We start from the raw sequence: 72,027 nt of genomic DNA, 5'->3' as shown, positions 1-72,027 counted from the left end.
ATATTGGTAGTATAGAGAAGTAAATTGCCTGTTAGTACAAACACACTAGTCTAGCCTTTTTACAGTCTACCATATCCAGACTTGTAACATTAACAATATAATGTAGGAAGAACAGGGGATAAATGTGGGCTCATTGACTCACCATTTGTTCAGTTCATTGGCACCTCTTCAGCAATAATCAAGTCTATTCTTTCCGTTCCATTGTGATTGATATGATAAAATAATAGGCTGGGAAAATCAAGATGTATGATTTAATTAGTTTTGCTGCCTCTACGATAACTTCATGTGGATGAGCATATTACTATCAATATTTGAATCAAAATACAGGAAAATACAAGTATGTATGGTAATGTCAATGGCAAAAACAAAAATGTAGTTCTTACCTTTCCTGGCTGAGAAAAACTGGAGCTTCCACATATCCCTCTTCAACAAACAAGGCACTGATAATGTGAAAAAATGTCAAGAAAGAAAATCAAAAGTCAACATAATAAGTTGTAAAAACAACAAATGGATATTCCTGTTAGATAGCTTGGCTGGCCCTCTGTGTTTGGCTGCCGCTCCTAGTTATCCTCTCCCCCTCTGGGTTTGAACAGCAGAAAGTCACACATGCTCAGTCTTGGACTTCAAAGTCACATGATAGGCTGCAGAGACTGAGAGCCAGATCAGCTGAACCTGATCCAGAGAGAGGAGAAGCTGAGGAGGGATATTGGATTTAATTTGGGGTTCATTATTCCATCAGCGATAATCTTTTTGTTATCATTTGAACTGTGACTCCAGTGTTTTTTTGCTTTGTGCATTCGCTGTATTTATGCTCTATTTGTGTGATATAAGAATGCCATCCCTCCACCGCTTATATTACACTTAAGTGAAAGGGGAAGGATGAGGGGCCATGTAAAAAAAAACCCCACTTTTTCTCTCTGTAATAAGTTTGATTAGTATCATACTATCCTGCAGACTCTTAAAGAAGTCAGGTTCATGAGTCAGGTTTATAAGCGGACTCTGTTGAAGCCCAAAGATCCTTGGTGGCAGGTTTGACGGATGGTGATGTGGATGATGTTTGGCATTTGCTCCCAGTCTTCCTGTCTGTCTGGTGCGGTGCAGTCTGACCTTAATCGGCAGTTACCCTTGTTAGCCGCCGCCTGCTGCTCCGCAGTCTGGCCAGATTAGACACTTCGAGGACTGCATACATCTGTGCAAGTCTTCCCTCAACAAGTGTTTTCCTCAATGTAATCTACTTAGACACGAGTGGGTGTTGAGTGGGAGGTGTGTTTGCCACTTGCCAGCATGAATGATTCTGAAAATCCAATTAGAGTGGAGTAGAATAGAATAGAATAGAATAGAATAGAATAGAATAGAATAGAATAGATATACAAACAAACTTACAAGATAAATGAACAGCATGTGGTTCATATAGAATGATACTGGGGTAAAACCAGTCATGTCTCTTTACAGTATCTGTTGCAGTAGCTGAGGGGGTGTTCATGGAGCAGAGATTCAACAGGTCACAAACTGAAATAAATCCCTGCTCCTGTAAAATAAACAATTCAACATGTTTCAGTTGTTCAGCAGGTTGTAACGTGTACCAAGCAGAGCTGCTTTGTATTAAAATGAACAGGAAACTTCAACCTATCACCCACAAGAGAGAGCTGTTGTCAAGAGAGAGAGAGAGAGAGAGAGAGAGAAGAAAGGGAGGGAAGACCAGCAACAGTCTATCTGATTTCTATCTGAGTTTACATACTGTAAATTTACAACACACTTGTTTCATTTTGATGTAACAGACTTTTCTTTCACTTCAAAACATTCCCATAAATGTGACGCATAACATATTCCAACCTTGTATATTTCATGCCATGATATATAGCTGCTGAGTCCATAAATAATCATTAATAAATAAAATAATTACAAAAATGTAATTGATGATGGTAACAAACAAGATATTTGAACTGGAATCCCATACAACTGATAGCCTAAATTAGTTTATTTATAAATATCAGGCAAAATAAGCATGCCACATATCATTTTGACCTGTGTTATAATACAAGTATAATATACATATAATATAATACATATTATATTTTCTTTTAGAATATAAATACAAAATGTTGATACTGGATCAGACATTTCATAAAATTGCTATCAAATCAACACAAATGAGGTTGCAAAACTATATTCAGAGGAGCTTCATGTTGTTAAAACATGTGCATGAGTTTGGCTTTTGGGAGAGCTGAAGAAAGGAAGAAGTGATCACTTCATTAGTATTATCACTAATTTTAAAGGGATACTTTACAGTCTTAATTTAAGCCTAGGTATTGCACTTGATAGGTAGCATGTTAATCCTTACAAGGAGTGAAGGGTGAAGGTAGGTTTGGAGTTAGATTTCCACTGCCTCATGCCTATTTTATCCAGACCACATGTGAAAAAATGTGGTGGGGAGGCAGGGAGTGTCACAGGATCCACCGATTTCAAGAATATTTAGGAGACATAAGGCACATAGATTCAGACAAGACATTATATAGATAAGATACTATAGAAACAAGACAATTATAGAGACAAGATATTATATTTTGCTTTTTTGTTTTGTTTTGTTTTGTTTTGTTTTGTTTTGTTTTGTTTTGTTTTCACAATTTGCTCTCAAGACTCACAACATATAAGCTTTTGAGTAGAGGACCATTTTTTTAAGGTTCTCTGAAGGCCTTTGTGGTCAACTACAGTGAAGACTCTGTCTAACCACCTAAAATTTAACAAAACAACTTCAAACTTCCTACAGTAGATGAACAAACCCAAGCTTTTCCATGGCACTTACACACTGCAACACATATTTTCAAATTCTTAATATTCAGTGACAAGAACAGACAAGACTGCTAAAACTATAGAAATCTGAGAGACTTACCTGTACTTCTGGAACAACAAAAAACACACATACACAAGACTCTACATTTGAATGTGTCAGTTTTTCAATGTGGTCCCTATGCTATATAGGTGTATTATTGTTCTGATCAGCTATATGGAAATTTAAAAAAGGGGGTCATCCATAAGCTGTTAATAATTTGTGTATTACTGGGCAGGGCTGAGACAGCGCATTTTGTTTGTATTGAATAACATTCTGCAAAGCATACATGGCTGTTGAGCAGGGTTCACTGGGTGGGGTGTGAGTGGATCTAGTTTTATGCTGTGGTACAGTATGTCCTAAACGTGTTGGACATCATGTCATGGAGTCCTGTCCCTGCCAAGGCCATCTGATAGTGACTCAACTCTTAAAATATACCGTGAGAGAATGGCAGCCATATACAGTATGTAATTAACCCTTTACACATAAATTAACATAATTTATGCAAGAACAAACAATTAATGAAACTGAAATGTGTTTCTTTTATGCCCTCTCACGCTCATTTTGTTCATATATCTGTTTTATTTGAGCATGTACATAATTATGCATGATACTGCCTACTTCTTAAGCCTCAGTTTCCGCCTTTTCTTTTATCTATACAGTAAATTTGGGTAACTCTAGTTTTGATTTATACCATATCGTACTTCAAGTCCATATAGTTATTTCCTTAAATCATTACATGGAATCAGTTTCCATAAGAACAAATATCACATTGGTTTGATTTGTCTGTGAGTTTAAAGTGAATGTGCACTTACAAGCTTTATTTGTGCAGCAGCTGTTGAAGAGATGGGAAACATTAGAAACATACATACAATGGGGTATGACATGCATGCAGAAGGGGTTAAATTTCAGCATTACCTGTTTGATTCATTTCAAGGAGTGGCAGTAAAATATATTTTTGTTGTGTTTTTAATGACATGCTAATAGTGTTTAACATTGGCTTCCCCTTCCACAGTTTTAGCCTATAGGCAGTCCTGCTCAGCACTATCATTATATAATATGAACCGAAATGTGTGTTGCACCAATATTCATGATAATAAAGAATATCTTTTCTATTTTTGTGGTAAGTGTGAAGCGGAGTTTGCATACAGGATACACACCTAATGATGATTTACAATATGTTATAATACTTAACTGAGTGTAATGTAAGCATTTGTGCATATGTGTGTGCTATATTAGCAGCTTACTTTAGTTGCCTGCCACTTACTTGCCTGCCAAGTACTTGAATGGATGCTTGGAAATGTTGCCAACCAACACCTACTTTCTATGGATACCAGGCTTAACTTTGTACCAGTGTGGCTGATCAGTAAGCATCTGCATTTTGATTGCATCAGCTGAACATCTGCCATATCCTGGACTATCTGTTATTCTCATGCTTAGTTGCACTTATTTGCCTGACTTCAAATGCCATAACAGTGTCTCAAGCTAGTCTCCTCTATAAAGTGTATGCATTAGGACTGTCATAAATCATGACTGCAAATGAAATGCAGACGCTACCTCCCCTGTTGAGTTCCAAAAGTCAGTCTAAAATTATCCCATCCTGGTTTGTCCAGTGGTGTGACATGAAATCTTTACAAATAAACACACAAACAGTAAAACAATAAACAAGATGATTGTTGATTTTGAAATGAAGGATGATTGCGCATCCACAAAAGTCAAGGACGAACAAATTGAAAGTATACAATTCATAAAACTGTGGGGGGGGGGGGGGGGGGGGGGGGGGATTAGGGGATTAGGGAAAATTACAAAGATTACAAAGTGATGACATTTAACTAGTCCTCACTTCTTTAGGACTCTATTTCTGTGTATGGCTTTGGTTTAGAGTTAAAGTTATATGTAAGATTAGGATTAGGTTTCGATTAGGGTTAAGGGGCCTAGTGCCTAGTGGAGAGGGTAGAGGTTGGGGTTAGAGGTCAGGGAATGAACACAGTCAGCACAGGTCCTCACACGCATCTTATAATAATATAAATATGTGTGTATATGTGTGATGTGTTGTGATGCCTGTTGAGGCTTTTTTATATGTATGTTTTCATGCTTTTAATCCCATAGATGTCAATACATATGAACCAACCAGTGTCACACATGGCTGTAACCCATAATTTAGTGTGACCCAGTGAACAGATTTTGATGACCCAGGCTCATGTTTAAATACCACAGGAAAGCTCTGTGATTGGCCAGGCGAACAACACTCACATCTGTGCTGTATCCTCCCTCAATATTTTTCATATTTCTGTGTTTTATCTGGAAATTCGGGATTGAAGTGCGACTCATCATGCAAGTAAAAAAAACAACTTACATAAGATAAATGTGTGTTAAATTCGCTGTACAAATAGCGATAGCATTAGTGTCCCGCTAACCCTAACCCGGTCTATAACCTTATGTCGGATGGATACCGGTTGTCCACACAGGAAAGTAGTTCCGGCTAGTTGGGGGAATAACTGTCGCGCGAGCGCAGCCATCGGTGCATTGGTCCCCTGCGAAGTTCACCCAGTAGGTGAGTAGCAGCCTGCCATCAACAGGTGGATTGAACTTTTTGGCAGAGAGAGGAAAGGCTTTTTATGGATTGTGTAGATAATATTTGACTGGTCCAAATTATTGATTGCATTAATGTATTGAGTTAATAACAAAAAAGTAATTTCAAATCACTAGTAAAACTATTATTAAGGACTCAATTTACAAACTCAAGTAGGGATCTTCAGTAGGCTAGCTCAAAATGTATTATATGTATATATCTATAGGCCTATTATAGTAGGCTACCTAGACCAATACTGCAAAATTTATTTGCCACAAAAGCGAGCAAATGTATTTTGTGCTGCATTTTTACGTTTCTATAAACCTTTCTCCTATAGTGAAATAAACAGTAATGTATGACCTATATAGTCTATTTTATTGTCATGAACACGTTGTTTTGAGTACTACCTTTATAACTATTAGTCACAAATACCTGCAAGGTGGCTTAGCCCTTTCTTTGATGTGCAAACAAGGAAAACATTTTTATATATTATTTAAAAAAAAACCCAAAACATTGGACTTTCATTTCTTCAATACGCTATTTGTTTTCCCATAGACTGTTGTGAAATTGCTCCTCTTGGTATCACATAAATATGTGCCTTTTGCCAATGGTGTGTTTCTGCGCTCCACAAATACTCTAAACTGACAACTGGCAACTTTTGTCATGCATCCTGCATATCTCTTGCAGGCAGCAGGCTACACCTCCTGCCTGCTAAATTCTGATAACTCTGTATTGTCCTATATTGCACAATGTTTAGATTCTCAACCAGCTGCTAACATTCAACTTAGGCTTTATAAATACAGTTTTCAGTATTCTCCTTGAGTTCTGAAGTTATTTTTTGTGTGTGAATCACCTTTCTCCTCTGTCAAAAGTGACCGGCTCCTCTTGCTCCACACAAGTCCCACTGGAATGCAGGAGTGTGCAGTCACGCAGGCACACACTGTCTTTGTTGCTCTTTGCACAGACTGTTCGGTCAGCTTGCACAGCCACTTTCCACTCGTGGCTCATAGAGGCTTAAAATTCACTGTGCCATCCATGGAGAGGTTGCACTTCATCATAAGCATTTACTTTCCCATTGAGATAATTAATTGATCCTCATTTAATATTCCTTGGATGGACTTTCCGTACTCTTTATATTAATGTGTTCGCAATCATTCAATATTCTGTTGCCGTTTCTGTGCTCTTGTAACCTGATGGTAGGCAATAATTCATCAAGAGCCACAGTGTCACCATCAAGATGATAAACCCAAGCATTGACCTGAAATGTATCCCGTCTTGAACGCATGCAAAAAATAGAATGTCTCCTATTCTAACCTTTGTGTCAGAGGTGAGGATTTGTCAACCAGATGCTAAGTATGTCCTAACTGATCACTTGTTTCCCTTTCTGTCTCCCCAGGACTTTTCCCGCAGACACTGATCCAATCATGATGAAATCAAAGGATTCGGGCTCTGCCATCATCCAGACCCAGCAGCTGCATGCTGCCATGGCTGACACCCACCTGGAGCACATGTGCCTGCTGGACATCGACTCCGAGCCCGCCGTGTCTCGCAACACCGGCATCATCTGCACAATCGGTCAGACCTGATCCCAAACACCACTGATTCAGAGTCTGATGTTACACTGACACTTCATTCAAATGATCTCAGTATTAGTGGGTCTTTATTATCCATATGCTTTAGTCCTGTATCTGTCTATAATAAGCTCCCTTCATTCTCCTGTCTCGATGCAGGACCTGCCTCCCGTTCTGTGGACATGGCCAAGGAAATGATCAAGGCTGGGATGAACATTGCAAGAATGAACTTCTCTCATGGCACACACGAGGTCAGTGCAGGATGAGAAACACAAAAAAATGATATATTTCAATGGTGGTGCCTGATTATGATTTACGATTTGCGTCTACTAAGCTTCATTCATTTAACGGCGCGACAGCCAGGGTGACATTACACTTGCACCCTGGTAACTGTCAGTGGCTGTAAGTTGATCTGTGAGCTCGTATTTGCCCCTCAGTGGCTCCAGTGTCTTCTATATGGTGCAGCTTGTCCAGCCAACTGCATCATAGATCATAGTCAATGTTTGAACTGACCTTAGACTACTGACCTCTCCCCTTTAAAAGTCATGCCTTTTTACCTTTTTCATCGAGTGTCACCTGAGTGGATGAGTCTAAAAACCTGTCACCAGCTGTAGTATGGTTACCCAGAGTTGCCTTTGATATTTTAATCGTTGCCCTTCAAAGGTTAACAGCAGTGATTATTTCATTTCGGTGTAACTCAACTCTCAGACTGACTCTTGAATTGCCTGTGCATTGGTGTGGTCGAGAATTGTAGGCACCGCTTCAGGGTTGACAACGATATGAAGTAAAGCACAGCAGGAAAGAAGTCAGTCTTATAAACTGCAGTGTGTACATTTCAGCCTTTGCCCCCAGCCTATGTTACTAACAACACACATGACAGTTTAGAAATTTCAGGATAACACACAAAGTGAATAAGCAATTTGTTATGAGAAGGGCAGAAGAAATTTGACCTCTGTTTCACTGGTGTGTCAGTTGTCGGTACAGCTATTAATAGTCTTCTCTGAGTATCAGCCTCTTAGCAACAGTGTAGACTGTATTCAGTGAGACCAACATGGGCAAGGCATTCGTTACTGGCTGAAGACAGTACTCAATGTTCAGAATGGACTTTTCCTTTGTCATTCTGCTTTTTTGTATGTTGCATGCATTTAGTACATCCATGTAATACTAGTGGAGAGTATTTGATTTGTAGAACTTGCATTTGTACAGACTGTTGTTCAAACTTTATGACAACTATTCATTTAATGCCTCATTACAGTCTTTGTAAAGCTATTTATATACACCGAGCCATGTGCCGAACATGTGTTGCAGTTGCCCAGTCAAGATTTATTCCATAGTTATGTAACCTGTGCTGTCCAGTGTGACAGTGTGCGACCAAGTTTGTCCCCCTCCTACTACTGTGGCAACTTAATTTTCCTCTTTGTTTGACACATTGACCCCAACAATGTAACCCCTCTCCTAAATTAGGAAAATTATTATATTAATGACTTACTGTTAATTATTGTAGTGTAATAATTTGTTAACTTTGGGTGCTATACTGGATATATTTTAGTATTCAGTACGGTTATTGTAGTATTCAGTACAGTCAGTTTTTTTTACCTGGCTATGTGCTGAAATGTATTTTTATCCCACAATGTTTTGCTAATCTATTATGTGACTATTTATTATTTTTTCAATTTTATCGCATGATGTGTACGTTTTAAACTAAATAATATTGTGATGCTCACATATTTCAGATGACATGTCAGCTGCCATGTGAGTACTTCATAAACTTAAACTTATAACACTTGTCTAATGCCTCATACCATACAGTATCATGCTGAGACCATCAAGAACGTCCGTGACGCAGCTGAGAGCTTTGTGCCCGGCACTGCTGAATACAGACCAGTGGCCATTGCTCTGGACACCAAGGGACCAGAAATCAGGACTGGACTCATCAAGGGAGTGAGTTATAGCCAAATAGAGCTACATAAGGAAAGCTTTAAGGCCTGCTTTCTCAATTATAAGCCCATTTCCAGTGTTATTACAGAACTCTATTGATTGATTTTGTGCACAAATAACAGCTCTCTCCTGGCCTTGTTTAGAGCGGCACTGCTGAGGTTGAGCTGAAGAAGGGTGAGACCATCAAGCTCACTTTGGACGACCAGTACATGGACAACTGTGATGAGAAAAATCTGTGGCTCGACTACAAAAACATCACCAAGGTTGTGGAGATCGGAAGCCACATCTACATTGATGATGGTCTCATGTCTCTCAAGGTTAAGGAAGTTGGTAAGCCAGTTTGTTCCATCCAGTCTGTCCATACATAAAGATAGACTGGACTGTTTTGTTTTTACCTTTTTGCCAAATGGTGGAAATCAAGCCTCTCTTCATTCTATACATCCTAAGGCAACAACTACCTGATGTGTGAGATTGAGAATGGCGGTATGCTGGGCAGCAAGAAGGGTGTCAACCTGCCCGGAGCTGCTGTGGACCTCCCTGCTGTGTCAGAGAAGGACATTAAGGACCTGCAGTTCGGTGTGGAGCAGGGCGTCGACATGGTCTTCGCCTCCTTCATCCGTAAGGCCGCTGACGTGCAAGCCGTCAGGAAAGTGCTGGGTGAGAAGGGTAAGGACATCAAGATCATCAGCAAGCTGGAGAACCACGAGGGTGTGCGCAGGTGGGTGGGATGATCAACGGACAGATCTGACCCTGTAGATAATTGCTATGCAGAATTATTTCATCCCGTGTTCTTGTTGCTCTGTAGATTTGATGAGATCCTGGAGGCTAGCGACGGTATCATGGTTGCCCGCGGTGACCTGGGTATTGAGATCCCAACAGAGAAGGTCTTCCTCGCCCAGAAGATGATGACCGGCCGCTGCACCAGGATTGGCAAACCCATCACCTGTGCTACACAGGTCCGTGACATTATCAGTAAGAGGACTCGTTGACAGAGAAGAATCACAGTAGCACCCGCTAAAAAAAAAAAGTGTATAAAAGTCCATGTGCAGTAAATCTGTTGCTAATCTCCCACAGATGCTGGAGAGCATGGTCAAGAAGCCTCGTCCTACTCGTGCCGAGGCCAGTGACGTCGCCAACGCTGTCCTGGACGGCAATGACTGCATCATGCTGAGCGGTGAGACCGCCAAGGGAGATTACCCCCTGGAGGCAGTGCGCACACAGCACAAGGTGAGAGCGCCCCCCACTGGTCACATTCTCCTAGTGTTTCTTCATGTTCAGTCATTGTCAAGGTGCATGCATGAATAACATAGTACAACTGACCAACACTTCGGACTCTTGAGGCAATAAATGTCAACACTATGAAAGACTTTTTATATCTATTAAAGCTAGTGTTGTTAGCTGTATGGTGTGAGTTACATTTTGTACATCATGTAGAATGAGTATATAGCATAATAACTTCCATGCTGTGAGCACAGTATATGTTTGGGTTTCGGCTTGGGTTTTACTAACTGCTTGTATATTATATGTTGAACTTGCTTTGTGTATCCCTGTTTCTCCCACCCCTCCCTCCGTCCATCTGCTACCAAACCTGGCATCTATTCATGTCTCTTGCATTTTGCTGTTAACTGTGTGATCATATTGCTCAATTAGCATGTGTCTGAGGATCTGCACCGCACAGCAACAGTCCCTGGACATCATGGCCGTCGCTGTTGTTTAGCTTCAGGTCTCAGTGTCCTCTCAGGTATGCAGACCTCTGCACTTAGGTTAACCGTCCTTTGTTTTCTTACCCTTACATTCATCTGCCACTTAGCTTAGATTTAGAGTGCATCATGGTTGTCCTATAGAATACAAACTAACTCCTGGAGGTGTAAACAAGGTGTTCGATTCAAGCCTGACACTACTCTCCCTCTCTTTTATTTTTTATTTGTCTTCACATGTTCAGATTGCCCGCGAGGCTGAGGCAGCCATGTTCCACAGGCAGATGTTCGAGGAGCTGCGCCGCACCTCTCATCTGACCCGCGACCCCACCGAGTCCGTCGCTATCGGTGCCGTCGAGGCTTCCTTCAAGTGCTGCGCCAGCGCCATCATCGTGCTCACCAAGTCTGGCAGGTACGGCTACAAGGAGAAATGTACCTCCCACAAATCTCTGCTTTACCCACTCAAAGCTCTGAGTCATAATATTCTCCAGTATTTGCAGCACAGCATTAACTATGAGGGAAGAAATATGTGCATCATCGTATCTCTTTATCCACTGCTAGACACTGCTAACAGAAGCCCTTGGCTCATACAAAGTGTGCCAACTTTCACTGCACTCACAATCTGTGATCCACTTCTGACCTTTTGAGATCTCAACCCTGACATTTTAGAAGTTAATTTTAACTCCCTGTTCATTCCTCTCCACTTGGGAGTCCACACGCACAAGCACATGATACAGAAAACATACTGTCAGCTGGGTGGATTTCATCATGATAATGGCATAATTTAGTTTTGGCATTCACTTAAATCGATGATTTTAAACATTATTTGATCCCCTTTCAGTGCTGTATATTTGTAGGAATTTGTCTCACAGTGTAACTTGTACTTGTCACCTGCAGGTCTGCTCACATGCTGTCGAGGTACAGGCCCCGTGCCCCCATCATTGCTGTGACCCGCTGTGGCCAGACCGCCCGCCAGGCCCACCTGTACCGCGGCATCTACCCCGTCCTCTACACCAAGCCCGCCAATGACGTCTGGGCAGAGGATGTTGACCTGCGTGTGAACTTTGCCATGGAAGTTGGTGAGTGGTCCATCTGATTGTTTATGGGTTTAGTTCAAATCAGTCAAATAAGGGGATTTTTGTCAGTAAAGTAAAATGTGAAGAGGGAGTGACAGAGAGATATAGAAGAATTTTGTTTATCTGTGATATTAAGATAAACTGGTAGCACTGCCTATGTTTACATATTAATACAGTTTGGTAGCTTCCCTGCACCGCTCTATCACTAATTCTGTACTTACTCTTCTCTGTCCATAGGCAAGTACCGCAAGTTCTTCAAGTCTGGTGATGTGGTCATTGTTGTGACCGGCTGGCGCCCAGGCTCTGGTTACACCAACACCATGCGTGTTGTGCTTGTGCCTTGAACTGCATCAAAGGACATTAGTAACCGCTCCCCCTCCCCTCTCCTGTAACAGCCCTCCCCCCTCTAGAGGTCATCTTCTTCCCACAAGACTTTTCCTAAAGCCGTCTACGTAACCAACAGAAAGACAACACCAGGCCACTTCTTCAAAGGACTTTTGGTGTTGTCGTTCATAGACAGTAACTCCATGATTCCTGTCACCGTCTAGTCCTCCTGCCAGAGGCTGCACTCGACTGAAAACCTTTTAATGCAAACTCTCCTGTCGTGTTTTGGTCACTTTGCCACATGCCTGACTGCGTTTGCATGTTGAACAGTGTGGAGATCAATGTTCCTCTGCGTTCAGTGTAAAAGTAGTCAGATGATTGTCACACAAATACACTCCAACAACACATTATATGTCTGTTCCTTAATCTTTTGTTCATTTACAGTATGAGTACCTGGGATGAACAAGTGCAGCTCTGCACTGTAATGATCTTCTCCTGTGTGACATACAGAATTCAACTGACATTTGGTACACAGTGCCCATCTGGATTGTGAAGTGGCCTGGCATGATTTTGTTTCCATCCATTAAAAGGAACACTTGGATCAATTGTGTTTTTCTTCCCTGTCTTATTCACCACAACATTATACCATAACAAGAGAAGCATTTCATTTCATTCAGTATTTCCCATACTGAGAGGGTTGAAAATGTATCATTTGCCAACTTTTTCCTCTCAATTCCAGTATTCAAGTTAAACACATTTTACATTACTGTTCATGCTGTTTGTGACCCATGTTACAACAGATTGCATTACACTTGAATACAAGCTGGTTGTCTTTCTGCTGTCTGTCTGCCATTGTGTGTACTTTTGATTGTGTATGAACAGTGGGAGTACAAAATAAGTGAAATCGATCTATCTGAAAGCATGCTTTATGAGGACAGTTGTCTGCCCACCCTCCTTTAAATAAAACAACAGCATGGCCCCACCAGTGGGAGGGGAAACCCCAAATTACAATGAGGCCAGTGGGAGGGGGAAGGTCCAGATATATTTAGGCCATGTGTCTTTACTCAGCCACTCCAACTCCATGAACACACACAGCAAAAAGCAACTTTTGACAACAATATATTCTTACCCTAGCCCTATATAGATGTAACACTTCTACCTAAAGCTGTGTTATGGAGCATTGTATCACCATGTTTGAAATTAGGGGTAAATTCGTAGTTCTCTATAAAATGCACTGGGGGAAAAATCAAGCTTTAACAAATATACCACACACTGAATTTGTTGCTTGAAATAAAATGTAGACACAAACATTTATGAAAATTAAAAGTAAACAATCCACATATCATTGCATACATAGGGCCACTATGTCTGATATGTCATTAGTCTGGTCCTCCTGTAGCACAAATTACACCATCTAGTGGAGCTTTAGAGGAATACTATAGAGACATCAAGGCTGTGTGTCTGTATACCATGTGTCCAGCATGACACATGAAAAGAGTATTTTTGCTTTGGGTCGGCCTGGAAGCTTAATTTCACACGGAAGATCAGGGGAAAGATTTTTTTTTTTTTTTAAATCAAACCCTGCATAAATCACAAATTGTATAGCTGCATCTAATCCAGCAGCCGTCACTGCATGTACATGGCAGATAATTTTCTTTGTATTGACGAGTGAAAAGAAAAGGCAGATAATAATCCTGACTATTTTGAATGCTGGCACTAGACGACACGATGCAGTTACAAATGACTTATAATCCGGCTTAAAATCTGCGACTTCAACAGCATTTTATCAGATTTTCCCTCACGCCACAATATGCGCTGCTCTTAAAAAGAAATCAGCAGTTACAAAGAGCATCTTTGACCATATGTTATTTTATTGCATTGAATTCAATAGCTAAAATAAAATATGCCTAACATACATAGGTGATGGAATCATTAAATTTGGTGGTTAAAAGGCAGCAAAATGATAAATAAATATATAAATAGATAGATATGAATGATGAAACCCCCCCCACGCCCCACTCCACATTAAGTAGAATGCACTCAAAGTAATGTAATATTCAACTCAAGCCGGCGTCTCTGCAGGTGCTGAGGTGGTGGGGGGGTTAGAGGAGAATAGTAATGAGGGATTGATCGAGCCCATTGGCAGTGACTGGCTAGTGACTGATGGTATCTCTCTTCCCCATGGGGTCAGAGTCAGAGCCGGCCTCAGCCTCAGGTTCAGTAACCAGGCAGCTAAAGCCACTGGACAGGATCCTCCATGTTGTGACCTGCTGACCAGCTAATCTCAGTCCCGTCCGGTCAGAGGTCCGGAGAGTGGTATTATCTAAATACATGAAATTATTAACAAGAAGCAGGATTTAAGATATTTATAGGTCTGGTTTGTTGACTTAAAAAAAAAAAAAAAAAAGCAATCAGTGATAGAGTTCTTTCTTATTGATTCAGCATAGCGTCACAAGCAGCAGTTGTTCAACAACAGATGTCAAATTTTACAATCAAATAATGTACAATGAAAGAGGTAAATATGCAGCAATATGACCCATCAGGGTTTCTCGTTAACCATGTGTCCAAGTAACCACTTTTAGCCCTTTGATTGGTGCAAGAAACATTCAGATCAATCTTAGTGCATCGCTGGCTTTAGGATGTTTGATTATCCACAATTGCTTTATTATCACCTAGCTTTAATTCTATTCTGCTCTATCTAACTAAAGACCATCTCATTCATCGACTCCTCCCTATTGAAAAGGACAAGTGCTTCAATTCACAGTACCTTTGTATACCCATAAAAAACACAGATTATTGCATACAGTGCTAATGGCACACAAACCTTGGCTCAGGTGTATATGCTGTACCTTCATTATCCTCAGACTGAAATGAGTTGGCATCAGTTGTGCGGCTCTCCACACGCCAGAGTGGCTGTGGAAGGACAGGATGGAAATGTGTGCATTGTCTCCCTGTCAACAACCGCTCTGTGCCAGGTCCTTTTACAGACCATAACTAGTTATACTTCCCAATGGTCGAATGAGAATCACCATTGTTAAATAGCCTTCATGTTCAACACATTCACCTCCAACGCAAGGATGGATTTTTAAAGCAAATATCCCGTTCTTATGACAGAATGACATTACATTACATTCATTACTTCAGTTTTTTTGAATGTGAACTGATTTGTGTTACCAAACCCATTTGGGTGTGCAATATTGCTGAAACACTATCTTGGAAGACATACCATCATCTAGGTGATCTCTGAAACGAGCAAAGTGCACAGTCTGTTTCTCCTTGAATCTCTTGGGTAACCTTACATTCACACAACACACTCAACTGTGAGAAAGGATATAAAAAGGAAAGCAATTTTTGGTTTCATTCAAAACTGGATACAGTTGTTGACAATTTTCCAACTAAATGGGTGTGGCTAAAAGGTTACACAAAATTGCCTGGACAAGAGGGTTTAAACAAATACCTATAACAAATAACAAATCACAGAGTGTGGTTATAATATAATACATATAACGATTGATATTTTCATGAGGTTGTATATATATATCCGTCAATAGGTTTTGGATTTTATTACTATATTCAAAGTAGCAATGTCCAGTAGAAAAAAATATCCAACATTGTCCCTTACTACCCATGATCCATTCACTCTGAATAAAAAAGAAACCACTGATCTCCAATATGATTAGAATAACACACCCTCCTACTTAAACATGAGCAAAGTAGTGGTAAAAACAATGCCGATGAGGAAATTATCTTCCCGTAGTTCAGGCATTAAAGGAGGGTGTGTTTTAACCTCACAAGTTGGAGGGAAGTTTGGACTGTTTGTGTTCTGTCTCTAACATCTTAGCAGGGGATCGAGGGTGGGGAGAGCGGACGCCCACGGACTGGTTCTGAGGTTCAGGCCCTGACTGTGTCCGACTCACAGGGGTGGCCTGTCCCGGGATAGGGCTGTAGGGTTTACTGACAGCCAGGGAGGAGGAGAAGGGGCTGAATGCCGCCCCCGACCCCTCTGAGGAGCAGCTCATGGCCAAAGGCCTTTCCTGGTGTATGGAGCTGTGAGAGCCTGAGATAGTCTTTATTTCCTGGGTAAAGAGATCCACCGAGGACTCGGCCCTCTCTTTGAGGGTACAGGCCACCCTGGCAGGGCATGAGGTCTGAGGAGTCAGGGAGCTGTGAGAGCCCATGGTGCTGGGGAGCTCACCGCGGTACCCAGTCCTGCCCCTCACCGGGCTCTGGATGTTGGGACTGGGGACCGGAGGGGTGCAGCAGGGCGTGGCCTCACCGGAGCCATACTGGGCCAGGGAGGCGAGGGCGGAGTGCTCAGGCAGAACCTGGGGCAGGAAAACAGACTGGAGGCCCGCCAGGCTGTGCTGTGCCAGGGAGGCCGAGGCCCCGAATCCGGCTCCAGCCACCGGCTGCTCCGGCGCGTATCCACTGGAGGAGTGGGTGCTGGTAGTGAAGGGAAAATGGTGGAGGCTCAGACCACTGGATGTCCTGCCTGCTCTGTCATGACTGGACCCCATCTGCTGAGTGCTGGCGTGAGAGGGCTGCTGCAGCTGGCTTAGGATGGGGCTGACTGAGCTGGAGATCAGAGGGCTTATGGCGGAGGCGGAGGGGGCTGGGAATTGCCCTGTCAGCCTCCCTGACGCCGCCTGCTGGAGCAAAGCTGCTGGATGGGATGAGGTGGTCATAGCACCATGGAGGGGCTGGGAGTGAAGCTGGGCCGTGCAGATAGAGGAGAGCGAGGCCTGGCTAACGGGGAAGACTGAGGCCAAGCCAGACTGGAGAGGATGGGGTTGAGGTTGATGTGGGAGCTGAGAGGCCAGACTGCTGGTGAAGGCGGGCTGGGAGGGCAGCGTGGGCGACATAGTGGCAGTGGAGAGATGCTGCGCCCTGAGGGAGGCCAGTATAGGAGTGTCGACCCCGGAGCGGAATTTGGTGGAGCTGGCAGGAGAGCCGGGCCCTGAACCGCAGCCGCTGGACGCGTTTGCTCCGATATGGACTCGTTTTGGAAGGCCAGACAGGTCCTTGAAGGAGCCGGACCCCGGGGCCAGAGGGTGGTGAAAGAGTATGGGAGGCAGCTGGGAATGGTGGGCCAAGGCCAGAGCCAGCGGGGTGGTGGCAGCAGCAGCCTGGAGGGGAGCCTGGACCAGCGGGGCCCAGATGACCGGCGTGGGTGAGGGGGGAGCGGGGGCGGCGCTGGTCTGGATCAGCTGGGTGCACTGGGCCATGTCACGGTCATGTTGCACTATTCTTTGGATGATCTCGCTCTCCTGGAAGTTAAGCGTGCCTGAACTTTGGTGATGCTGGACTTTATGTTGAAGAACAGAGTTCCTCTTCCCTGTTGAAATAAGACAAATTGAAATGGAGCTTCAGACAGAGGGTTGGTTGGTGGAGAATAAAAACTTACCAGTCACTGCTTGAATTCATCTCAGGCATCAGCTCTGCCTGAGATAAGGTCACTTTAATAAATGTCATTAATATATTGTGGTAACAAGGTAAATGCCAAACACAAAGTGGTACATACTGGTCTCCTGCTCTCAGACTCCCATGAAAACCACATATTTTTAAATCTCTGATGAACTACACCTAAACATGCTTTGTATTTTTGAGGGCCTGTCATGATGTTTGCTGTGTCGACTTCCATGTCTGGTAGTCTCCTCTGTCCACATACTGTAATTGATAGAGGTGGCAACCCACTTATCTGTAACCCACAAGTAAACCCATGTTATCTTCACTCTAATCCCAGCTTTTCTCCTGAATTTTAGTACAAACATTTTTAACACAATGCTTCAACCTCAGGGCAGCAACATAGCCTTGCCTTTGTTAAAAGCAGAGTATAAAGGTGCTGACAATGACATCATTATGTGTGCTCTGCATCCTATGCACATGTTTTAAATAGTATCACAATATCTTATGGGTTGCTCTTATGTGTGAAGTGCTAAACTACAGTCCAATATGGCTGGCAGACTGAAGAGAAGCTTTATCTCACCGATGCGGTCCAGGCGGTCGAGAGCCACGGTCTCGAAGGCCCTCCTCATCATGGGATACTCCTCCAGCACCTCGTTGAAGTTGTCCACCGACAGAGAGTACAGGCGGCAGTAGTTATCTGCTCTCACGCTGGCCGTCCTTCTGCCTCGAGTCAGCAGGCAAATCTCTGCAGGGAGGGGGAATAAAAAAGCACATTCCTTAGACCATTACTATTACCATTTCTTTTTAACATACTGTGTGCATGTCAGATTAAGGATTAAAGAAATAGGGGGCATAATATATTATGGGAAATGTTATACTGAATGCAGTACAGTAACGACCCCCCCCCCCCCACTTTACATTATGTTTTTGCTATACATTACAACCTTATTTAGATCGTTCAAGGCCCATTCATAAAAGGAAAGGCAAACATTTTATTATTAGCGTAAGATGATAAAACAAAAAGAGCCATGGTTCTGAACTCCACAGATGGAGCACTTAATGCAATTTCTGCAGCTTACAGTTTGTTCTGACCTCATCTGTCCTGCCAGATCAGAAAAATAAAATAATGCTCCATTTTTAAAAGTAGATGTATTTTCCAGGACAGACATATTGAGGATAAGCGCACAAACACACACATACACTCCCTCCCCTGTCCCGATTTTATTGCATTTATCGAATTAACCTATTTATCATACTGTGAAAACATGACAAGTATGAGATTTCTTAAATATTGGCTTTGCCATGAGTGTTGGTCTTACTTTACTCAAAGCTTAAATATAGCGTTAACAATGGAAAACCCCAAGGTGGGAGACAAAGATCACAAAGCTGTTCTCTTCTAAATCCCAAGCCCTTTTAAGGAGATGATGCAGACAATTTTTCTATCTGTAATAGTCACGGAAGTTAATCTGCTGAATGTCCGAGCAGAATAAATCAGAACAAATCAGACTGATAAGAGCACTCCTTCACACACATTCAAACTGCCCATCTGCCAGCTCTTCTACAGTATACTGGTACGCCCACAGCCTGTTGTGCGCAGGCATTACCTCCAAAATACGAGCCGTCGGACAGCTTGGTGTCTTGGCTGCTCTTGGTGAGGGCTGCTCTTGGTGAGGACACTGACCACCCCGTGCTGGATGAAGTACATCTTCTTGCCGATGGTTCCCTCCCTGATGATGTAATCCCCGGGCTGGAAGACCTCGAAGCGCAGCTTGGTCAGCATGGAGGTCACAAAGTTGGGGTCGGCGTTGGCAAACAGAGGCATGGAGGCCACCAGTTTTCGACAGTTGAAGTTGATGATCTCCTGCAAAGACAGACACGCTCTTGACATCAGCTGAGAAAAAACCTTCGCAACACAAATGGGTGATTATCATTATACCTGTGTACACTTCAGTGAAAAACAAAGCCGGGTGGTTTACAGATTAGTGAACTGTTAATAGGGCCTGAGGGAAATCTTGTCTTTGCTCATACAGTCTCCAGGCATTACTAATCAGATTACATTAAACATGTTATCATGCACAGTGGAAAGGCCACATTTGACTACACTAAAGTTCAAACCATCAATAAACCATTTCAAGGGTGTAGTTCCAAAACATTATATATACATTTTGGATATATTTTGCTTCCTAAATTTCATCAGTCAATATATATATACTGTATATTTATGTAAATCACAGATGATTCTATCCTCACAAACATAAATATTTTGTAAGTAAAGGTCTTAAGATGATTCCTTAAATAGTTTCTCACAATGGACTTTACTTGGACTTTACTTGGACATGGACTTTATCAGCCATCATTTAGAGGAGGTGTCAGCGTTTTCTAATGCTGCACATCACATTTTGGAATGAAACTCTTCATTTAGAAACAAAGTGGCTTACTTCCTTAATTCATTATTTAAATATTTACTACTGAGAATCATAAAACGTAATACAAAAAATGCAAAAAATTCAAAACTCAAAAAAAAAAAAAAATCAGATGAGAGACAGAATGTCATGTCCGGCATATTGACACGGCAGACAACATTATGATGACTCAGGAAGCAGCAGCGTGGCTCATTATCAAGGCAGTGACCATGCAGGTGGATGAGGTCTGACCTCTCGCAGCGGTTCGTTCAGTTCCTCCAAGATGCTTTCCTCGTCGAACATCTTGCCCTGATAGCGATGTTCGTAGTAGTCGTGGATCCTCTGACGCATGCCGGCAGGGAGCTTGTGGAAGGACATGTACTGCTCCACCTGTTTATACTGCAGGGACAACGAAGACGGATTAGTCCACTTATTAGAAATGACCAGTTTCCAAGCAATAAATACATCTATCCATAAGGCAAAGTCAAATGAGTGTATTAAATTTATTGATGTGTTGGCTGAGAGGTTGACCTGAATGTTGCTCATTAGGTTAAGAGTAAACTGTCAGGCCATCTGTGAAACCTTCCCACACTGCAACGCTGTGCCTCTGCTCCATCTGATGAATACAGCTGCGCTCTGCAGGCTGCAGCTAATAACATTAACTACTGTGTCCCTTGGGAGTGTACAATCTACCAGCTATGCAAGCCCCATAAAAATGGTCAGCGTGCCCAACCTGTGTATGTTACGTTCAGTTGTCTCTCTCTCTTTATTTTCACTTTTATTTCAGCCCTGCAGCCTCTTTATTTACAGACCTCCTGCCTCTCCCCACTGTCTGTTTCTGTTTTATTAATCAAGATTCACAGTTGGCTGAAGTTCTCCACCACAAAGATTTGCTCTATCCTTTCTTATCTATTTATAGTCTCCTTCTATGGGACATATTCTGACTCAAATGCACAGTAATTGATGCCTGCCGCAGTACCCAACACCAGAGCAATGAGGTCAATGATGTAATGGTAAATAAAAAGGTGCGTAAACTATGACTTCCACTAGGTGATGAAGATGAAGAAGGCTAAAATCCACCAATATAAAAAAAAATCGATTCTGTTTTCAGAAAAACAAATTTATGCTGTTTCGCTTAAAAGGCCCTATCCTGATATATCTGGAATAACTTTGATACTAGCCTACTTACTATGATGTACACTATGAATTTAAGTTGTTAAGTTTTATGTCAGCCTAAAAAGCTGGGTTTACTCTCCACTACATTCCTGGATGAGGCACTTTCTCTGACGTTCACGCTACCATTCCCTTTTACCACATACTGCACACAATGTTAGTGATAACTGATTCCATTTATTGTGCGTTTCCACACTCCCAGTGTTAAAGAACCTAAACTTTCTGCCACAAACACCTGCCACGCATGGGTAGAACACGTACCTTTTCTTGGTACTGCCTCCTGGATGAGTCCAGGGACTGAATGAGTGCAGTGGCGTGGCCTACGAACATGGCAAAGCAGGTAGCGCCCACAATCATGCTGAGGATGGTCAGCCACACATCAGCCATGCCTATAGGGGGGTACAGGCCGTATCCTATGCACAGCATGTGGCTCATGGCCTTGAACAGGGCATAGGAGTACTGCTGTCCCCAAGTGTCATTCTGCAGGGGACAAGGAGGACAAGAGGGAAGAGAGAGTCTGTGATTATATATAATATTAATACCACAGAAGGATTTTGAAGTCTGAGATGGAGGCTAAAGGTGACCAGGCCTTTGCTGTCCGGGTCCCAAGGCTTTGGAGCATCGAACTGAGGAGCTTAGGCTTAAATCGCCCATAAAACATATGCTTGCTTACAGTACTAATATTATTGCTTTTGTATTGCGCTGTATTTTTGTTGTGTAACCCTATTTTAAGTACTGTCTGGCTTTTATGTCTATTTTATTATTTATAAAGCACATTGCAACACTGTATTCGTAAGGGCTGCATCAATAAAGCATATTTATTAACAATTACTGGTTATTATTATGCCGTGGTTTTGAAAGGGACTCATTGGGGTGCTGTCTGGCTCATGAATAATCCACTTACAACCATCTTGTTTCTGGTGACCCAGCAGTCAGCGGGGAAGTCCTGCAGCATGGGCACCAGGAACTGCAGACAGCCGTCCCAGTGGCACAGCAGCAGCATCATACCAATCAGGTTCATGATGCGCACCATGGCGCTGGCCAGGTCATAGGTCATGTGGAAAACCTGTGACACAGAGATTATCAGCATTAATGGAACCCAAACAACAAAACACATCTCCCTTAGTAAATAAATCTATAAAATTTCAATTTGCTCTCATGCAATCAGGGGATTTGAAACATGCAGTAGGTGCCATGTGAGCCAATGGCAATAGGACCAGACCACATTGTTCTTAATCTTCTATAGACCACCATACCACCAAAGGCTATTTCAATGTTGTGTAATCATCTGCAAGCATAATGGCCCATGGGGGATGTAACCTTGGTTGGAATTATGAAAAAAATCATGCAGGGAAATATCCATTCTTTCCAAACTGAGTTGACCATCAGTGTTTATGTGTGTGTGTACGTGTGTGGTGTGTGTGTGTGTGTGTGTGTGTGTGTGTGTGTGTGTGTGTGTGTGTGTGCACTGGCAGGGTGATATAGTAGGACTATCATGCAACTAAGACCAATCAAAAGAGAACCGAGAAATTAACTGTAAGGCTACCAGACTTATAGCTCCATTAATATTCTGCTCTTTATATTGTATAAAGAGCAGTAGAATGTATTTCCCCTTGCTTAACTAGTTATGAAAACAAAAAACGTGATAATCCACACAAGGTTACAAAGTAATTAGCAATCAGCTGGTGCAAGTGAAGTCTCATATGACAAAGCTCTGGTACCATGAGACTTGAGTAACTAGCATAGTATGTATTTCCCTCGGATGAGCGTGTGAAAGCATTGTAAAAGGCTTTGAAATAATCCAAGGAGTTATAGTTGTGTGCTATCAGCTAGTGTGAAGTCTGATGTGAGGATCCACACAGCTTTTCCCTGCAGGATCTACCTCTTCCCACTGGTGGATGTAACGAATGAGTCTAGAGAGGCGCAGCAGCCGCAGCAGACTGAGGATCTTGGTGAAGCGGACGATCCTCAGGGCGCGGGCCGTCTTGTAAAAGTCCGAGTCGATGCGTGTCTCCACGATGAGAAAGATGTAGTCCACAGGTATGGAGGAAATGAAATCCACCACGAACCAGCTCTTCAGGTACTTGATCTTGATCTTCTGCGGGTCCAGGATGATCTCCGTGTTGTCCTCCTTGACGATGCCCGTGCGGAAGTTGAGCACCAGGTCCATGAGGAAGAAGGTGTCGGAGACCACGTTAAAGACGATCCAGGGCGGCGTGTGCTCGTCCTTGAAGAAGGTGATGCCCACGGGGATGATGATGAGGTTCCCCACCATCAGCAGCAGCATGATCAGGTCCCAGTAGAACCTGAAACACAGAGCGAGTTCAGTGTTTTAAGTCAGATCCATAGCCAAATATCAATACATTTACAGTAACAGGTACCTGTTTCCATCCATGGCATGTAGCAGTGTGGCAGGTCATTGTTTCATTGTTTGTTGATTTTGTTGATTTGTAATTATATTTTTCACCAAACAAATGCAACATTTTATACACAACTACAGTATGTGTCAAACAAACTCAAGAGGAAGTTTTAAAAAAGAAGTACAAGTAGACATTAGTGAGTTCTAGGAGACTGCATGCATTACTGTGCTTTCAATGACAAGAAACTTGATAAAACTAAAGGGCAATGATATTCAGTAGTTAGTACTGTCTGTTCTGGGATCTTCATTAAATGGTAGACTATTGTGTGTGTGTGTGTGTGTGTGTGTGTGTGTGTGTGTGTGTGTGTGTGTGTGTATTTGGGGAATCACTTATGACTTTTCTTCAAGAGTAGGAGCTGAAAATGAAAAATAATCTCTATAAAACCCAATGTAAACAAACCATTTGAACATGTAGTTAAAACATGAAATAAACATTAACAAAGCTAATAATGGGGTGATGCTGGAAAACAAAGGTGGCACTGTAATTCAATTCCAGCTTGGGCTTCTTACCACAGAGAAAAGAAAATGGCTTATTAGAATTCAGCTGAAATTCTCATGAGGAAATATCGATTGTCACAACTAACCGCTAAATCCTCAAGTATCAGTACCGGTGTATTCATTTTCATGTGTAAGTTTATGAATTGAAGAAAAGGTTGCTTGTAGTCGTGTTTACATTCAAATTATTTTCACGAAATTTCTAAATATCATTTGCAAGTCATTATCATATCATTAGCAAGATTACAGCCAGCTACAATAGACTATACTAGAAATAGACTGTGTAAGTCGAGCCATTTGACACCTTCTCCAGTTATTTCAGCTATTCTGTTTACTCTAGTACTATTTGATATTATAGTACTATTCTGTAGTAGGGTGTCAGATGTCTTTATTCCTTTGATTTTGCTTACAATTCTCAATCTAACTGCTGATAATGATGATATTGCAACAGAATCCATATCAGAGTACTTCACAGTTCAAAGTAAACACACAACTTGGTCACACAGAGGCCAGGCAACACATGGAACTTGTTTGTTTACCAATTACCATCTTGAGTGTGTGTGTGTGTGTGTGTGTGTGTGTGTGTGAGGTGTGAAACAGAAAGCATGCACGCTTGTGAGATTGCGCGTCCGGTCCGTTCCAACACTCTAATTAACCACTGATCGATGGAGCAGGAGCCTGATACACCTACAGGCCAGCATGGACTGCAGGGGGAGCAAAAGTCAGCGGCCTCCAGAGGCGGCACTATGAGGATGCATGCATTACACCAGTAAAGGCTACTTATGACATGTGACACAGCATAGCCACACTAAATGATCCAAACCCTCATTACATTCAAGAACACAGAATATTAATCAGCGGGAGACATGCAGGCTTGTGAAAAAGCGCTGATTGAACGAACACCTCAGCATCTTGTCTCCAGGCGTGATTCTATACTTCAGTGACTGCTGAGCTTCATGCTGGTTGACTGGGAGAGAACTGGAGTATCTGACTGGATGAGAGCAGGATGTAGTGCTGATGTCTCTGGATCTAACAAACCTCTCATTAACGACTCAACTAATAAAGCCACGGGGATCTGTGCTGTGTTTCTGACACTGCGATGTTCTCTGTGTTCCTCTATGCACACTGAAAAGAGGAGAGAGGCGAGTGAAAGTAGAGGTATGACTATACCATAACCTAGAAAGAGAGATTTGAATACAGCGTAACATATTGTAATCACTTATACCCAGCCTCCACGGGAGAACATCACAAAAAGAGCAAAGCAGCGAGGGCAGGGTGGCCATTTGTTCTAATCAGCTTTCTGTTGTTCTCTGCCAAACAAAGCATTTGCATTCCTCTGTTCATCTGCCTGTTGTCTCTGCGGTGACACACTGGTCCTAATTGCACTTCCCCTCTCTGGCTAAATCCACCATTATCTCCCGGGAATCCATGTCATCTCCAGGAGTCAGCTCTCATCAGCCAGATGTTGAGTAGTTAGCATTACTGCTCTGCACACGTCACTGTGCTGCAGAGCACTGGAACAGCTGGGCCAAAAAAAAAGGGACAGTGCATTACTGCTGTCCCCTGCAGCCCACCCAGTACGCACTTCAGCTGACTGTGCATGCAGCGTTCAGCCTACAAAACACCATTCTCCAACTCTGGCCGCGGACATCCAACTTGCCAATGTAATCTGGTGTTACCATCAAAATAAATCTGACTGTCGTAGGGTCAGAAGTATAGAGTAATAGCTCCATTGGTCCAGGGAGAGGAATCTTGCATTATTTGGGTCAGAGTGCAACTATGTCAAAGAGCATGAGAGTGCAGAGAGAGGAGTTACAAGCAAAGTGAACACAAAAAGGCTTAAAATGAAAAAGGAGCTTAGATCAATCAGGACAGCTGAAAAGGGGATCACATTTGTACTAGAGATACTTATCTCTTGCTGCCAGAGCGCAGTCGAAGCACAACAGCCTGCGTTCAGCTCAGTGGCTTAACACACACCTGTACTGTGGCTCCGGCTGACCAGCAATCATATTAACCATATTTACACTGTGTGCCAGTTCAGTATGCTGGCTGCTCTATCCAATGAAACCTTTAATAAAAGACAGCAGTTACGTATGATAGAAATAACAGGGTTACAGTGTAAAAAAACCAGTCAGTCCACCACTGTTACAGATGTCAGGAGTTGAAGTTAGTTGTTTAAAGGACAAGACTGGTGGCAACACTTAATTTAATTGTATTTTTTAAGCCAGGACCAAAAATAACCTTTAATGCTGACAAAAGTTTATAGGTCACATGCGGGACACTAACTAACTTGAAATGGGATCTGTAGGCTAAACCTTTCACCTTCAGCCCAAACCAGGTACCAAATCCCATCCCTGCTCAGCTGGGAGGTGTGACCCAAACAAAGCACAAAGTAATGACACCTCAAACGTACCGCAGAGTTAACAGCTGGCCGTCCTGATTCCTCACAACATCATTTTCATTTCAATCTCTCTCTTTCTCTCTCTGTGTGTTTTCGAATGTGTCCCCTCCCCATCCACACCATCTCTGCTCCATTAGACTAATTGTGCTGTAATAATCTCCACTGATGTGTGCTTCTAATATCTTGAATGGTCATGTTACCCTATTTTGATTACCCCATTTCCAAGCCCCTGATGCACTCTCTGTAATCCATTGCCCTCGCTAAATGATAAAAAAGTGTAATTCAGATGAGTGGAAAAAAAACTGCAGTGGCACACATCAGCGTACAACTGGCCGGTGAAAATATGATGAGAGCGAGCCTCAAGGTTAAATGTTATGAAAATCCCTTTATGGCGGTGATGAACAGAATGCTGGATTGTATGCATCGTGCAATGAAATGTAGAACATGGAGATCCTATGGCTCACACACACACATGCATGCACGCGAGCACACACACACACACACGCGCGCGCACACACACGCACACAGTGTGGCTGGCAAATTAGGGAATTACTGCTTGGCTTAGTTTGATGCACAGACTTAATTCACTGATAGAGCAGCTAATGTACAGACAATTTACAAAGCTTTATGCTGATTAGATCACCATATATTCTTGTGTGATTCATACACACACACACACACACACACACACACACACACACACATTTCTCCAGACCAAGCAAAACTAGGAAAAGGATATAAGTTGACTGTCAATGTGCCTGTAAGAGGATTTTGCATGCTAGTCAAATCCTTTACCATGCATCAAATGTTAGCCTGTAAGAATGGCCTGTAAGAGCGGTGAAGTCAGTCTGTGGAGAAGGCTAGAGTCATTTTCAGCAAATAAAGCATCTGTTCAAGAAGCTGTATGGATTACTCAGGCTCATTCAACTTTTTTTGCATGATACACCTATTCTGCACCAGCTCAGACTCCTGATTATGAAGCTGGTATCATAATATGATCATAATGCTGTCAATGGTCGTAGTTTGTTTAAACCTTATGAAAAATCACTATTACAATTGCTGTGTGTCTGTGATACTCAGTATTAAGTTTACAGCAAGCTTATCATACTTTATGGTATTTATATCTCCAATGGTACAACTGTCATATTTCTATTGGATATTATACAAATATTAGAGTTTTTCTGTGCTATTTCCAATAGTATCCCCACATGATTACCTACATGACTTCTTCTAAAGGGACAAGTGCAAGTAAAGAAAGGTTTTCTGCACACAAATTACCTAAAATCACTGTAAGGATGGATAATCCAGAACCCAGCAGACTTTACTCGCTCTCTCTCATGCTCCACGGCCCTCTCACTCCCTAACATCCGCAGGGAGAACTTGTTGACTCCCGGTTGAAGCATTGCCCCAAACTGCCGGTGCATGAAGCCGGCTTGGTACAGCCTGTCGTCTTCGGGTATGATTTGCTCTGAACCCTCCAACTTGATGAAACTTGACTGCTCATACACAGATGCTCGACCGGTCGCGCCGCTCCGGCCACCCATGGCCCCTTGCTGGGCCCCGGGGCCGTGTTCACCGGGGAAACTCTCGCTGACACCGGCATCTGCCTCGGGGATAAGGCGCCGCTGCTCAGCCGGGTCTGACCCGAGAGGATGTCGCCCGGTGATGGAAGAGATGCTGCCTTTAAACAAGCGACAGTCTCCGTTCAAGTTGGTCTTCACGGTAACGTCCCTGTCCAAGTCTCCGCTCCTGGCCTCCTCAATGCTTTTGCAACTGCTTGCAGGAGACGGAGAGGGCAAATGTTTTAGCCGAATACTTTTCCTCTTAGTGTCCTTGTCGCCGTTTTCTCCTTCGTCAATCACAGAGGGTTTTTGCCCAATGTTTTGCGGCAAGCTGTACAGCCGTTTGCGCATGGAAGATTGAAATCTTTCCATTTTGGAGAAAGAAAAGAGATGCGCTCTAAGGATAACCCGTGAAAACAGAGAGATGAATCATGAATCTCATACACTTAGGGTGGCACTGGAGGCAAAACAGTGACGGCGCATCCGCAGGACAGGTCGTATCTTATTTGACACTTGGGACGTGCCTCTCTCCCCCGGTTCAAACATTGAGATGCGTCAACAATACGTGGCCGCTTCAATCCGACGGTCATGTAAAAACAGTGAACGGGAAACGCATGTAAATCCAGGTATCCCCAAACAGTGTAGATGAGAGCGCATCAGGATGCAGCATGCTGAGCGTCGGACGTGCCGGAGTGGGAGAATGCTGCTGAGGACCTCAATGACAAAGCATCATCTCCTCCTACCCAAAATATCGGAGCTCTCTGTCACTAGAAAATGATGACACACATTCACGCAGACGGTACCAGCATTCAAAGAGCGCTGACATCACTGATCCATCATCATCCTGCTTTCTAATAACGTGAATATTAATGGAGCTAATCTATCGGGTTGCCATAGGAGCCAGGATGGCACATGCGCTCACCCCACCCAGTCAGGACACCGAGGGGATGATTCAAGGATGCGATCCAGCCTCGTGGAGTTGGTGGTTAAATAGTTTAGAGTCAGTAAGGCTGCATATCTACAACATTCACTGTCAGTTCTTTGTGCATCACTTGCGTTCGTGATCACGGTGCCAACACGGCAGGCTCTGCAGCCATGCATATTCACTAATTAGAGAAATTGATGGCAATAGCTGTCCGTTAATGCATGTTTGTAGGCTACAGTTGGTTTGACATTGAGGTCTGAAATTCTTAATAAGCGTGATGAAGCACAAAAACAAATTGCCTAAATAAAATAAAATAAAATAAAATAAAATAAAATAAAATAAAAAATAGGTGAAACCTAAAACATAAAATAACTTATAGGTCAATACTGCAGTTCACTTAACTAAGTTGCAAAAACAACTCAAAACAGCTGATTGAAGTAAATAATTCAGAGACAGATTATCAAATGTTATACTTTTGCCTGACCCCCGCTCACCCCCTTATAGTTTACAGCTCCATAGAGAATGAATTGACTTGTTGACTGACAGTAAATAGGATCATTTTCTGGGCTAAATGTAGGCTAGGCTACATTTTACAGGTAGGCTATATTTATAGGTTATGAACTGATAACAAGACTTCAATAATAAATGTAGGCTAAAAGTTTAAACAAATATTCAATGAATTCTAAATATCTGTCCTTTTATTAGCCTAGCCATTTATTTATATAGTTGTGTAGGCCTATAATTAGCTACCAAAAAGTGTATTTTCATTTGGATACAAAACATTACATTTAGCCTATCAGTATTCTTTCATTTGCAAGAGTTAAAAAAAAGAGCATTTAGAAACCACATTCTACTATAACTACTAGGCTACTATTACTATTAGCCTACTACCTTACTAATAATATTAGAAAAGCATTTCCTGAGGAAAATACGTGGGACTCCTGGAAGCTGAAAAGCTGTGAAGTATGATTTTGTTTAAAAAAACAAACAAAAAAAAACAGACAGCATCATAACTAGGCTAGCCTACTTGACGTGTTCCAGCTCAGCACCTCAAACTTACTGAGGGATGTCAGTCAAAACACGTGATTGACATCTCTCATGTCTATTGATTGTTTCTAGGTGGTTGCCAGAGTGTTTCTGTGTGGTTGCTAGGGTGCTACCTGGTGTTGCTACGGTGTTACGTCGTTCAGGAAGTAGCCTAAAGTAAGGTCCAGAACAACCAAAATCCGTCATAACTTAGTTTATGCAAATTTTATGAAATAGCACAGTATACGTAACATTCTGCACATTTTAATATATTAACTGTATATTCCATGTATGAAACAGAAAAGTCATGGCAAACTTAAGTAATTCAGCATATTTTAAGTATGAAACTTATAGCATAAAAACTGTAGACCGAAGAGGTCCAAAAAAACATCAAATCTTATTAAGTATGCAGATTTATTTATATTTTTTTTGAAATTGCACACTTATGCAAGAGAACAGTGTGGTGTTGCTTCAGTCAGCAATCTCACTAACAACTAATAAAGACAGCACTAATATCTACCAAAACATTAATCTAGGCCCTATCATACATTGTCTTAATCTTATTAAATTAAATAGTAGCCTACATGTTTAAAACTCAAACTTTGCCATATAGTCCTATTTGGCCAGGTTCAGGTGAAGCTCATCAAATTTAGAGCAGTATTCACATGAGTTTATCTTCAGTGCCGTTTGTTTCTTACTCTGGAGGAAAACACATCATAGTGAGACATCATCTCATTAATGCAGAGCAGGATATTACATTGATTTTGGCAAGCTGTTAACATTTTACTTTACTCATCTAAAGTGGACTGAGGAATTATTTTATGTTACTTTGTTATTGCTTATAACTTACATTTCCACATCTTGGGCACAACGCTTGAGCCTTGAGCCTTGAGCCTCGAGCGTTGGAGGAAAGTCTGAGTCATTATTGAATGAAGAGTTAGGGAATGCAGTGTGCAGTTCAACAATGCATAATGCTCGATACTTCCCTTGTTGTTAGTGTTGGATTTGTCAACCATTTCTACTGGGAGATTGTGAGGCAGTCCAGTGGTTGTTGTCTCTCATGTTGTTGTCAGCCACTTCTCTGAGCCCAGACCCTTCTACATCCCCTGAACAACAAACTATAACAATTACACTCAAACAGTCAGGCTACAGCCGATTTAGTCATCTATTCACTGGAGTATGGGCTGTTGAATTAGTTTGAATCAGTATTGTAGGTGTGCCTGCCATGATTCATTCCTTCCCCGAACGAGACATTTTCAGTCATATAGAAAAATAATACAATACTTCCCTGTTAAAATAATAAAATAAATAGTAAATCGGTGAAAGGTTAATTTTGGTGACAAAGTTATTTCTGATTATGTGTTGAAACATATACCTTTTTGGTGTGACAGCACAGTGAGTATGTAGTGGTGTTATATTATTGCTTTATGATTTCCTGTAAGCTTCACTGAGTTGGTTTAATCTATATAGCAATTTCATATGGTGTTATGTCTACTGCCATGGGCAAATAGATTGTTGTTCCCATAGCTAAAATATGGGATATTTCATCATGTGCAGTAACCAAATCCAAATGTAAATTCATCAGACCTCAAACAAAGCCAATAGTCTACTATTTATATTGTCAAGATACTCCTATACGCAATACTTTAACTTTACTTAATGCATTTTTTTACATGTGACATGTGCTATCCACATGTGAAAAAACTCTGTGATTTCATATGTGGTTAGCGCATGTCACATGGGACTTCTAACTTGACCTGAATGTCATAACATGTGTTTTTGGAACAAATCAATCAAACAAACAAACAAATCACATGTGAATTCCATGTAAAACCCATGCACATTCTCCTTGCACAAACAAGCATAAAACCTTAAAAACCAGGGTTTATTTTACAGTTTAGTTTAGTTTATTTATAATCTACAGTTGAGAGAGAGACAGGAAGGACTGAAGGTTCCAGAAGCTTCCAGACCAGATTCGGACCCAGGATGTTGCTGTTACCTGTTTACACTGCAGCCAACTGAGACTCCATCAATGCAGTTGATCATTGTTTCTCTTTAAATTATAAGGTTGATTTATACAGATTATTATAATCATGAAGATACAGTGTCATGTATGTTTTTTCACATGCTTATACGATTACCTTCACATTACATGTTCATGTGTGAAAATGTCATCACATGTGCTTACATGATTCCACTTGTGTAATTTTGAATTTTGATGGTGTCACATACTAAAACATGTACTTTACATGTGATCCCCTCACATGTGATAATCACAAAATGTCACATGTGAAACATGTCATTGCAAGTGAAATTCATGTGGTTTTTCCATACTTCTTAGCATATATGTCAAGGAACAACAGACAATTTCAATCACATGTTACATGATAAATATATCATTTACCAATTTGTCATTAAACACTGTACATATAATAGGCGCAGACCTGTTGATCACTGTACATTTACATGCTGTTATGATGCTGGTTTCACATGTCACGGGCTTTGCTCCCACTGTCACTAAAAGCTTTTTAATCAGTGGATTATGCTGCATCATTTGCGTTTCATGAATATGTACACAAAAATTGATCGCCACTTGAAGCGGCTTAATAAGCTGTAATCAGTTAATGAGGCCAATATCATTCAGGGTAAAACCAGTCAAAAGTAAGGCTACAGGGTGAAACCTTCAAAATAAAGCTGTAAATTATTTTGGTAAGAGCTGTGATCTTTCTTGTTTCCAGTGGTTTGGTTTTGTCAGGGAACGCAGAGTCATGGGTTTCTCTTTGTTCTAGTAACAGGTTCAGTGAACTATACCTCTACTGCTATTTGATTCCTATTCTATTAATGTAAGACAGGATATTTAGGTACATAGTGGAAATGGACAACAGATGGCATGGGAGGCCCATATCATCAACAGACTACTCTAAAGATATGAAAACACATTACAAGCTGTCATTATTCTGACTCACTTATAAAACAGATAAGTCATGGGAAATGTTGCCTAAAGCCCATCACTGAAACAGCTTGCCTGCATTATTGTATCAAGTCCTGATTTTTCATTTTACTGGGCCCAATAAACACTGCCCCCCTTTGGTGGACTGCTGCAATTTATTTGGCAGCAATAATGTGTTGTGTGCTGCCCACTGCTGTTCATGGCTTCACTGAGGCAGAACCAGACTAGAGAATAATGTCTGTGAGCAATTATTTCATATCTTATGTCTGTGTAAAATTATAAAATGGTTAAAATCAATGTAAGACCATCAGTAAATGTCAATATTGTCATTGCTTCACATTTCATCGTATTGGACTTTGTGTGCAGATGATAACTGCACCACAATCACACATGTAGCCACTAGTGTGGCTGATGTGTGATGACTGATGGATGTTTAACCTTTCATATCCACTTAACTGTTACTTTGTGGTATTCCTATTCATTCTGAACCAGAAAATGCAGCTACAGCCCTGCAGGAAATCACCCTGGGTTTCTTTCACAGTCACCTTTTCACATGTTTTCACATGTAATCTCACTGAAGCCGCACATCACAGTAGCATCACAGATATTCTATGTGGGCAGAAAAACCCTGGATAGTAAGGGCATAGGGAAGACTTCATTTGTATGCTGAAATTTAGTCGTAAATTTGTCCTTTAAGTTGTTAAGGGGCTGGCTATCCAAAGAACCGTAACCTTAAGGAACAAACTCATAACTCATAACTATGACCATCCCCAAAGTCTGCACCTCCTTTGGCCACCACTCATTCCAGTACGCTGCCTCTAGTGACCCGAACGAGTTGCAAAAGTCGCTAAAACTCGCACCCTCATTCCACTGCCTTCCTTTAACAGCTCATTAGAAGACATCATTTCTGATTACTGCACCTGCTTCTGAATTTTTGCTTCTTCTGGCCCTGCTACTATACATACTATAGATTTCTGCTGTTGTATATATTATGTATATTGTGATGTTTCAAATTGACTCATGTTGTTTGTTTATTGTGATTATGTTTTTACTATCTGTATCGACTTGTATACTGTTATTGCCTCTTGGCCAGGTCGTCATTGTAAATGAGAATTTGTTCTCAATTGACTTACCTGGTTAAATAAAGGTTAAATAAAAAAAATAAAAAAACATGGAGGGTTAGGGTTGCTCTTTGATAGCCTTGCTGATATTTGCTCCATCTATAAGAATAATGAAGGGTCTTGTTCTAGAAAATGTAGGTAAATGATTAGCTTTTTGAGAGATTTGGGTAACTAAAGGTTGGCTAAACAGTCTCAGAGTCAGAGTTAACTTTTCTTTGTGTAACTATAAGGTCAGGATATTTAATCAAGGTTTGCCGATCCTTGTTCCTATAGTGTGAACTGAATTTCATCAGCAGAGCTACTTTTACCATACGGTCTCCATTGTGAACCAGTCAAAATCTCACTAGATGGTGCTGTTTTCCATATGCAATATTTAAGAAGATTTAAGATGTTATTTTCAAGCATATATTCCATATGACTGTGTGCATCATTGATGTCACATCTGAACGTGTGTGTGTGTGTGTGTGTGTGTGTGCACATGTCTGCAACAGTTTTGTTCATGTTAAAGACACTCAACTCAACCAATAAACATTCTTTTTGAGATATTTATTCTTAAAAATGACTTGGGATCTTGGGATTGCTTTACATGTGTCAGTCCTGACGTGAGCCTTCTCTCGATGCGTCCCACGTCAGCTATAGAGAATTCATGCAGCTGTGTAGTATGCCATCAACGCTCTAAGGTGATCCTACTAGTTTAAAGCTTTGTCACAGAGAAATCAAAAGCTGCGATATTTTTCAATATATTGATATGAATAATAATTGCATAGGATAATAGCCATGCTATACAATACACATAATTTAAAAAACAATATGTTAGAATGATTTGAGTACAGATTTCCTAAAGTAGGTTTATACAATTTTTCCACTTTTCTCAACATTTAAGTGCATCATACAGCATGAATAGTCTTTATATTAATGGTGATTTCATACAGAGTTATAGTGATTTAATACATACAGTACATACATACAGTAAAATAAACCTCAATCAAATTTAGAGGGACATTGCAAAGCCCTTAAAATGTAATATATATATATATAATCTGATAAAATGATAAAGTACCAACTTATAAAATGGTATGCAGCGGAATGATAAAACTGTACACAACTGTCATACCAGATTATGGTGGCATTTTCTTTTACATTGCCAAGTTTTGTTTTCCCCTAGAACACACGGTACAGATTATCTACATGAAGCCACTCTCAGAGAAAAAGAACAAAAAGCCATTTCTGTATCAAACAGAAGGTCAACATCTTGCATGCATTACTTCAGAATTAGTAAAAATGTTAAATTAGCGGATAAGAGGGAGGGAAAAAAATCATAAACGTCAACAACTGCATGCAGCAACAATGGTTATAATGTTAACATTTCCATAATGGTTTGAGTCTCTCTTGACCCCTCACCCTCACACAATAAAATCATAAGGCATGCCTCATACAGTACAGCCATTTAGCTCCTCCACAACCATACTTTAATGGCAGATAAATCTTATTAACAATAGCTATGGATTCCCTTCTTGTTTACCTTCATATGGTCAAAACATACGTAATGTTACCTGCAAATACAGAGACGAATCAACTCATTAGGGCAGTCAATACTGTAACAACTCATTGGTTATTTTATGTGACAAGAGCTTTCAGTGGTAATTTCATATTTAGTAGATTATCTCTTAATTTGTGGCCAGAGGCTAGTAATACATATATTTAGCAGCAACTTGACACTGTATTTACAGTTTATTTCTTCCTCCGATGAGAGAGATTAAATACTCACTTAGTAGACAGTCGGCTCAGTTTGTGTTCCTCTGGCGGAGGTTCTTGTCTTTGTGGTTGTTGGTTGAATTGGTTTTCCTTTAACAGGAAGTAAATGATAAAATCAGGTCTAGTCTCAAGTGAAAGATGTGTACACTCAGTAGCTGACCACATGAACATACAGCGAGTTCTACTTTTCACAGTGGAGGACAACACCAGACCTGGGTCGAATTAGTATTTGCAAATAATTTCTTAGTTTTTGTTTTAACCTACTTATAGTCTTAGAGAATCATGGGTGGGGTTTACCTCATTAGGTCAATTTAGATGGTAGGAGGTAAGTTGTCAATCATAGGGAAGAAATATTCATTCATCACTATTGTTCTATGTGGAAAACCAGCCAGAGCCACTGTTACATGGCTCTTCGAGGATTTTAGTTATTTGCGAATGCTGTGCGACCCAGATTTGGATTATACATTGAGCTATATAGACTGTCAAGAGTAGATATATGTTTATTGGCTACAACCAAACACACGTGACCGAGCTAAACAGCGATAAGGTGGTGACTGTAACGTATTTGTACTTACACTGGTCCTGCTGGTTCATCATCTGAGGCAACAAGGGAAGATATGGAGAAATGAAGACCAAAAAATAAACCGGAAGAAAGTTGCACACGTTGATGAATTGACAGTTGTTTTTAACAGAGAGCATGAGATATGTCAACAGTGTTACAGTGGCTGTGTGGCTGATACATGGTGCACTTGACCTTCAGGCATTTAAGGATTACTTTAATTAAACTCTACTGTAGTTGGTCTGGGCATCTGTGAAAGAGCATGACTATGTGCAGATTGTAGTCATGGGATGGAAACGTGGATGAGGAGGCTGAACAGTGAGCAGGCCATATGGCGTATGAAAAACCATCTTTTTACATTTGGCATGAGGTCGCTCACAGACACACAGAATGCAGTAAAAAACCAGCACAACACCACATTAAAACGTATGAGTAAGTGAGGACAATTATGTACAGGCAAAGGTTAAGTTTAAAAATACTTTTTTCATGCAGAGACAAGCACCGCTCACAAAGATCTGTTCACTCAAACAGATTACTGAAAAGCAGCTCCATCAATATCAGCCTTCTAGATAATAAAGTCATTGACTCTGTATGGAAATAGTGACAGTAGAAATGATTGGTAAACACACAGTACTTTCAATTCATTATAGTAACATGCATGCCATTTGAGAACTGCAGTAATGCTGTGTTTGATGCAACTATATGGAACCAATGTTGGTGAAAAAAAATCTAAAAACAAGCAAAAATTGTTGCTCAACATGTTGAATTGCATGTGACACTCAGGTAAAACATACAGTGCAGAAGTGAAAGAAGATTGTGCGTGTGGGTAATAATGCTGTGAACTGGAAGGAGATGAGACTGGATGCTTATTGAAATTCACGAGGCATGCAAAGTCTCTCACTTACCACAAACATGGTTTAGGTTATGCAATTTGGGAAAGGGGGAGGATGGGAGATATCACAACAATCTGTTAAGATATTCAATACCCAACGATAACCTGATTTCAAGAATTATGACCAAAGTATGAATTATTCAATTTAACATTTTGAGTAAGGATTCTGGTGTATGACTGCTCTACAACCGCAATATAATGCACCATGCTACTGAAAGGCTATGAGGATTTTTACTGTAAGATTGACTTGGTAATAATAATAGTGATAATAATAAGTAATATTTCACTTTGGTGTAATATGGTTCGTTTTCACCAGCCTTACCCCCATGTAAATGCACCTACAAGTAGCTTATGTCAGATATCAAAATAAACAGCTAGCCTACCTTTTATTCAGAATTGTCTATTCCATTGAAATGCTTACTACTGTAATTAATTTCTACTGCAGAACTACTATTTTAGCTGAGGCCCCGAACATGAATGGCAGTGAATTAAGACCCCGGAAACCCACTTTACATGTGGGAAAGGCTGCTGAAAACTATTTATGTTATTACAAAGTGAAATATCCCATTAAAGCCTACCAATTCAGCAATAGTCCACGTTTCACCATGGGAGGAATAGTACTGACAGTTTATTCTACCTGAGTGATATTAACTGTCATTAACTGTCATCGGGCGTCACTGACAGTTGTGAACCGTCATTCACCTGCTGCACGTTGAATCCAAACCGGCAACATGTGACAACATCAAAATTCCGTTTGAGAGGAAAAGGTCACCAAAATACCAGTAATGCATAATTTATGATATAGCCAGACTCTTGAAAATGAAGTAGTTAGCATTATTAGAAAATCCCTGGATAGCATAGGCAGGTTGTATACCTAATGATGTCTCTCATGGCTAATTTTGCTCGGGGACGGGGCAAGGTCCCTTGAAACCCATGAATAATTGAAAACCGTCCACCTCTTGCAACACTGCAGTATCATATTTCGCATGAATATTAAATGGGTGAAATTGTCCTGACAAGGTGTGACCTACTGCAACAGTGTCTGCCTGTTGGGTCAACGTCGTCAGACTGAATTATTGAGTGCCGGCACAGCACAGTGTCAGGTGACTGAGTTAGTGTCTCCTGCAAAGGAATGACATAAGCAGACACCGAAAAACTGGGCCTCCCTCACAGTCCCCTGCTGCCCAACACCACACTCACTGGGCTCTGCATGCAAAATTCACAAAATTCACAGGAGAGATCCATGAATCACAATTAGGTTTCTCTTAAGTAATGTCTAAATGATTGGAAAACAAAAACAAGGATAAACACCACTACTGGGACTCACCGTCTCCTATATCCTCTGGCTTCTTGCGCTTCTCGTAAACAACGATGATGACGACCAGGATGATGATCTCGGCCAAAACCCCCAGTAGAGGCCAGAGGGGGGCCAAGTGGCTGCGCACCCTCAGCACAGAGACCATGGAGGAGGTGCCGATAATGTTGGTGGCATTGCACTGGTACTCGCCAGGATCCGAGCCGATGTCCAGGTTGTCAATATGGAGCTCGGTGTAGTTGTCTTTGTTACTGATGAAGAAGCGTCCAGATGAGTTATCAATATCCTGTAAATGAAAAGGGAATCCACAGAATAGAAGGTTGATGGTGGATGTGTCATGGAGAAATATGACTATGTGTAAGATGACAGTGGCTATGTTTACATGCACAGAGTAACCCGGTTAATGGCCATACTCCGGTTAAAGTCTTATTTGAGTTACGCTGTTTACATGCGCCGTTGATACCCTGCCATTGAAACTCCCTGTTGCCATCAATAAAACAATTAACAGATTATTCCTGTCTACCTGCGATTGATAAAATGGTCTGCCAGCAAGTAAGTATGAAAAAGATGTGGCTGCCAGCTACCCGCTTTGACTGGGCGGTAGGTTACTGCTAATACAGGGGAAAGACATAATAATCCCAATAGTAATAATGAGTACAGCTCACTGCCATGTTTCTGTTGTCATCAAAATGTACCCATAACGCTGTGTGAGTCTGAGTTTGTGCAAAAACCAAAAGTGAATTCTCAAAATTGAAGTATGAGCTCACCTGGGTTATTCTAACCGAGTTAGGACGTTTATACGCATCGACTCAAAACCAGGTTAATTGAGTAAGAACAGAATTCTCTGCGTATGTTTTCCACTCTTGTTCTAATAAACATCAATTGTTTATTGACCACAGTGAACCAAAGAACGATGGGTTCAGTGTTTTGAACCATATACATACAGTATGACGCAACACAATATATGACTTCCACACATCTATAGAGATTACTGCATCCCACCAATATAAACTGCAGCACCCATAAACTGCATAAACCTTTTCCCACTAAGCCCATGGATGTGGGGAGATGGTATTGATAACATACCATGGAAACACCGCTGTCCAGCTTGCGCCAGGTCCAGATGGGGTAAGGATAGCCCACAGACTTACAGTAGAGTATAGCGCGCTGGCCCTCATTCTTATTCTCACTTCGCTTGTGGCCTGTGATGTCAGGAGCAGCTAAAACAAGGAACAGCAAAGATCTCCTGTTATTACATTTAAGAAGTTCACCAGAATACAGTGCCACGGGTTTACTGCGTGTGCAATAATGTATGTATGCATATATTATGTTGATTGCAGGGAAAATATATATGTGTAATTTGTACTTTGAAACCATGTACTCCTGTCATTGTCAAGAAGAAACTGATAATAAACTATAAGCCACACACATTTATTGCAATCTCTCTTATTTATTTTACTTAAGAAGGCAATGCTAGTGAAAAACTGCTGTGTGAATGAAGCGTTTTCAGGCACTGAACAGCTGCGGTACAGCAGTGAGATCATAAATGCTCTGCATTTCCGCTAATCCACTAAATTAAGGTAATTCCAGTTAAGTCTTTTAGGCACGATCAGGAGAGTGCTACATAGGGAAGCCTGACTAACTACTGTGTGAACAGAACAGCAGGAGGAAGATGGAATAAACATTAATCCAGCTAACACATCACTCAGCCACTGGCAGGAGATGGTCACACTACTGCAATCACAATAGAAATCCAATGTTGTATATATTTGTACATCTAATATTCCATTCATTTGTCATCAGAAAACTATAAGGAACAGGTGGCACAATACAATATTAATTGTCGGTCATCAATACTACATGTAATACTCATGTAGTACTGTAAATCTGCCTGGTTGTAAATCTTTCTGCCTGATAGAAGTGCCCTATAAAATAAAAGCAAGCGCTACCAAAATCCAATTTGACTCCATAGCGATGCATGTGTGACAACAGAAAAGGCTGGGGCCAGATTTTACCGTGGAGACATAATCCCTGGCCATTGGACAGACAAGACACCATCTGCTGCCACTGAGCTGGGCATTGGTTAGATGGAGGTGTCAAGGGCGCTGGTTGCCCCTGAGCAGCCAGTAGAGCAGTTTCAAATCACAGGTCCTCACATGACAGGGCTGCTGGCGCTCAAGGCCACCCGGGTCATTTTTACTGGTGACATCTCTAATGTCGCCTTGAAACCAAGAGAAAAAAAAAGGGCCTGTGGCTTACAAATCAACACGTACCTTTAATTTCGATGGTGGCGTTGGCTGGGGGAGCCATCTCGAAGGTGTAAGACACACATGTACACTCCGGCGTCGTCTCCTCTTGGTTTGCCCAGCCTGAAACAGCACAAACACACCACAGGTAAACCCACGCAAGCCTCTAAACCAGTGATTCTCCACCTTTTTCATATCAAGGACCCCTAATTTAGTACACATTAGGGCCACACACCCTGATGATATATTTTCTCTCTGACCCAAATCTGAGAATATTTTTATTGTTAGATATGATTTTTTCCAGAATTCCACGACTATCTCTATTGTAGGTAGGGAGATAACAGTGAAATTATGATCGAAATAGTCATTCTTCTACATTCTCTATTGTGTTAACTTCTTGTAAATTAAATAATGGTGAAGTTTAACAAGTCATCAATTTACTGGGGACCCCCCGGAACCCCCCTCAAGGACCCCTGGTGGTCCCCCAGACTAAAACCCTCTCACAGACATACAAGGTTTCTCCACGACTCCAACCTGTACTCGGTGTTCCTGCTTGTGGTGCGCGTCTCCTCGATCTCCTCCCCGTTCTTCATCCAGTAGCTCTCCTGGTGGACGCTGTGAGCGCTGGTCAGGTTGCATTGCAGGGTGAAGGGGGGGCTGTGGGAGTCCGTGGGCAGGGTGATGTGGTCGGAGGAGGTGATGGACGGCTCTGCAAGACACACATAGATCAGCTATGACAGATATAATGCATGCTACAACCCGGGCGGGTGAGGGTGTGTTGGAAGATGTGAACAACACAAAGCGTTCATACAGAAACCAAGGCCAACCATACTGTAGACACTATAGAACAGGAATACAATAAATGTGTAAGATTAGAATAGTAACAAAATACTGTTCTTCCATTACAGTAGTGGCATACAGAGAAGTCTTACCGACATCTTATCATGGCAGAGGCACATTCATTCTACCACTGAAATAAACTGATGGCTGATGGCAATAGTACAGCCGAAAATTATGAATCTTCAAATAGTAATTGCGTAGTTTGGTCTGCCTCAACCGATTCAGCATTTATAAAAGAAGTACTTAAGTCAGGAGCCGGTGAATCTGGCACTGGGTCAAGGTCTATCCGACTCCGCTCTGAGCTGTAATTTAGAGCTGAGATTTGATCGCCCTCCGGGAATCCCATAAAAAAAACAGACTGAATCTCACATACTCTACAGTTACATGCACTCCCATCCGATTAAAACACAACAGACTGTCTAAAATCCTCGACTGGATTAGCTTACTTCAATAAAGGCCTTAATTGGAGTATTCATATTCTGCTTAATTCTGATAGCTGCATTACTGAAGTGTTGTTTGGACATGCACACAGCAGCGAGCCTGTCAATCACAGTGTTCACAAGCTGCAACACTACTTGTCCAACACACATTCAGTTTGTTGAGTTGTCAGTGTTTACACCTACTCTTTGTTTCCATCTAGGCTTTGCGCTTCTCAAATCTTGGCACTGGATAATTTGTGGGAAAGTTACATGAGCACAACATGAACTGCAATTTTGAGAAATGCTTATATAATGCATTGATTGTGTACTGTAGGCGGATGAGCAACTGACATATTTTATCATTAACAGGAGTTCGTAGTCAGATGTGTTATAAACGAGAGTCAGTGAAATAACTGGATTATTTTGTGCGTCTAAGTATAGTTCTACATTTTCTACATTTCAAAATGCAGAAATAAAAGAAGAATAGAGTACATTTATAATGACATGTAACACATAGTGGCACACATAACGCACAAGACAGGGAGGACGAGGAAAGAAAAACTGAATATGATGATATTCAATTCAGGGAAATGAAAAACATGAAAGATAAAGGGAAACTAATATGTTGAACAGCCTACAGATGAGATAGAGAGGAAATAGAGGAGTCTGGGCTCTACTGAAGTGAGGGATGGGCATGGGCACAATGCGAAATTCTACTCAGCTCTGCCTGTAATAGATGAGATAACGACTAGTTGACGGTATAGTTCTTCATTTTCCAGGTCTGTGGGGGAGGATGGCGTCTAGGGAGGAAGCTAGTGGTCTGCTGGAGACTTTCGAGGGAGGCTGAATCACGCAGGGAGTGTAGGTTTGGTTGCTATGCCGGGGATTTTCCTCCACACTGACCACTCACTCTGCAGCACCGTTATAGTGGCCTGAGCACGGATCCAGGTGGTGGCTGGATTTTGGTGCAGGTCGTTGCGTCGCGGGTCATTGCTGGCTCTGCACTCATAGGTCCCAGCATCGTCCAGAGCCAGACGAGTGACGCCCAACACGCTCACCGCGTTGGCGCCGTAGGCCGTGTTGATGGACACCCGCCGCTTCCGGGCGCCGTCCCACAGCTGCCGGAAGGAGTCGGCTCGGTTGATCTCAGCGTACCACCACTGGATCTCCGGGGTGGGGTTGCCCACCACGTCACAGTACAGCTCAAAGGTGTCGCCTGTTAGCTTAGTCTCAGACAGGGGAGACTTCACAAAGCCCGCTGGTGTGTGTGTGTGGGGGGGGGGGGCAGCATGTGCAAACAGACAGAAAGAGGAAAACAGGGGAAAGGTGTAGGATGGAAAGGCAAGAAAATAAAAGGATAAATTTAAAAGGAACCAGTTAGGGAAACAAAAGAAAATAAAGATTAGGTAAAATATTTTTTTTAAAAAGACAATAACAGACAAATTATATTAAAATGAAAACAAAGATCAATACAAGCAAAATAAAGGTGAGAAAAAATGTAAAATATTCTTTTCCACCAGATTGTTTCACAATTTCTACAGCATGAAATACTCTTGCGTTGCATGATGTCAAACAGAATACTGTGACATCAGCAGCAAATTGTCAACGATGATCACATCAACAGTTTTGTTAGAGGAGAGAGATGACCTCAGATCTGTCCGAGCCATTATTACTGCTATTCCTGGGAACCTTTAACTCAATTCTGCAGGGACGTCCCTGTCAGGACGCCCTCACTCGGTTTTGTCTAATTAATGACATCATTTCAAATTTGAATCTGGCTTACACAGCGCTCACATGCAAAAGTCCTCCAACTGACCTTGTCATTTTCATAGCAATTCATCGTTATCTACCGAGTAAAAACATCATCAGTGCTCAGAAAAGCTTGTTTATATGATTATTCATCGACTGAACACAGTTGTCTTTCATTCAGTGGGAAAAGTCTACCGCTACTGGACTAAAAATATCTCTATTAGAAGTAAATGGGGGAAAAGTGCAACAATTGAACGCAGCTCTAGAGAGAAGGGGGGTGTAGCCGTGAGCCTGGTCTATAGGCTCTGTGGAGCGCACATGAGACTGAGAGGAGATTTATAGAAGCTGTAGCTCTGGGTCTCTGGGGAGTGTGTGGGCGCACGGCAAGAGACCCCCTCCGTTTCCATAGAAGCACTCAACGGCAATGAGAGGGAGAGCCAACCAGCCACACCAGGCAGATCATCACAAGAAACACATTCACTTTTTTTTTTTTTTTCATCAAACTGACATCACCCTCCTGCTTTTAGCAAGTCTGGGCCAGACTGTGCCAACAGCAGATACCTTCATGTAGGTTGGGTTTCTGCAAATGAAGTAACTGAAAATGAAAACATCACTCAACACATAAGCTCTTACCATCAAACTGCTGAGAGACAGATGATCCCACCACACACAGATGTGTCAAAACACTGTGTCCCAGCAGGCCATTCTACATGTCGGAGTAATGTTTGTCACCTCAAGTTGATGACATGTCAGTTTTTATACGTTGTTATGGGTCTCACATGTTAGCCCCCAAATGGATACATACCACACAGAAATGACTATGCTTGGGAGATACCTACTTACTGTATGTTGATCAATTTACTGCCATTTTATTAATCTTGAGGATTTTCTTAATATTGTGAGTTTAGAATTTTAAGGTTATATCTTCTATCATTTTTTTTTTAATCAAAATTGAGTTGTCGTATTGATAATATTTGAATGTTACTTTATGCTTGTGCTGTGTTGTTTTTTTTTAAAAAGGAGCATTTGCGGTTTGATTATTTAAGAAGATAGTTCTATCTCAGAAATTGGTACTAGAAGTATCCAATCACAAACTTCAATGTTTCAGTGAGGATCAATTAAAATCCACCTTTCAGATGCATCCTGCCAGAGGCTAGCTAACATAGCCTAACAGAGTAGTAGCCTAATAATGGTGTTCAAGAAAGAAAATAGGAGCATTTTTAAAGTTAATGACAATATTACTCATGATAATAATGAAAGATAAGTGAGGCTTTTCAGCTTAATCAAGGCAAATCACTGGTTCACCAACTAAATCACTATGTTAGCTAGACTAAGTCTAGCTAACATCAGATAACCTACAATAGTCATTATTGTTTCCTAACAGGTTATTATGTTATTTCTCTTTATCTACTGATGAATCTGCAGTATGTGGATGAAGTAACTGTTCACTGGTTACCATCCCAGTTAATGGGTTGTGCGGCTTTGCCTTTATATTGAATTAGTATTTTTAATGACAGATTGAGAGCAGCAGAAACACAGAACAGCAGAGAGAAGGAACGAGACAGATGAACAGAGGAGAACACTGAGTAAAAAAAGGAAGACAGAAGGAGAAACAGACAATGAGGGTTGAGAGAAAAAAGGAAGCTGTCCAATCCATCCTCCTGCAATTCTGTGAGATGTAAACTACTACAAAAACATATGTAGAAAAATATGTGTAGATTATCCTACTTTGGGGCACGTCATACATGCTAGCCAGTATTTTAATATTTAAGAAGTTGTGTATCACGATGAAATGAGTTTTAAAGTGAAGTCTGTTTATGCAGTGACATTTCTTGTGTGGAAACTGACATTATTGTGATGACCGAGGCTCATGCTGTAAGGGTTAGGGTTTTAAGGAGCGTAATTACAATTCAGATCTAAAATACTATACCAAAATCGATTTAGTTTGATGCAGTCTATGTGCTTCAAAACTGACTTGATAATCAAATTTTACCATTAAATCCTATCCATCCAATTTCCCATCGAAGGTTCAGATAGAACCTTGTGGAACAAAACCAATTTTTAAAAATCCTATTTCTATTTGCTCTAGGGTTTTGATATTTTGCATTCAAAGGACCATGAGGCTACAGGCCTTGTTTAACTATAAAGATAGATTTCACTTGTTAACCAGCTGGGATGTCAAATATTTTAAGCTCAATATCGCAGAACTGCGCTCTACCTAGATAGAACCTTATAATTCCAAGCTCCCGATGTGTCATATACTTTGTTGTTTGAGGACTGTATTGATTATTTATTTAAAAATGCCACAGGACCCTGGTCTCCCAACAGGCGGTACCTTTTGAACGGTGCAGCCACATCATAAAACCATTTCTACTTGCATTTTTCCTTTTCACTGAGAAATCGTCTTTTATACTGTACTAACCTGGGCCAAATCAGGAACTGAATTCTCATGGCATTATATTCTCATTCTCATATTCTCTATGAAAGAATACCAATATCAATTTACTCAACCCCATCCTTCTTATCGCCTATATAAATGTAAGGTGAATAAATTGTCAATCTCTGGCTGACTGCAGTCTGGCTTTGTGTATTGCTGGACATCTCAGCATCTCTATTTGTGAGTGCTGGTTTCTAAATCAAGTGGCAACTCTATTCAGCACACTAAAGCACAGCAAAATCCTCTGCTGGCATTGATCAGTGCGTTGAGGCCTTCCTGCCTTGCACTTCTTGTGGTTTATTAACGAAAATGAGAAATTAGAAAAATGGTTTGGATGAGACTGAGATTAAAAAGTCTCCTTGGTAAAACCACTCTGCCTTCACTGAGACACATCCTTAGGGAACCTTAGCTGGAATTGCTTTACATATGAATAGTCATTAGCAGATACAAATGGCTCCTCCCATGTGGTTGGTTGCTCTGTACATCAATATCTTGCATTGTCAGCTGCCTGGAATTTGACATGAAGAATGTCCCGACGCAAGAAAAACACAGTGATGAAATAACATCCCGCATATACTGTCGCAATCTCTAAATTTTCCAGCCTCTCTTTATTCAAGCTGTCATCAAAGTGGTGAAAAGTTTGAGGACAGTTGAAGAGGGCCTGTGTTTCTACCCTATCTGTAAAAGTGGCACATACACTGTCGCCATTTAAAGAATCCTTGAAAACCAGCGGAGCGGAAAAGAAAAGATCCCGCTGTCTAGCTATCTGTCAGATAAAAAGCTATAAAATTTAACCAGTTCTCTTTTTTTTCCACTTGAGCATTGATTGAGGAAGAGATGCTTTGAGTGGGTGTGCAATACTGGAGGACACTTCTTATGCATTCCTACACATGGTCAATTCTAACAAGGACAAAAACGAATAAATTCTCACTCGCTCTCACACACAAATACACACACACACACACACACTGATAATAAACAGTTGCAAAGGGATGCAAGCTCCTCTGCACACTTACACACACCTAGGAATAATCAGCTCAGACCGGTGCGCTGCCTCACTCTGCTTGGTGGAGATGAGATTTATGAGCAGAGGGTCATTTGGACAAGTAGAATTGTATTGAGAAATCAATGTCATTCTGCAGTGCAGTACATCTCAGCGAAGAGTTAACAGATTCACTCTTGCAAGAGGACATTAAAGCCATGGTTCCCAGTGCAGCATCTCTGCTCTAAAAATAGAAGCATGCAGCAAAATGGACTGGTGCTATTTACAGTGCTGCACTCTAAGGTCTTCCATCTAATTACATACATGTTATGCTCGGTTAAAAGGGTCTGGCTTGATGCAGAGCATTATCTCACCCTGTAGGATAGGAGTTATAGGAGCCTGATACACTGCTGGATTGCTGAATTCCTGAGTCATATTGCACTCCTTACATATTTAAGTGGACTACCAAGCCTGACAGGTTGGCTGTGTGTGTGTGTGTGTGTGTGTGTGTGTGTGTGTGTGTGTGTGTGCTCTAGTCGAAGGAAAAGATAAATAATTTTAACTTCAGATTACACACTGATACACGATTTTCCAACCCCCCTTTTCCTAATTATTCCCTTTCCTGCCGAGCAGAACTTGCTGAATGAACCGTTCAGGTTTCGAGTCGGTATTCAGCTCCACACTTCAAAGGACATTTTAGGGACATCGCGCAGGCCTCCGTGTAGCCCATTTCAGCCAAACGAATACAGATTCTACCCTATTAATGATTTATTGACCCTTATTTTCAAGCGTGCTTAAAGCAAAAAAGCCTATTCGGTTGATATGTATTTATTTTAGAGTAGCGCTATTCCATGCTGGATAGGATATTTATCTAATGAGGGTTGAGTGCTGGAGAGACATTCGTGATGGATAGCCTTATCAATATAGAGGAAGCTTAAAATGATCAGTTTGTAAAAACCATAATGAAATACCCTTATGGCAGAAATTCAGGAGATATCCCTCTCCAAAACGCATTTTCGCCATGATGTATGTTTAGCGTCATGTATTTCTATAAGGCGTGCACATTCCTACCGTTCTGGGAAGAAACAGACTGCAGCATCAGTGCTCCGAATATCGCCACCGAGAAGGACATTATTGCAGGTCTTCGCTTGCCAGGTATCATCTTTGAAGATGGAAGATGAAAGATGCCGGTAGGGAAAGTGCTAAGGTGACCTGAGCGGGATGTGGTGCGGGGTGGAACTGCGAGCAGCCGAGGCTGGCACTCCAATCGGGTCAGGCGGAAAGCGTCGCTAGGTAGACTGGAACTAAAGCTGGCTACCTGTGCAGCTCTCTGCTGTCAGCCCGGTACAGCAGCAGGGAAGGAACCACCTTTTTTTCTCCATCTAATCTTAAATCCCGCGAGATCTTGGAGGAGCGCAGAGACAAGAAGATAGCTACACACGTCCTGACATAAAGTGGAGCACTATGCGAATGTGGAGTGATCAAATGGATATAATGCCATAACTATACACTGTGCTGAATGCTTAACAAGGCGTTAAAGGCCTTAAACTGTGTTGTAGGTCAAGCAGTTAGATGGGCAGCTGACTAAGCCCTGACCCCGACAGACCCTGGGGCTTTAAGCAGACTTTTAATCCTATTTCAGTTTGAACTAATATAGGGTAATGGCAGTCTCACACCTGCGACACAGTGTGCTAGCCTCTCTTGTCACTAAAAGGAACTAAATGAATACTGTGTCATCCAAACTCACAGTGAGTGGCCTGGGACTAATTATCTGAACTCAGAAATCCCAGTTCAGACCAGCAATAGGCTATGCGCATGCTTGTGCATGACTAATATTAGGTCTTTAGGCTTTAATTGATGTCAGGCTGCCAGCTGATCTCCAGGTTCCTGTGTCTTATCCTTTTAGCAACTTACACCGCCTATTAGACTGGCCATTGTATTTTGACATTAGAGGGTGGAGGCTGCTGGTTATTGATTGTTGTTTTTGCAGTGTCCCACCAAAAAAAGTCTACTTTTTAATTTTGTCATTAAAGAAATGTAGGCCTATGTTTTATCATGGAAAGATTAACAGGATTCCACTGTGCATGTGTGCTGAAAAGGGTGGATGTGTATTTAGGATATTTCCAAGTTAACTGCATGCTTGTTTAAAAAGCTGCTTACTAAACGGCAAGGCCTAGCTGAATCTTATAGCCTACCAGGACTACGCCATCTCAGTCCTCTCTTCACTGTTCATCTTCAATGTATGTTGAAGAAATGTTCTGGAGTCAGAGGTTCGTCTTACTTGAATATATATTTATTAAAAGGAGTCTCATGAGAGGAAGAGATGCACACAGCAGGAGGCTACATACACTTCTTCGATGAGAAAGAGATTGAACTAGTCCTTTATGTATCCTCCAAGGACTTACAGAATGTGCTGACATTAAAACAGGTCACCAAAGCAGAGTATAAGCAAGACATGTTATCTCTTAAGTAGAGCTTCCACATCTCGGAGACATCCAGGAGCCACTCTGACAACAAGACCTCTGGCATAGTAAGTTATGGCACAAGGGTTACAGTGACCATACATCATGAAACCTTACATTCCCTGAGGTAACCACAGTTCAGCTGTTAATACATATGTTGAATTTTCTTCCACAATGTAATACCTGGAGAACAACTGAAACTGCTGTAATTTTAGCAAGTTCAAATAACCTACAGATTAATTTTTATATTTATAAGGAAAAGCTTTGTGCATATAACAGTGAGCTCAAACGCGGCAAGCAAAACTCAAAATAATAATAATAATAATAATAATAATAATAAACTTTATTTGTATAGCACCTGTCATACAATAAATGCATCTCAAAGTGCTTTACAACAAAGAAATTACATGCATGAAAACAAACATAGAATGAGCATAATGTAAGATGGAAAATAAAACCCACTGAATAATAATAAAAATAAAGTTAAGAAATAGAGCACATAGAATGCATAAAACCAAGTAAAATACAACATTTTAAAAGAAGTGCAGCAGTGCATAAGTGCAAAGCAATTGCAAAAACCAAAAACCCTAACCCTCAAAAAAAAGAGTTTCAGGCCTGTATCAGGAAAGTCATAGCTAGTTAAAGGCTAATGTGAAGAGATATGTTTTTAGCTTTCTTTTAAAAATATTTAGTGAGCTGGCTTCCCTGATATCTATAGGTAGTGTGTTCCATAGCTTTGGGGCGTAATTGACAAAGGCTGCATCCCCGATTTTCTTTCGGCTGTTGCTGGGAACCTCCAATAAACCAGCAGCGGATGATCGCAGTGCTCTTGAAGGCAAGTAGTGAACAAGGGAGTTAGCAATGTAGCTTGGTCCTAGCCCATTAAGGGCTTTGTATATAAGGAGGAGGACCTTAAAATCAATTCTAAATGTTACAGGAAGCCAGTGTAGAGCAGCTAAAACTGGACTAATGTGCTCTCTCCTCTTGGTTCTGGTTAATAGCCGAGCTGCAGAGTTTTGAATAAGCTGAAGTCTCTCAGTGGTTTTTTTCAGGAGACCAGTAAAAAGTGCGTTACAGTAATCGAGTCGGCTGGAAAATAAAGGCATGAATCAGTTTTTCAGCATCTTTTTGATTTATAAATGGTCGTACTTTAGCTATGTTTCTCAGGTGGAAAAAATGATGTTTTTGTCACCTTGTTAATGTGGGACTTGAAGCTAGATCTGAACCTAGGATAACACCAAGCCTTGTAACCTCAGATTTAATCCAGGGAGTCAATGTTCCCAGATTATTAAACAACATTTCCCTTTTTGTTTTAGGGCCGACTAGTAGGATTTCAGTTTTGTCCTCGTTTAACTTTAAAACATTTTTGCTCATCCATTTATTTATTGCCAAAAGGCAGGTAGTAATGGAGTTTATTGTCATGGGACCGGCTGTCCCATTGCCTCACCTCCTGACCTGCCTGCCTCTCCTACTCTTTTCAGTCCCCAGTCCTGCCATCCTCCTGCCAGCCACCAGATGTCCTCGGACTTTCCCGCCTCCTGCTACACACACCTGTCTTCCGTCAGCCCATTAGCCCTGTTACCTTGTTCCCCCTTCACCAGCCTGCTTTCTACCAATCACCTCCCGGACTCTCCCCTGCCAGCCAGCTGTCCCTCATTTGTGTAATCAGTCTGTGTATATCTTGTCTTGTTTCTTTGTAGTCCTTGCACGTTCGTTGTCTTTTGTTACCCTGTGTTCCATGTGGAAATCTTCTCCCTTGTTACTGGCCAGGTTTGGTTTTTGTTATTCTGCATTAGTTTTTTCATCAAAGCTCTTGCTTCTACCAGTTCCTCTCTCTGCCGGTCATTGCATTTGGGTCCTGGTCTCTGCTTCCCTTGACATTACGAACTCGCCAGTATGGACCCAGCAGCCGGTAATTTTGATGAAGAGCTGTGTGAGCTGACTTTTTTTACTCTTCAGAGCCTCGTAGGTTGTTGGAGGAGGGCCTCTGATCTTGAGCACAAGCATGCAGCCCTGACTATGGCACGCAGGGAGATGTCCTCAAAGCCTTGGCTGAGGAGCTCTTTACCTGGGTGGGCTAAGAGCTTCCTCAGCATCATGGATTCTCGGCCTGCATCTCAGCCTGCTTCCCAGCCTGCTAGCCTCCAGTCTGCTAGCTCTGGAGCTGCTTCTTCTACGTAGCCAGCTTCCAGGTCGATCTCCGGAGCTGCTCCGTCTTCGTCGCCAGTATCCAGGCCATCGTCCAGACCTGCACTGCCCATCTGCTCTGCCTCCAGGCCGTCCGCCTGAGGCTTCCTGCTCGGCCTCTGCTCTGCCTCCTGTTCGTTCTCCGTTCTGTCCCCGGGCCGTCCGCCCGAGGTCCCTGGCTCCATCCTTCTGCTCCCAGGTCACTTGTCCCTGGATCCCTCCTCCAGACCCTCTCCACCCGCCCTGCTCAGTGTTCCTGATTGGCTTGGTGGGATGTCTGGAATCCGTCCCTAGGAGGGGGGGTCCTGTCATGGGACCGGCTGTCCCATTGCCTGCCTGACCTGCCTGCCTCTCCTACTCTTCACTCCCCAGTCCTGCCATCCTCCTGCCAGCCACCAGATGTCCTCGGACTTTCCCTCCTCCTGCTACACACGCCTGTCATCCGTCAGCCCATTAGCCCTGTTACCTTGTTCCCCCTTCACCAGCCTGCTTTCTACCAATCACCTCCCGGACTCTCCCCTGCCAGCCAGCTGTCCCTCATTTGTGTGATCAGTCTGTGTATATCTTGTCTTGTTTCTTTGTAGTCCTTGCGTGTTCCTTGTCTTTTGTTACCTGTTGTGTACGGCCAGGTTTGGTTTTTGTTCTTTTTGTTTAGTACTTCTGCCTTAGTTTTTTCATTAAAGCTCTTGCTTCTACCAGTTCTGCTCTCTGCCGGTCATTGTATTTGGGTCCTAGTCTCTGCTTCCCTTGACATTTATAGCTGCAGCCTCATTTGGTTCAGCAGAGATGTACAGTTGCGTGTCATCCGCATAACTATGGAAACATACACTACATTGTGCTCTCTAATGCTGTCACCAAGTGGCAGCATGTAGTGAGAATAATAATGGACCAAGGCAGCTCCCTTGTGCAACCCCAAAACGGATGTCATGTTTCTCAGACACGTGATCTCCAAGACTGAAGTAAAACTTTCTCCCTTGATGTATGTTTCGAACCAGTTTAACACACAGTGCACACATTCTGTTCTCAATTGATAGTCTAATTAATCAGAGATAGCAGTTGCTTTCAGTGATTAAAATCAACATCAGAGCTCCTTGAAGTTGTGGGGCAGCTTAAACTTCTACTTGCCCCCTAGATCCTCTGCACACATTTTATTTTTTATTTTTTTTAAATCCCTGCTTCACTGTCTTTCTGATGAAATACTTACAATAGTTAACTACAATCCAGAGTTTTACCCAACTGCTTTACAAATGCTATCATGAAACTCCTACTGAAGAAATCTAGCTGAGATCCCTATGTCTTCAGTAACTACAGGCCTATTTCCAACCTCCCATTTCTTGGTAATATTCTTGAAAAGGTTTTTTACATACACTTAGTGCACAAATTAGTGTTGCAACACATTTATCACAGGAAGTGCTGCAAAAGTCAAGGTGTGCAAATTTGTGATGTAGAAATGTGGTTTGTGATGTGAGAGATCACATGTGAAGGTGCAATGATCAATTTGAGAGGTTGTAATCACTGAGTTGTACTGGCAAATTAACTAAATACAAAAATATGAGTAAATGTTGCTTTGTAAGTTTGCAGCTGTCGTATGTATCTAAGTATCAATTTACACATTTGTGAACTTTTGTTGTGACTTCAAATTCAGAACACGGGTGTGTGAATAGTTTTTTGTGAGTGAAAATTTCAACATTCATATTCTACAAGTTCTCACATTGTGTTCTACAAGTTCCTTTATATATATGAGTATGAGATATGTAGGCTGTATATGTGTATGCATGTGTATATGTATATACTGTATGTACAGTATATGTAGAAATATGTGTGTATGTATATTGTATACATATCTGTGTATTTACATGCTTTTAATTATTAACTCTCTGCTTCTTGTTTGTAAAGCACTTTGAACTGCCCTGGTATGAATACAATTTGACTTGACTTGACTTGATTTGACTTGTGGTTGAAGTGCCTGCTTCAGTATCAAGAGTTTGAATGTTGAGACCCTGATAGAGAAATATGTATTCTGCTTGGTAATCAAAAACATGCAACTGCCATTGGAATAACTTCCAGTCTTAAACTAATACTTTGCTCTGTGCTTTAGTGGAAGAAATAAATTAAAATATGTCACAAAATGATACTGTTGAGGCACTGGTAAAACCTTGCCAAGGGAGGGGAAGGGAAAGTCAGTTTTACCCAGGAAATGTCTAGTCGGAAGGAAGCCCATATAAAGAATGAATATGTATATATATACAAATATCGAAAGAAAGATCGAAAGAAACAAAACACAAACTGAGCAGTAAAGAGAGAGCTTCCTTTCAAGGAAACTCAAGCCTTCAAGTAGAATTTTTTTTTAAATACCGAGAGATAGTTTTGGTTCCATTTTTAATTCTGGTGAGTACCAATTTTATTACATGGAGCATGAAAGGGCCCTATAAGGGTGTTTAATATGCTAGGGTTGGTCTAATCACTGTATAGCAAACTATTTTATTTAACCTGCATGGCAGAGTGAGAGTTTGAGGTCGAGGCTGCAGTTGTAACTGATGTTTGTAAACGTTCAACATTGTTAAAACTGTGAAAGGGATTTGTTACTACAAGATTTCCTGTAGACCAGAGCAAATATTATGAAAATATCACTTATCAGGGCATCTAAACTCACTCAGATTCTACAGTGCTTGACACAAATATTATAATGATTTCTACTTGTCATATCTCAATGATGAAAACACTGGTTATTTAAAAAAACAAAAACAAATCATCAACACTTGACAGTTATGGATGAGTGTAGTTAACTTAACTGAAAATGAAAATGTAATCCCACATTAGTATTTTCATTTTCCACTTATGCATGCATTATTTTGGTCAAAATAAAAAACAAATTCAATTCAGTAATCTAATTTGCATTAGAATTTCCAAAGTTATATCTTTCAACACCAGACAGAGCATTCTGCTGCCACATGCTGTACAAACCTGTGAAGGTTGACCCGTGGAAGAAACTGGTGTGTTCTCTCTATTACAGTGAATTATATTGTCTTGTCGCAGTTGTTACTGTAGATATTATGACAGAACCTGCATGGCAGAGTGAGAGTTTGAGGTCGAGGCTGCAGTTGAAACTGATGTTTGTAAGCGTTAAACATTGTTAAAACGGTGAATGGGATTTGTTACTACAAGATTTTACACTTTACAGTTATGGAGGAGTATAATTAACTTAATTGAAAATGAAAATGTAATCCCACATTAGTATTTTCATTTTCCACTTATGCATGCATTATTTTGGTCAAAATAAAAACAAATTAAATTCAGTAATCTAATTTGCATTTGAATTTTCCTATACTTGTCTGTCCATCTACACAGCCCCAATATTAAATTGTTAATGAAAAAGCCATTTGAGCTTTCATTTTCAAACACATGCCCCGCTATATGGTTAACAGTATTCAAATGTTAATTCAAAATTTAAAATTAAAATGCAATAAAACAACTGCAACCTATTGTTGTGTGTGCAAATGTGTGCAACATTTAAGTCATTTATATTCAACATTATTTATGTGCAATATATTTTTAAATCCCTGACAGAGCATTCTGCTGCCACCTGCTGTACAAACCTGTGAAGGTTGACCCGTGGAAGAAACTGGTGTGTTCTCTCTCTACAGTGAATTATATTGTCCTGTGGCAGTTGTTACTGTAGACACCACAGCATAGTGGAAGCAGTGGAAGCTGTCATCACTTACTGTTTTATGTGCTTCCATTGACTATGCATTGAAAATAGCCAACAGAGCAGCACCACAATATGGCCCTCTGATTGCAGGGCAAACCTCCCCACAAAAAGTTAATGTGTCACTGACATCACTGCTTTTTCATAAATGTACACCTTCTCTCTGACTTTTCATCCACAGTTTTCTCTTTTTATGTAGAATTTATTATGGAAAGAAGACAACAATGGCTCACAAGACTGAAGAGTGAATTAGGAAACAGCCCTCTTGTGTCAAATGTGGCTTTTGGCTTCATCCTCATGGGCTTGGAGAAGTTAATGGAGGTGGAGTTTGAGTGTCCTTGCAATCCCAGATGGAACAGTTGGTTTTCGTCTGCATTCTTTGTCATTCCTTCCATTATGGCTTTTACACTGATGCTGATCGTACAAAGATGCAGGTGTTGCAGAGGGTGCCCAATAACTATGTATATCTCCAGCTCTGTCCCTCCCATAGTGTGGCTGATCCTGCTGTTCCTCGACGGCCAATACTATGCCTGTGCAAAGACAGACTGGTGGGGCAGATTTGTTGTTGTTGACAAGGCTGCTTCTCAGAAATGGTGTGAGCCAACCAACCACAGCTTAGCACAAGAACTAATGATTCGCTCTCAGGAATTATGTGTTACGTCTCAGGTGAGGAAAAATGTGATGTCTTTAAAAATGTTTGGTTTTGGCATCTGTCCTGAATTGATGTGTGAAAAGAGAGCAGCAACTTTTTCCAAAAATGTGGTCTTATTCTGTTGTTTGTCTATGGTCCATGCTTTAGGTTATCGGAATTGTTCTGCTCATATTCGTCGCCTTGGGACTCATAGTGTACGCGATCAAAGAGAGCTGCCAAGAGGAAGAGGAACCCAACAGACGCAGTCACACTTATGAGATGACTTGAGTTTGCCAGCCGTCTTTTCTGACACCTTCCGACTGAATCCAAAATGACATCCTATCTCTCCTCTCACTTGAGAATGGAAATTTTACTTTGAGAAAGATGTTATTTTTCTGATGTGTTGTTTGTTTGGAGATTGATCGGTCTAGCTTTAAAAATCTTCCCAGTCAGTCTCAAGCGCAAAAAATTCTGTTCATTTTTTAGTGTTAACTGAAATTTCTTTCAAATGTGTTTGAGAGAAGTAAAGTCAAAGAAATTAAAATTGGAATACATTTTGATCCTCATAGATTGTTCATTAATTACTTAATCTAAATATCTATGCAAAAATGTCATATTTGCACAGTGATGTAGCAAGTAAATCTCACTCGTCATTTTCATATATCCTGTCAGCACACTTAAGTATGAAACATGAGGATAGAAATTGTTTTTCATCAGAACCAATCAAGATCTTTATATTTTCTATTACATGTAAATCTGCTTTTTACAACAAAATAGATTACATTAAGAATTACTCTCTGACCTATGACACTTCCTGATTCCAAGCAAAGGCTCTAAACATAGAGCTGTGAGGTGATGCTTACTGAATTAAACAGTCTCATTTAAATATTATGTAATTCCAAGCAAAAGATGTAAAGATAAAGATTGCTGTAAATAGTCTCACTTACATGTTAAGTATTGCTTTCTCTTATTACCAGTTGCATGTATCAGCCTTGTTTTTTGTTTTTTGGGGGGGGTTTTTAAAGAGAGAATCTGACAAGAAATCACTGAAATACTTTGGGAATGTGTGTAGCATAGAACATGTGTCTCATTTTATTGTTGCTCACAGTATGCAGATTTCTCAAAGCTCATTTTTAAGATCTGGATTAAAGCTGTAATCATATCTTTCTACTATGCTTGTCTGTCATTATCATCACTAAAAATCAACGTTTATTTACTCACTATTTTGGCCATGATGTATGTTGAGAGAGATGGTCCAGGGGCCAAGCTATTGTGCAGGTTGGATGGGGGGTGTGGGCCTACTCAGGAAGTATGCCTGCTCTGTCCTTTCCTGTAGAGAGCCTCAGTGTTGTCCGACCGGGCTTCCTGCTCCTTCTAAAGTTTAGGGGATGTCTCTGTTACACTCTGTAGTACTTACTTATCAGGAGGCTTTTCCAGTCTACATATATTTATCCAATATCCAGGTGCATAAAATACCAGGATGGTATACTTATTTTTGCATTCTTATGAGTATCTGTTGGGGAAAATACTATACAGGAAATGGTGCAGTTTCACCGAAAATGGTGTGCAACAGTTAGTCATGGCAAACTCAACAACTCACAGAAAACAACATGTACATTAGCATCAGCTTTAACATGGATCGAGTTTTGCATGCTGACATTGTTAAGCAAATACTGTGTCTGAGTACTGTGGCTAGCACACAGTAGAGCTGATGGATTCAACATGCTAATTCTCTGACTATATCTTAGCATTTCAAAAGCCTGTCTGTCTTCATGCAGACCCTGAGACAACTCCCTCTCTGCTCAGAGCTCACGGATCAGACCTGGACAAGGATAAACTGGTCCAGGAGCTGCTGCTGCTGCTGGTTGCAATCATCTGCTCATTTTGATTGTTGTCCAGGTTGTGCCCTTTTAACCAGAAAAAAATACAACTGAAATATGTATATGTACTGTATGCTGATGGCTGAACAATTGACGGCTAATTGAACTTACCATTACATTACATTACGTCATTTAGCAGACACTTTTGTCCAAAGCAACTTACAATAAGTGCATTCTGTCAACAGTAGTCAAACCAACTGTATATCATACTCTTCATCAGCTAAGCCTTCAATAAGAATAAGTAGCATTTGTAGAATCAGAGGCTTTTTTTGTTTGTTTTCTATTTTATAGGACCTTTTCCTCATGTACTTCCTCAGCTATAGATCTGTCCTCACCATTGCCAGCAGTGTTAAAAAGCCAACTTTCTGTTGCCCATGACTGTGATCACTAATTTTGTGTTTCCACATAGTGTATAACACAATACAGGTGTTGTCACTGACAACACCTGGAGACAGGGCCTTTGCCGTCAGGGCCCCTAAACTTTGGAACAATTTGCCAGAGATCAGGCTTGCAGAGTCAGTTCCCTGTTGTATTTCACTTCTTAAGACACATTTTTATAAAAAAGCTTTTATTGTGTGATGTTTATTTTTATTTTTTATTTTTTATTTTATTAAGGTTTGTTTGTTGTGTTTTGTTGTTTGTGTTGACTGTTGTGAAGCACTTTGTTACCTGTATTGAAAAGTGCTATACAAATAAAGTTATTATTATTATTATTATATCTTTCTGTTTCTGTTGTCAGACAAGTTACTGTGATCAAGGGTCACAAAATGCTAACTGGCTAACTGGCCAAGGCTAATGTTAATTTTTGTACTGTTAGCATTTTGTGACCCTCGATCAAAACACTTTTTTTTATGGTGGTGCAGTCGTATGACAGCAGAAACAGAAAGATATGCCAGTTGAAATGACATTATGTTGAAACACAAAATAAGTGATCACAGACAGAGTTATGGGCGACAGAAAGATGCCTTTTTAACATTGCTGACAATGGTGAGAAGTATAGTAAGTAAGTATAGTACGGCATCCATGTTTGTGAAAAGGAGATCGTTATATGATAGGCTAATTCAAGTGGAGTCCAGGTGTAACCTCAAGAGATGAGTCTTCAGTCTCCGGCGAAAGATGGGTAATGATTCAGCCTTTCTGACACCATTGTGGTACCAGGGACGAGAAGAGTCACAACTAGGATGAGATGAGCGAATTCTGAGTCCACATAGCAATGAAGGAGCAAGGCGAGAGTGGAGGAGTGGAGCAAACGGGGCAGGGTTTGGAACCTGACCAGTGATTGATACAAAGGGGGCGGTTCGATGTAGGCTACTGCCCTGTAGACGAGCACCAGTGTCTTAAATCTGATGCGAGCAGAGATGGGAAGCCAGTGAAGTGACCGGAAGAGGGGAGTGAACAAACAGTGCCATTTGAAAAAAACATTTAATTTTCAAACACATGCCCCACTATATGGTTAACAGAAATTAAAAAAATGTAAATGCAATAAAACAATTGCAACCTATTTTTGTGTTTGCAAATGTGTGCAACATTTAATAAAGTAATTCAATTCAATCTCATTGTATTTACATCTTCAAGTTAAACTACATGCTTTCACCATCTGTAAGCAACACTAAGGTCTAGTTTCAGTTTAAACATTATTATAGGTAATATCTTTCAACACCAGACAGAGCATTCTGCTGCCACCTGCTGTACAAACCTGTGAAGGTTGACCCGCGGAAGAAACTGGTGTGTTCTCTCTACAGTGAATTATATTGTCCTGTGGCAGTTGATACTGTAGACACCACAGCATAGAGGAAGTAGTGAAAGCTGTCATCACTTACTGTTTTATGTGGTTCCATTGACTATGCATTGAAAATAGCCAACAGAGCCCAACCACAGTTATGCTTTTTTTCTGTAGGAATATTCAAAGTCGGTATTCTCAGTTTGACTTATAACTTTAACCTCCCCAGTGGTTTAGGATCTGTCTTTCCCTCCACTTTATCTCCCTCCCTCAGCCACCTCTCATGGTGGATATACTTCTCTGGATGCCATGCCTGTCATCCATAGCAAACCAATTGGTTGTGTAAATGCAGACACAATGGGTACGCCTTCCCTCTATGTAAACCAATGAGAACAGAAATATGGCCCTCTGCCTGCAGGGCAATCCTCCCCACAAAAAGTATTATTAATGCATCACTGAAGTCATCACTGCATTTTCATAAATGTGCACCTTCTCTCTGACTTTTCATCCACAGTTTTCTCTTTTTATGTTGTATTTAGTATGGAAAGAAGACAACAATGGCTCGCAAGACTGAAGAGTGAATTTGGAAACAGCCCTCTTGTGTCAAATGTGGCTTTTGGTTTCATCCTCATGGGCTTGGAGAAGTTAATGGAGGTGGAGTTTGAGTGTCCTTGCAATCCCAGATGGAACGGACTGTTTTCGTCTGCATTCTTTGTCATTCCCGCCGTTATGGCTTTTATGCTGATGCTGATCATACAAGGATGCAGGTATGACAGAGGGTGTCCAAGAACTATGTGTATCTCAAGCTTTGTCCCTCCCATAGTGTGGCTGATCCTGCTGTTCCTCGATGGCCAATACTTTTCCTGCGCAATGACAGACTGGTGGGGCAGATTTGTTGTTGTTGACAAGGCTGCTCCTCAGAAATGGTGTGAGCCAACCAACCATGACTCATTACAAGAACTAATGATTCGCTCTCAGGAATTATTTTTTGAGTCTCAGGTGAGGAAAAATCTGATGTTTTTAAAAATGGCATGGTTTTGGCATCTGTCCAGAATTGATGTGTGAAAAGAGAGCATCAACTTTCTCAAAAATGTGGTCTTATTCTGTTGTTTGTCTATGGTCCATGCTTTAGGTTATCGGAATTGCTCTGCTCATATTCATCTGCGTGGGACTCATAGTGTATGTGATCAAAGAGAGCTGCCAAGAGGAAGAGCAACCCCACGGACTCAACAACACTTATGAGATGACTTGAGTTTGCCAGCCGTCTTTTCTGACACCTTCCCACTGAATCTAAAGTGGACGCATACATTTAATTACATCTCTAATATCTCAAGTCTGAGGTTTATGGAGAGATGTGTCTCTCTAGTGACATCCTATCTCTCCTCTAACTTGAGAATGAACATGTTACTTCTTTGAGAAAGATGTCATTTTTCTAATGTTTTTAATGTTTGGAGATCGGTCGGTCTAGTTTTAAAAAATCTTCCCAGTCTTTTTCAATATTTGTTTTTTCTTTCTCAACTGGGGTTAATTTTTTTGTGTTGTCTGAAATTGGTACACTTTCTTTCAACTGTGTTTGAAAAAAGTAAAGTCAGAGAAATAAAAACTGGAATACATTTTGATCCTCATAATTTGTTCATGAATTACTCATTCTAAATATCTATGCAAACATGTCATATAAGTCAATCTCAGAAATGTTTATTTATCCTGTGTCAGCACACAAGTATGAAACAAGAGGATAGAAATTGTTTTTCATTTGAACCAATCAAGATCTTTACATGTATTTTTTATTGCATGTAAAGCTGCTTTTCACCACAAAGTAGATAGAAATTATGGACTATGACACTTCCTGATTCCAAGCAAAGGCTCTAAACATAGAGCTGTGAGGTAATGCTTACTGAATTAAACAGTCTCATTTACATATTACGTCATTCCAAGCAAAAGATGTGAAGGTAACAGAGATGTAACAGAATAATAATAATAATAATAATAATAATAACTTTATTTGTATAGCACCTTTTAACAAGACTGTTTACAAAGTGCTTCACAGAATAAAAAGGCATAAAAACAAAGAAATAAAAGGAGTAAAACAATAAAAACAATAGTAAAAAGGACAACAAAGGATAAAATTTAAATACACAGAAATAAAAGAAAAAAATACTAAATACATGTAAACCAATTTACCACCACCTAATTAAAAGCAATGGTAAAAAGATTTTTTTTGTGTTTTAAGATGCTTCTTGAAAGTGCTGAGTGTATCAGTGGCTCTTAACTTATCTGGGAGGGAGTTCCACAATGTAGGTCCAAGGTAGCTAAATGCTGACTCACCACTCTTAAGCCTAATTTTAGGGATGGTCAGCATACTGCTATTGGATGATCTAAGAGATCTACATGGTACATATCTCACTATCATATCGCTAATGTAGGGTGGGGCGAGACCATGAAGACATTTAAAAACTAATAAGATGATCTTAAAATCAATTCTGGAAGATACAGGTAGCCAATGAAGAGATTTAAAAACGGGTGTAATGTGGTCTCTCAGTCTAGTGCATGCTATTATTCTGGCAGCGGCATTTTAAACTCTTTGAAGAGTAGTAATTGAGTTCTTGGGTAATCCAAATAGAAGGGAATTACAGTAGTCTAGCCTAGTTGTCACAAAAGCATGCACAAGTTTTTCACAGTCAGCAGTGGAAAGCATGTCATGGACCTTAGAAATATTATGTAAATGATAAAAGGCCGTTTTGCACATGTTACTGATATGGTTCTTAAAACAAAGATCACTGTCAAAAATTACACCAAGATTTCTGACATGATCCTTAGCCTTCAGGGATAGGAAGTCAAGATGAGGGAGAATGTCATCTCTCTGTGCTTCATTACCAATTATCAGAACCTCTGTTTTGTCTTTGTTTATTTGTAAGAAGTTCTGAGACATCCACAAGTTGACATGAGCTATACACTGCAGCAGGGAGTTAATGGACTTGTGAGAATCAGGTGCAATAGATAGGTATAACTGTGTGTCGTCAGCAAATTGATGATAGCAAATGTCATAAGTCTTAAAGGGTAACTTCGGTATTTTTCAACCTTCGCGGCTGCTGGCTGAAGCGATCTCACTCAATACTGGACCAATTTCAAAAATTGTTGTCCCCATTAGTTACTTAGACACCCGCAGTTGGGAAAATAGGGTCCAGGTTGAAAAATACCGAAGTTACCCTTTAATGATATCTGCAAGAGGAAGCATGTAAAGGCTAAATAACATTGGCCCGGAGGCCGCTAGGGGCGCAATGAGCGACTGACGTGTTTTCCCACAGCTCCCGCTGATATGTAAATAATTTAGCGACTTTTGCAGTTATATAGTTTTATTTTTCGATTTATTATCTCAGTGTTTACTTTATTAAGTGCTTGAGAACATTTTGGACTTAACAACCAGTCGTAGATGATACTGAGAAGTGCAGCAAGATGCGAAAAAGACGAAGGCCTAGTCACGGAACTAGCTCAGCAAGCACCGGTCGTCCATACTACAGACAACCCCAAAATGGCGAGTCAACGAGGTGACAAGGCGGACTCCGAATCTAATATTCTCAAGGCCATTGCTGAACTGCGGTCGGAACTGAAGTTAAATAACATTGGCCCCAAAATTGAGCCTTGGGGAACATCACAAGATAAAGCATGATGCTTGGAGACAAAGGTATCCAGCACAACATACTATTCACGATCTGTGAGATAGGATCTGAACCAGTCTAACACTGAGCCGGAGAGTCCAACCCAGTGTTCAAGCCGGTGAAGTAAAATCTCATGATCGACCGTATCAAATGCGGCACTGAGAGCAAAAAGAATTAAAATAGACAGGTTGCCTGAGTCTTTGTTCACTTTCAAATCATTTAAAACCTTTACAAGTGCCGTTTCGGTGCTGTGGTGGGCCTGAAAGCCAGACTGAAACAAATCATAAATAGTATTTGTGTTGAGGTAGTCATTTAGCTGAATGGACACTACTTTCTCGATCATTTTGCCGAGGAAAGGAAGATTAGAAATAGGTCGTAATTACTAAGCACATTGGAATCAAGATTCCTTTTCTTTAGCAAGTGTTTAACAATAGCTGTTTTAAGACTATGAGGGTACACACCATGCTGCAGTGATAGATTGACAATATTTACAACATCGGCTGAGAGGGAAGCACAGCTAGAGGAATTCATCAGTGATATCACCTTGATAAGTGTGTTTAAATCAATTTGAGAAAAGGAGGACAAATTACAAAGTGCATTATGGTGTGGTGGGAGAGTGACCATACAATGAGGGCCAGAACTTGCAATATTATCTCTAATAGCAGTGGTTTTCTCAATGAAGAATGTAGCAAACTCATTGCATTTTTCTACCGAAAAGAGTTCAGGTGATGTGCGAGGACAGGGGTTAATTAAACTGTCAACAGTGGAAAAAAGGAATTTGGGGTTATCAAGTTGACTATCAATCAGGTTTGAGAACTATGACCTCCTAGCAAGCTTCATTTCCCTGTTGAGCATTTTCAAATTATTTTTATAAATATCCTTATGAACTAGTAGTTTCATACGCCTCCATTTTCATGCTCTTCTGCATTCTCTTTTTAAATTTAAAATAGCAGTAGTGTTTCTCCAAGGGGCTTTCACCTTGCCAGATATTGTCTTAGTTTTTAGAGGTGCAATGGAATTAATACAATCAGTCAATCTGGAGTTGAATTTCTCAACTAAAATATCGCAGGATTGAGCAGTGAGAGGAGGCAGAGAGCGTAAAAGTAAAAGCGAGATGTGTAAAAGTTGCAGCAGAATCATCTTTAAGATAGCGCAGGTGATTGTCCTAGTATCCCTCTTAGTACTGGTACAGACAGACATTTCAAAGAAAATACAGTAGTGGTCTGAGATAGCCAAATCTAGAATTTGTGGAACTCTGACATGTAGGCCATGTGAAATAACCAAGTCCAGGGTATGGGCATGTCTGTGAGTGGGGCCTGACACATATTGCATTAAATCAAAAGAGTTAAGTAGCAAAATAAATTCAGCAGTCCTACAGGATCAGTGGACATATCCATGTTAACGTTAAAATCGCCAGTTAACAAAACATGATCAAATTTAGTAAAAATCCTAGAGAATAGTTCTGCAGACTCATCAAGAAAACCTGCATCCAGCCTAGGTGGGTGATAGATAACCAGTATAAGGACAGATTGATCACCCTTGAGATGTAAAGCAAGATATTCAAAAGTAGAAAAATCCCTGAGAGAGACTTGTTTGCAGTGTAGGGTGTCGCGATAGAGACAGGCCACGCTGCCACCCTTCTTATTTACTCTAAAAACACTAAAAGAACTAAAATGTGGGGGGAGGCTTCATTTAGGACAACAGTCCCATTACTATCAAGCCATGTTTCAGTAAGAAAAAGAAAGTCAAGATCATGGTTCTCAATTAGCTGGCTAATAACAAAGGACTTATTTCCTAGTGATCGTACATTCCAAAAAGCACACTTGAGGATTTGGGAATATGGTTGTTTAGCAACACTTTCCACATCACTATAAGTCACCATGATTAAATTATGCTTGTCAGATCTATTTGTCACTTTCTTACGGAGGCGGCCATGCCACCGGCTATTCAAGATGACAGGTATGTTCTGCAAAGTAGCATGGCATCCTGCAGATATAAGAGTAGGAAAAGATGACAGAGAAGACAGAGACAGTCCAGGCCCTACAGTGGGTGTGGTGTTGACAATAACGCAATTAGGTTTAGAGCTGGTAATAATCGGTGAGGGGCAGACAGGGTTGGGGTGGGATAGGGGTTCAATAAGAGAGGTAGGGAACAGAGAGCTATTATGACCTATCCCCCCAACTGGTCAAACATCTTCCAAATGGCAAATGAGGTTTGAAGTTAGCATTTCTGTTCCCTTGCGGTTAAGATGCAGATTGTTACGCTTATATAAGTCCTTCCTCGTCCAAAAATAATCAAAGTGACTAACAAAACCATGGCCAGTTGCTACACAGAAGTTAAAAATCCATTGATGCATACTAAAAAGATGACTAAAATGTTCACAGCTTTTCCTCAGCGTGGGAATGGGGCCAGATAAAATACAGAGCTTTCCCAGGCTTTCAATAGTCTCCACTAGTATCTCAAAGTCCTGCTGGATCTTGATTGACTGCTTGAGCCAGATGTCGTTTGTACCAACATGGACAATAATGGTGTGGGCAGTCGGGTGGAGGTCAGTGAGAGCTGGAACCAATTCAACTATGTCCAGAATTTTGGCACCAGATAGACAGTAAGTTATACCATTGGGAAGTTCAACAAATCTGATCAGGGAATCGCCAATCAGAAGGAACAGTGGGTCATCGTTAGCACATCCCCCACTGTACACGGCTAGGTTTGCAGGTGCACCATTAAGACAGGGGACAGTTTTTTCCGTGATACCAGCCGTATTGTTGACCACACGAGTGTCCGTAGTGGCCACAGACACCCGGGGGCAAGCAGCAGCAGCAACACGGTCCACAGAGGTGGTAGAGCCGGTGGAAGGTGCTGGTAAATGGGGACGCTTGTTAACAGGAGAGGTAGCACAGGAACTTGCTGAACTCACCGGGGAATTGGGACGAGTCGCCACACGTTTCCTGACCCGTCGCGAAGCCCCACGTTCGGGTATGGGCGGATGCATGGAGGGGGCCAAGTTATCTGCTAACTCAGCAAGCGATGCAAAAAGGTTTGTGAGAGGCAAAGCATCCTCATCTCCAGGATCGAAGAGTAGGAGAGAAATCCTTCTAACTTTCACAACCGAAGTAGAGCTGCAACGATTAATCAATGAATCAATTAGTTGTCAATAGAGATGCACCGATTGCAATTTTCTTGGCCGATTCCGATTTTTTAAAAGTCTGACCTGCCGATTCTGAATTTGGCCAATTCCGATTTTCTTTCTTTCTTTCTTTCTTTCTAAGAACTATAATTGACAGCATACACAAACATTTTTGTAACTTTTCTTTAGTGGAAAATTAAAATTCAATTGTATGTTCATAATAAAACATTGACTATGAATAACTTACATTTTCTCCAAAACTGCACCAGGTTACAGGACCTTCTCTCACTCTCACTCAAACAAATCTCAAAATAAAAAAGTGCTCTAGGTTACTGGACAGAGCTTTATTGTACAAATAAAATCCAACTGAAAATGAATTTCAGTATATCCCACTTTATCTAACATGTTTTACTTTCCCAAAAGAAAACAGGTGCAACAGATCTATATAACAACACACCTAATGTCATTTATTTACATCAAAAGGTTATCCATGCTGCCCAGCCCAATGTAATGGAAATTTAAAGAGTCATAGTGCCATCTTGTGGTGAAAAAAAATGACTTTTTGTTTTGACTCCGCTGAGATCGGGAGGTAGCTCGTTTCTCCCACACAGTAAGCAGGCTGACCAATATCATGCATGTAATAAACTGAAGCTTGAAAAGTACAATCTAAACAATTATATCATATCGCCGTTTATTTCCATGCATATGCACAAGCATATGCACACTTCCCGGAGTTTCCCGGGGGCACGGTGCCGGCCAGTGCCGATAGCTGGGCTCTGATTTGTTCCCGGTGATCTGTCCGAGATATCGGCGGGGGTCCCGACGCCGATGCTTCACTGGGTGTCCGGCCAACGGGTTTTTCGGCACCGATGGGTACCAGGCCGACCTGGGATTGGATTGGGAGGCTCAATGCAGCCCGTGGGCACGGTGGAGAGGACAGCGGAGGAGAGAGGAGACGGGACGCGCTGGAACAGCAGAGTTTTTCCGTTGTCTTAAATTTGACCGGCACAGAATCGGATATATGAGACTGATCTGCCGGTCACTGGTCATGGCTGATCAGCTGAAAACTGGCCGATTCCGGTCACCGGCCGATCGATTGGTGCATCTCTAGTTGTCAACTATTAAATTAATCGCCAACTATTTTGATAATCGATAAATCGGTTTGAGTAATTTTTTAAGAAAAATAAGTCAAAATTCTCTGATTCCAGCTTCTTAAATGTGAATATTTTCTGTTTTTTTTTACTCCTCTATGACAGTAAACTGAATATCTTTGGGTTGTGTACAAAACAAGACATTTGAGGACGTCATCTTGGGCTTTGGGAAACACCGATCGACATTTTTCATTTTTCTGACATTTTATAGACCAAACAACTAATCGATTAATCGAGAAAATAATCGTCAGACTAATCGACAATGAAAATAATCGTTAGTTGCAGCCCTAAACCGACACCCAGGAAGAGTCATTGCAGGCTGAAACAAGGTTGTCACCGTTGGAGTGCACCAACTCCCGGCTGGAAGGACCGCCGGGGGAGGGAGGCTCCAAGGCGGCCAGCCTGGCGTTGAGCTGAGTCTGCTGCTGAAGAAGGTCATTTATGAGACTTTCAATGGAAATAAGCTCAGATTTGATGTAGGACAGCTCAGCAGACACCATCTTTTGCCGAGACGCAGGTTCTCTCCGAAGATGTGGGAGAGGGGAAGGCGATTCACAGGGATAAGAATTATTTCTTGAAGCAATGAGTTTTCAGTGTATGATGGAAGATCATAGGGAACAGTTATATGTTAAGTAGGCTACTGCTTTATCTTATTAACCAGTTGCATGTATCAGCTTTGTTTTTAAAAGAAATCAAGAGAGAATTGACAAGAAATCACTGAAATACTTTGTAGCATAGAACATGTGTCTTGTTTTATTGTTGCTCAGAGTATGCAGATTTCTCTTGGCACATTTTTAAGATCTGGGTTAAAGCTGTAATCATATTTTTCTACTAACATGCTTGTCTATCACTATCATCACTAAAAATCAACGTTTATTCTCTCACTTTCTTTCACTTTTTGCTGTCACTAAGCATGCTATGCCCTGATTTATTCATTGTTTGTTCACTATCATGTGAATAATGAATATCATGTGATAAGGGAAACGAAAAGGGTAAGGGAAGTGAGTTGAGATCTCAAGGCTCAGCAGGTCTTCTCCCACACATCCTGCATGGCACAGACATGGTGCTGTAATTATGTTTAGGGGATGTCTCTGTTACACCCTGTACTTCTTACTGATCAGGAGGCTTTTTCAGTGTACATGCTGTATATTCACCCAATATCCAGATGCAAAAAATGCCAGGATGTTATACTTATTTTTGCATTTGATGAGTATATATTGGGGAAAATACTATACAGGAAATGGTGCAGTTTCACCCAAAGTGCTGTGCAACAGTTAGTCACGGCAAAATCAACGAATCAGAACTTCAACATGGATCGAGTTTTGCATGCTGACATTGTCAAGCAGATACTGTGTCCGAGTACTGTGGCTAGCACACAGTAGAGCTGATGGATTCAACATGCTAATTCTCTGACTATATCTTAGCTTTTCAAAAGCCTGTCTGTCTTCATGCAGACCCTGAGACAACTCCCTCCCTGCTCAGAGCTCACAGATCAGACCTGGACAAGGATAAACTGGTCCAGGAGCTGCTACTGCTGAGGGTTGCAATCATCTCCTCATTTTGATTGTTGTCCAGGTTGTGCCCTTTTAGCCAAAAGAAAATACAACTGAAATATGTGTATGTATACTTATGGCTGAACAATTAACGGCTAATTGAACTTACTCTAAGGAGTGGTTAGGGTGGTTGTAGATTGACACTGCCACTAATATTACAGTCAAATTGGAATATTGAGATTTATCATTAACCATGATCATATAAAATGCCATTGTCACAGTTAATATTTTCTGTACCAAAGAAATGTTAGTAGTATGGTACATTTCTTCAAGTAGTCTATTTTAGTAGTGTTTTAGTGTTGATGCTCTGTGATGCTTTGTTTTCACAGCCAAAACCAACATTTCATTCCTCAAAGCATATCATTCATTTTTCACCTTTTTCCCACTAAAAATCTTCCTCCACAAAAACCTTACAATTGAAATGCAAGTAAGTGTCATAAGCAACACAACTGCCAACAAAGTTGTAATCACATCAAAAGAGTGGTAAACAAACCAGGACATTTTGTTGGACTGTGTCCGCAGATGAGGAGCTCCTTTATGTCTTATGACATATTCTATCCAGAACACCGCCCGGTCCAGCGGTTTGATGGGCTGATCTCTGTGCAGCCTTGAGAGCCTCTGCATGTTTTCCCTGTAAGAGGAATTGTAAATGACTTCCTTCAGTGCGTCTGCAAAGATGTCTCTATTGAGCACAGCAATGTCCACTATCTTAGCCCCTCCCTTTGCTCGAATTCTGGAGAGATTATCAGGTTGATCAAAGACTAAGGGAAGTCCAACTATTGGAACCCCATGGTAAATTGCCTCCTGAACTCCATTGGTGCCTCCATGGGCTACAAAGACTCTAGTTTTGGGGTGTCCTAAGAGGTCGTTCTGTGGCAGCCAGTTGAGCAGTAAGGTGTTATTGCCTAGGTTGGCTGGCCTTTGTCCAGTGTGCCGCCATAAAACCTTGTGAGGCAGCTGGGCGAAAGCTGCAGCAATCTCCTCAGTGATATCCTGAGGAAGCTTCCCCACTAAAGTTCCTAAGGTCATTACAATGATCCCATGCTCTCCAGAGCTCTGGACGAACTCCTCCAGGTCCTTGGTGAGGGGCTTAGAGGGCTTGCACTGAAATCCACCCATGTAGACTACGTTTGGCATTGTAGGACGGGGAAATTCAAAGATGAAATCATTTCTCATAAGCCAGATATCAGCTTCCTGGAAAAACGCTGCATAATCTACCTCAGGACCAAAGTAATGCCTAACTATTGGTTTGTAATGAGGCTCTGTGATGTACGCTCCTGCATATGTCCCAAAGATATAGGATATAACATTCCTGATTCTTTGAGGGAAAGTCATCTTATCTGTCAACTCTGTTGCAGTGAATGGAATATATGACAGAGGTGAGGGGGCAATGACAAAATGAGCTTCACCTAGAATTGTCCACCTGACATTGAAAACAAGAGGAAGTTGGAGCCGATGTGCCAGGATTGTCCCTCCAGCAATGCCAGGGTCAGTCAGAACCAAGTCATATTTGGCATCATGGAAAGACTGCATTAAGTTCTCATCTTCAAACATCTCAACAATTATTTCACTCATTCTCTTGTGGAACTGAGAAAACTGGCCCAGGATCTCTAACTCCATATGGATGCGAGACCAGATGCGAGACCAAAAAGGTGTACCCTGCTGAGCTGAGTGAATTTTCATTTCCAACTGTTGAGACACGAACATTTCAAAGAAGTCCTTTAATTCACCAGTGCTGGGAATGGTGACTGAGGTGTAGAAAGGAGACATTTCTTCGATGTACCAGCTATCGGACGCCCGAACCACAGTGATATCATGGCCTTTTAAATGCAACTCTTCAATGAGTATTTTCATGTTAACCCAATGGCTTCCATCCAAAGGGTACACCAGGATTTTGCCACCAGATGCACTGGATAGTGTGATCAACAGTAGAGCAAAGGTGATCCTAGATGAATGAGGCACCTTCATGCTGAATCCCCTGACAGACCTTAAAAATATACAAAGAACAAGTAAATAAAAGACCATTGCCTTTCTGGTTTGCATGTGGTTTGTTGTGTTTATGTTTCTCTATAGTACTCAACAAAGTCATACTATAACATGAAATGGCATGGCATTGTAAACATTGTATGAACTATATGAAATACATGTTTTGATTGACAACAAAAACACTACTATTTTGGTAGAGAGACTATTGCAAAGTGTAAGTTGATTGCCATGACTGATACCCAGCATTACATTTTGTTGAACTTCACAATTTATTAGCATGAGGGAAATAATAATATCCAAAACATGCTAAAATTATAAGACCTGCATGCGAAGGTGTACTGTTTTACACCATGGTTCAATGCTACATGTTTCATAACAGTTATTATTTCACTGCTGCCCTTGAGAGATGTTTTCACCAGAGGCAAAGGGCAGATTTTTTGTAACAACTTCAAAATCAATAAATAGTTTGTTATATCTTAAAACTTAACACTTACCCAAATCCACATGCACAGGCAAGGTAATCCACCTCCAAAGTGTCAATTCAGCTACCTCAATTCAACTAATATCAGTTGAGATAGTGAATTGTGTGCACTGTTGGTAAGAGAAAGGTGTACAAAGAAGAGGTGAAAGTGCGTCCCACTAGACAAAGAAGCAAGTCCTAACACGCTATGGCTGATCGGTATGCTGTTACGTCTACTATGTGTTCCGGGCTCAGTGAAGTGAACTCTGTTGTAAGGTGTGTGCACTGCTGCACATAAGGAAACGTTTAGGTGTATGCATAACAGATATATCTATTGTGCCACCTAGTGTCAAGTCAATGCACATGAGGTTGAAGGACACATGATTGTTTACCTGTACTAAGCATCAAGCATAGCCTATACAGAAATGG

At 41.2% G+C, this 72,027-nt stretch overlaps 3 protein-coding genes, 1 long non-coding RNA gene and 1 pseudogene across 5 annotated transcripts; 2 read left to right on the top strand and 3 right to left on the bottom strand.

Annotated features, from left to right (window-relative positions):
• The first annotated feature begins 5,365 nt into the window (after positions 1-5,365).
• On the top strand, positions 5,366-12,593 carry LOC139641112 (pyruvate kinase PKM-like). The gene is made up of 11 exons (XM_071515368.1): positions 5,366-5,381; positions 6,796-6,974; positions 7,130-7,221; positions 8,780-8,911; positions 9,052-9,238; positions 9,356-9,626; positions 9,714-9,864; positions 9,983-10,135; positions 10,851-11,017; positions 11,503-11,684; positions 11,919-12,593. The coding sequence occupies exons 2-11, from the start codon at positions 6,824-6,826 to the stop codon at positions 12,023-12,025; spliced, it is 1,593 nt and encodes a 530-aa protein (XP_071371469.1). The 5' UTR covers positions 5,366-5,381; positions 6,796-6,823; the 3' UTR covers positions 12,026-12,593.
• A 3,200-nt stretch (positions 12,594-15,793) lies between these two features.
• LOC139641117 (potassium/sodium hyperpolarization-activated cyclic nucleotide-gated channel 3-like) lies at positions 15,794-28,235 on the bottom strand. The gene is given in 9 exon segments (XM_071515373.1): positions 15,794-17,340; positions 17,992-18,156; positions 19,016-19,082; positions 19,084-19,272; positions 20,066-20,212; positions 21,248-21,466; positions 21,891-22,052; positions 22,869-23,292; positions 27,580-28,235. Coding segments are annotated over 9 exon segments (3,576 nt in total).
• Positions 28,236-35,312: 7,077 nt separating this feature from the next.
• On the bottom strand, positions 35,313-48,262 carry LOC139641126 (neuroplastin-like; annotated as a pseudogene).
• A 5,730-nt stretch (positions 48,263-53,992) lies between these two features.
• On the top strand, positions 53,993-57,212 carry LOC139641130 (uncharacterized). Of its 2 annotated transcripts, none has more exons than XR_011694965.1 (4): positions 53,993-54,116; positions 55,296-55,353; positions 55,634-56,100; positions 56,234-57,212. It is a non-coding gene; the product is annotated as an uncharacterized lncRNA (long non-coding RNA). The 2 variants fall into 2 exon arrangements; XR_011694966.1 differs by having other exon boundaries at positions 55,616-56,100.
• An 11,115-nt stretch (positions 57,213-68,327) lies between these two features.
• On the bottom strand, positions 68,328-71,771 carry LOC139641114 (UDP-glucuronosyltransferase 2C1-like). The gene is made up of 2 exons (XM_071515370.1): positions 71,633-71,771; positions 68,328-71,139 (listed from the first exon to the last, which is right to left on the bottom strand). The coding sequence occupies exon 2, from the start codon at positions 71,118-71,120 to the stop codon at positions 69,513-69,515; it is 1,608 nt and encodes a 535-aa protein (XP_071371471.1). The 5' UTR covers positions 71,121-71,139; positions 71,633-71,771; the 3' UTR covers positions 68,328-69,512.
• Positions 71,772-72,027: the final 256 nt, after the last annotated feature.

Source organism: Centroberyx affinis, unplaced genomic scaffold, assembly GCF_046629955.1.
Source record: "Centroberyx affinis isolate AG114_WGS23_722 - 3 ecotype Tasmania unplaced genomic scaffold, CSIRO-AGI_Caff_v1 ptg000347l_1, whole genome shotgun sequence".
Taxonomy (NCBI): domain Eukaryota; kingdom Metazoa; phylum Chordata; class Actinopteri; order Beryciformes; family Berycidae; genus Centroberyx; species Centroberyx affinis.
This window is presented reverse-complemented; position numbering and strand designations above follow the sequence as displayed.

Bases quoted from the DNA above. Each gene is read 5' to 3' on its own strand.
- LOC139641112 (XM_071515368.1), top strand. From the start codon at position 6,824: ATGATGAAATCAAAGGATTCGGGCTCTGCCATCATCCAGACCCAGCAG. The intron at 7,222-8,779 runs GTCAGTGCAGGA...CATACCATACAG, and splicing joins TCTCTCATGGCACACACGAG to TATCATGCTGAGACCATCAA. The intron at 9,627-9,713 runs GTGGGTGGGATG...GTTGCTCTGTAG, and splicing joins AACCACGAGGGTGTGCGCAG to ATTTGATGAGATCCTGGAGG.
- LOC139641114 (XM_071515370.1), bottom strand. From the start codon at position 71,120: ATGAAGGTGCCTCATTCATCTAGGATCACCTTTGCTCTACTGTTGATC.